Here is a 72,089-nt window from a genome sequence, read left to right on the forward strand (position 1 = left end):
GTCCACACAGTGCACATTTAAAGAGACACATGAGAGTCCACACAGGAGAGAAACCATTCAGCTGCTCAGTCTGTAAGAAAGCTTTTCCACAGAGTGGAGATTTACAAGCACACATGAGAGTCCACACAGGAGATAAACCATTCACCTGTACAGTCTGTAAGAAAGCTTTTTCACATAGTGGAAGTTTAAAGAGACACATGAGAGTCCACACAGGAGAGAAACCATTCAGCTGTACAGTCTGTAAGAAAGCTTTTTCACAGAGTGTACATTTAAAGATACACATGAGAATCCACACAGGAGAGAAACCACACAGCTGCTCAGTCTGTAAGAAAGCTTTTTCACAGAGTGGATATTTAAAGATACACATGAGAATCCACACAGGAGAGAAACCATTCACCTGTACAGTCTGTAAGAAAGCTTTTTCACAGAGTGGAAGTTTAAAGGACCACATGATAATCCACACAGGAGAGATACCACACAGCTGCTCAGTCTGTAAGAAAGCTTTTTCACATAGTGGAAGTTTAAAGAGACACATGAGAATCCACACAGGAGAAGAAAAATAGATCTGCAAAGTTTGTGACAAAATATTTAAATGGCGTAATCGTTTAAAAAGACCAAGTGTGTTGGTTTTTTTTTTTTTTTTTTTTTTGTTTGTTTATTTATTTAAAGGACAGTGCACATTAATTCACATTACTGTAAATGAGCCAGTATTAGCCAGCAGGCTAATTTTCAACTGTTGTCCTTGGCAAGATGTTAAATGACCACAAGACTAGAAAATAAAAACATAATTAAATAGAGTACAGCAGACACCATCAGTACAACAATAAATAAATAGCAGTACAACAATAAATAAGTTGGTAAGGGAATACATTTGTCTATTTTGTATCCTGATGACCTAATGCCGTTACATGTAATACGTTACTCCATAAGCTCCATAAGCTGCATTTCACCCACCTGCAACCGATTCGCTAATGATCACAAATGTTTATTTCTTCGACCCCTTGAGACTATTTCTTGTTTAATAATCGTTACATATCCTCAGGACCAAGTTCCCGTGTCCTGCCTTTCACCTGTGTGTTGTGTGTTGTGTTGGGACTACTGCGTTACAAAGTAATGCGTTACTGTAACGCAACTACTTTTTGCGGTAACTAATAGCGTTACTAGTTACCTATTCCTATTCAGTAACGCTGTTATAGTCACTGTGGTACACTGCGTTACATTATGTGATGGAACTGAACCGAATCTCCCTGTGGATGTAACTTACAGGCGAATACAGCGATGTCCTCTCACAGCACCATGGAAAAGTGAAAGTAACCAGAGAGGAGTGATGATTGGTTAACGCTGGGTAACATTTCAGGGTAAGCCAATCAGAGACAGAGTTGGGCGGGTCTTGCCTTATGGGGAAAATACACACACACGAACACTTGCTAATGTTAACACAAACACACGGCAACGCTCCAACCAGCACACACACACACACACAATGGCAGATGCAAGTATCAGCGAGAGCAGCATCGCATTTGCAACTTGGAAATATAACCACTATTTTCAATTTGTGGGGATAAAGGACGCAAAAAATCATACGGTAAAATGTAAATTGTGTGCAGGACAGAAAGCATTGTCCACATCGAAAAACAGCAATGCCAATCTCCTGAAGCACCTAACTAATGTACATGGGGCTATAAAACTAGTCGCCAAAGACCCCACCGTCTCAACCACCGGCAGTGACCCAGATGGAGCAACACCATCTAAACAGCCAACATTTTTTTTTAAATCGCCACATGTCACCCAGAGTCAACTAAACAGATTGATTGCCAGGTATGTTGTTGAGGACATGCTGCCCATCCCAACGGTCGAGTCTGTTGCCTTCTGAGAACTAGTCAGCAAAAGACAACACAAAAACTTGTATTTGTATTGTTATTATTTTTAAAGTAAAGTAACTTGTTACTAGTTACTTTTATAATGTAGTAACTAATAAAGTAATTAGTTACTTTTTTGAGAGCAGTAACTATAACTATTTCTAGTTACTTTTTTTAAGTAACTTGCCCAACACTGCTCAGGACCAAGTTCCCGTGTCCTGCCTTTCACCTGCTGACCACCCACTGCTCATTTAAGGTGGACTCACCTTTACAAGGGACCAGCTAGTCTTAGTGTCTTAATGCTAACGTTTTGTAAAGTGATGCTAGACCAACAACGTGCTGTTGGGTTGTGTGCTCTCTGCAGGACGGTGTCTGTACTCAAAGATTGTTGATGAAATGAGAGCTTCACTCTGTTTTTGTTGTCTAAACAACGCCAACAGAGCGATACGTCTTCTTTCCAGCAGATGGCATAAATGTTACATCATGCAGTTCAACTGTCATCCACATATTAGAGATTCAAAACAGCAATGTGTGAGATAAGGCTAGTAATTGACTATTTCAACAGAATGTGAAGAGGTTACAGTCTTGAGGCCATGTCCAATATGTTTATGTTTGTTTGATTAAATCGACTGAAATGAGCATTCAATGACTCAATTATTCTGAATTACTGTCATTACATCATGGGTTTGCATTGCAATATTAGAACGCATAAAACCCAACTTTATTTCTTCCAAGTTGTGGGTGTTCATTGTTTAGAAGTCCGCTGTGTTTCATCCAAGCTTCCACTGCGTGCTCCGATAATGCTGAAAGTATCTGTTGTATGCTTTACCTGCTCCAGTAACACAAGTGTATTTGACTGGACAGAGACAAGAGATAGTGGATGGATCCAGAGGAGAACCAGAAGATAGTCCGCATAGAGCCTTCAGGCTCTGAAAATGATCAGGGATAGAGCTAGAAAAACACTCCGAAAACCTGAATAGAGTGAGAAGATTTGTTTTTGTCTTTCGGCTAATTAGCTGTAAACTTGAGGCGCTGGCAGCTTAGTCATTTGTTCATCACCACTCTGCTTCAAACAAGCCAAGAAAAGCCGGCATAACATTAGACAGTAAATTGGGAGGTGCTGCTACCTGTCTGTCTGAAGGGACTGTAAAGTGGGAGGTGCTGCTACCTGTCTGTCTGAAGGGATAGTAAGGTGGGAGGTGCTGCTACCTGTCTGTCTGAAGGGACAGTAAAGTGGGAGGTGCTGCTACCTGTCTGTCTGAAGGGACTCTAAGGTTGGACCTACTGCTACCTGTCTGTCTGAAGGGACAGTAAGGTGGGAGGTGCTGCTACCTGTCTGTCTGAAGAGACTGTAAAGTGGGAGGTGCTGCTACCTGTCTGTCTGAAGGGACAGTAAGGTGGGAGGTGCTGCTACCTGTCTGTCTGAAGGGACAGTAAGGTGGGAGGTGCTGCTACCTGTCTGTCTGAAGAGACTGTAAAGTGGGAGGTGCTGCTACCTGTCTGTCTGAAGGGACAGTAAAGTGGGAGGTGCTGCTACCTGTCTGTCTGAAGAGACTGTAAAGTGGGAGGTGCTGCTACATGTCTGTCTGAAGGGACAGTAAGGTGCGGGAGGTGCTGCTACCTGTCTGTCTGAAGGAACAGTAAAGTGGGAGGTGCTGCTACCTGTCTGTCTGAAGAGACTGTAAAGTGGGAGGTGCTGCTACCTGTCTGTCTGAAGTGACTGTAAAGTGGGAGGTGCTGCTACCTGTCTGTCTGAAGGGACAGTAAGGTGGGAGGTGCTGCTACCTGTCTGTCTGAAGTGACAGTAAGGTGGGAGGTGCTGCTACCTGTCTGTCTGAAGGGACAGTAAAGTGGGAGGTGCTGCTACCTGTCTGTCTGAAGGGACAGTAAGGTGGGAGGTGCTGCTACCTGTCTGTCTGAAGTGACAGTAAGGTGGGAGGTGCTGCTACCTGTCTGTCTGAAGTGACTGTAAGGTGGGAGGTGCTGCTACCTGTCTGTCTGAAGTGACAGTAAGGTGGGAGGTGCTGCTACCTGTCTGTCTGAAGGGACAGTAAGGTGGGAGGTGCTGCTACCTGTCTGTCTGAAGTGACAGTAAGGTGGGAGGTGCTGCTACCTGTCTGTCTGAAGGGACAGTAAGGTGGGAGGTGCTGCTACCTGTCTGTCTGAAGGGACTGTAAGGTGGGAGGTGCTGCTACCTGTCTGTCTGAAGGGACAGTAAGGTGGGAGGTGCTGCTACCTGTCTGTCTGAAGTGACAGTAAGGTGGGAGGTGCTGCTACCTGTCTGTCTGAAGTGACTTTAAAGTGGGAGGTGCTGCTACCTGTCTGTCTGAAGGGACAGTAAGGTGGGAGGTGCTGCTACCTGTCTGTCTGAAGTGACTTTAAAGTGGGAGGTGCTGCTGCCGGTCTGTCTGAAGGGACTGTAAGGTGGGAGGTGCTGCTGCCTGTCTGTCTGAAGGGACAGTAAAGTGGGAGGTGCTGCTGCCTGTCTGTCTGAAGGGACTGTAAAGTGGGAGGTGCTGCTGCCTGTCTGTCTGAAGGGATTGTAAAGTGGGAGGTGCTGCTACCTGTCTGTCTGAAGGGACTGTAAGGTGGGAGGTGCTGCTACCTGTCTGTCTGAAGGGACTGTAAAGTGGGAGGTGCTGCTACCTGTCTGTCTGAAGGGACAGTAAAGTGGGAGGTGCTGCTACCTGTCTGTCTGAAGGGACTGTAAAGTGGGAGGTGCTGCTACCTGTCTGTCTGAAGGGACTGTAAGGTGGGAGGTGCTGCTACCTGTCTGTCTGAAGGGACTGTAAGGTGGGAGGTGCTGCTACCTGTCTGTCTGAAGGGACTGTAAGGTGGGAGGTGCTGCTACCTGTCTGTCTGAAGGGACTGTAAAGTGGGAGGTGCTGCTACCTGTCTGTCTGAAGGGACTGTAAAGTGGGAGGTGCTGCTACCTGTCTGTCTGAAGGGACTGTAAGGTGGGAGGTGCTGCTACCTGTCTGTCTGAAGGGACTGTAAGGTGGGAGGTGCTGCTACCTGTCTGTCTGAAGGGACTGTAAGGTGGGAGGTGCTGCTGCACGTGCCTGGTGGGGACAGTTGTCTTTGTTATCATGTTTCATTTCCAGTTTGTTTTTCAGCTGTTATTAAAAGATCTTTGTGCTCATTATTGTCTCTGTGTGTTTGTGTCCCCGGCTTTCTCTCGTTTTAATCTGCACAAACTGAAACTGGTTCATGTCACAGTCTGATCCACGCGGCAGCTTCAGGCAACATGTTTGTCTGCAATAACTGGATTTATTTTAAATTAAACCTCACTGAGACGAGTCCTCAAACCAGAGAAGAAACTGCAGAGGAAAAATCTAAGTGAGGGTCGGATGTCGAGCAGAAGGGTGGACAAATAGATACACAGATGTTCTAACTATGTTAAACATGTTATTCCTTCCATACCATATATACTGTACTGCTTACTAACCTGGTTCATCCAACCCGGTATCACGCCAAGACGTGAACATGTGACGATTTACCATGTTGGGAGACGTGAAGATGTCACGATTTCGTCCCTTCAAATGTAACAGCTACACGGTATTGTTAACCCATGTTAACCAGTGGAGAAATAACCGGAAATGCCAAGCAAATGCTACCCCGACGTAATGATTTATTTTGTAATAGTCACACTCCATTACACATATTTTCTTGTTGCCCCAGCTGGTCGACACCTCTTTGAGCAGAAACAAAGGCTACATTAATGTATTAAATCGATGTTAATCCGTGCGATTGAGTTGCCAGGCAACAGCTTCGGTTCATGTTCATTTACAAACTCTTCTACTACAACCGTAGTTATATTTAAAAACATGTTAAAAGGCCTCACGAAATACTTCAATGCAAATTAAAATGTAAATATGAAGGAACAAAATACATATACAGTGTGGCAAAAAAGTATTTAGTCAGCCACCAATTGTGCAAGTTCTCCCACTTAAAAAGATGAGAGAGGCCTGTAATTTTCATCCTAGGTACACTTCAACTATGAGAGACAAAATGGGGGGAAAGAATTCAGGAAAACACATTGTAGGATTGGTAATGAATTAATTGGTAAAATAAGTATTTGGTCACCTACAAACAAACAAGATCTCTGGCTCTCACAGACCTGTAACTTCTTCTCTAAGAGCCTCCTCTGTCCTCCACTCGTTAACTGTATTAATGGCACCTGTTTGAACTCGTTATCAGTATAAAAGACACCAGTCCACAACCTCAAACAGTCACACTCCAAACTCCACTATGGCCAAGACCAAAGAGCTGTCAAAGGACACCAGAAACAAAATCGTAGACCTGCACCAGGCTGGGAAGACTGAATCTGCAATAGGTAAGCAGCTTGGTGTGAAGAAATCAACTGTGGGAGCAATTATTAGAAAATGGAAGACATACAAGACCACTGATAATCTCCCTCGATCTGGGGCTCCACGCAAGATCTCACCCCGTGGGGTCAAAATGATCACAAGAACGGTGAGCAAAAATCCCAGAACCACACGGGGGGACCGAGTCAATGACCTGCAGAGAGCTGGGACCAAAGTAACAAAGGCTACCATCAGTAACACACTACGCCGCCAGGGACTCAAATCCTGCAGTGCCAGACGTGTCCCCCTGCTTAAGCCAGTACATGTCCAGGCCCGTCTGAAGTTTGCTAGAGAGCATTTAGATGATCCCGAAGAGGATAGGGAGAATGTCATATGGTCAGATGAAACCAAAATAGAAATTTGTGGTAAAAACTCAACTAGACGTGTTGGGAGGAGAAAGAATGCTGAGTTGCATCCAAAGAACACCTACTGTGAAACATGGGGGTGGAAACATCATGCTTTGGGGCTGTTTTTCTGCAAAGGGACCAGGACGACTGATCCGTGTAAAGGAAAGAATGAATGGGGCCATGTATCGTGAGATTTTGAGTGACAACCTCCTTCCATCAGCAAGGGCATTGAAGATGAAACGTGGCTGGGTCTTTCAGCATGACAATGATCCCAAACACACCGCCCGGGCAACGAAGGAGTGGCTTCGTAAAATAAGCATTTCATGGTCCTGGATTGGCCTAGCCAGTCTCCAGATCTCAACCCCATAGAAAATCTTTGGAGGGAGTTGAAAGTCCGTGTTGCCCAGCGACAGCCCCAAAACATCACTGCTCTAGAGGAGATCTGCATGGAGGAATGGGCCAAAATACCAGCAACACCTTGTGAAGACTTACAGAAAACGTTTGACCTCTGTCATTGCCAACAAAGGGTATATAACAAAGTATTGAGATGAACTTTTGTTATTGACCAAATACTTATTTTCCACCATAATTTGCAAATAAATTCTTTAAAAATCAGACAATGTGATTTTCTGGATTTCTTTTTCCCATTCTGTCTCATAGTTGAGGTGTAGCTAGGATGAAAATTACAGGCCTCTTATCTTTTTAAGTGGGAGAACTTGCACAATTGGTGGCTGACAAAATACTTTTTTTTCCCCACTGTACATCCATCATGGAAAATAGGCGTAGGCAAGATCCTCAGCTTGATGATTGGATGGTTTTGCCGCAATGCATGCTGGGATTTGGTGTTTATGTGATATGAAATCTGAAAACGTTTTTTTTTTTTAAATAATACTTTATTCCGAGTGTGCTTGCCTTTCTTTTTGGAGGTCATCACATAACGGCATTGTAATACGCGGTTCGGCTGCATTAAATATTACATATCTGCCGTAGTTCTCTATTTATAGAGCCCTGCTGAGAAGACTTCTGGACAAACAGGAGAACTGCCGCCAAAACTGAAAACGTGACGTGGATAATAAATATATCAGCAATTAAACAACATCTTACATTTATTTTCACACAATACGTCTCCTTGCAGTATCAACACTAATTCGGCTGACTTTTATATTTGATCCAATAGGTAGATAGTCTTCATTCGCCTATACTGCCTATGCCAGTGGTTCTCAACTGGGGTCTGGGACCAGTTTAGAGTGGGTGATACAGTTCAGCTTTGGTTCCTTCATCTCATTAAACCTTTTTTAAATCATTCTTTAGTTATGGGACGGGTGGCACAGTGGTCTGTGCATCAGATCAAGGGGGGTGCTGGGGAACTCCAGTTCGAAACCCGCTCCTGCTGCCACTGCGTCAGGCCGTTGTGTCCTTGGGCAAGACACTTCACCCAGATTTGTTACTGTGGGTATTGTCCACAGTACATGTATGATATCAATGTGTACTTGTAAAAGCGCCTCGATGACTTTGAGGCGTGAAGATGGACGGTGTGGCGCAGTGCGCTGTGCAATGGTCATCAGATCAAGGGGTGAAACCCGCCGCTGCTGCGTCTGTAAAGCCGTTGTTTCCTTGGGCAAGACACTTCACCTGAACTTGCTCCTGTGGGTATTGTCCACAGTGGTGACCATTGCATGTATGATATGTGTAATTTGTATTTTATAAAGCGCTTTGAGCATCTGGAAAACCGCTATAATAAATGTAAGGAATTATTATTATTATTAGTTCTGTGAAGGGATATGAGGGACATATGCACTGTACTTCACTTTAATTAATAATATATGCTGAAAAGTGTATATATTACAACACGACTTTTTGTTGAATAGATTTGAGTGGTTCAAAACTTCGGGTCGCGATTTGTTGACAAAGGAAAAAAGTGGGTCCCGAGGTCTGACACGTTGAGAACCACTGGCCTGTGCCAAGGTCCGGCCCTGTTTGACACAGAGATTATTTTAATACTAACCTGTTATAACTAAAGCCTCGAGGTTTAGTTCTAAAACAGAAACAAAGCAAACAGCATTTTCCAACCAGGAGAAACACTTTTAAAATCAGCTCACTCTCAGAGTTTCATGGATTATTAAAGGTCCCATGTCATGGCCATTTCTACTTGTTAGCAGAGTAAGCATAACTTCATTGCTGTTTAGCATCCAAATAAGCGGAGGAATAACGAAACATCAGAGACAGTGGCATTTCATTCAACGGACTCTCCCATTGGAGGCGTGGCTTTATTTATACCCATCATGACCTTTAACCTGTTACGCTATTGGCTTCCGGTCATGCACAACAAATAACACAAATTGGTAACACCTTTACCTCAATGTTAACACCCCCACTTGATATCACATTTGTGGTTTTTTAACAAATAAAAACATTAGAAGGTTCTCTACCTTACAGAAATTGTTACTCTCCAAACAGAACATTTGCAAACTTAATCAACTTAAACTTTGGTGCAGGTTTAGTCATAACAACTGCCACCATCTGGTCTGTTGGACAGTACATCAGATTTGTTTTTCCCCCTTCCACAGTTGACCTCAGAAAATGATACTTGATGTCAATATGCTTGCATCTCTGTCTGCTAACAGGATTAGTTGCCAACGCTATTGTGCCCTGGTTGTCTTCGTAAATCGTAGGTAGTGTTTATTCCCATTTGTCAATGCCCTCTAGTAGTTGTATTAAGTACATACACTCCTGCATAGTAGCTGCTAAAGTCATATACTCAGCTTCACAAGTTGATAAAGCGACAGATGACTGCTTTTTGGTTTTCCAGGAAACCAGTGGCCCGCTCTCATTAAGGCTAACACAATAACCTGACACACTCCGTCTGTCGGTTAGGTCAGCAGCCCAATCTGCATCGCTGATATAATATAATATACAACTTCCCCAGATAGTTACTTACGTCAAGTCAGTATTTTCCCCTGAAATGTTATGTTTAAATGCAGATTATCTTTAAATCTATAGATACATTCAGATATGGTAATAAAACGAACACCATTTATATGTATTTTTTGGAAGTTTTCTTTCCATTAGATCAGGGGTGGGGAACCTTTTAATTCTCGAGGGCCATTTCAATTTTTTCAACATCATCCGAGGGCCGTACAAATGATTGACCTCTGCTTAAAAAAACTAAAATCACAGCCCATTCATTTGGCCTTTCTTTCATGCTATGCAAAGAAAAAGCAACCTCTAAATCCAGATATCTTACCATGACTCGCGCATGCATGCCCGTGCACGGTGTGGCATGACCACCAACACAGAAAGATATGGACACAAGATGTGTGCAAATGTATTTCGTTTCCTATCCATGTGGACATGATTTAAGTGTGGGGGGGGGGGGGGGAACCTAACCTCCTCTAGGGGGGGGAGATTTTTTTTTTTAAGTGACTCTTTTCTTTTCTGACTTTATGGGTATTTGACTTTATATTAAATACATAACAATAAGAGTGCAGACCATCTAATACACTTCACTATGAATCCAGAACAATACAACTGCAGGAGTTTGGATACAGCGAGATGTGTGCATGCATTTGGAGCCGATTTGGGCAGAATCCAGCAGAGTGGATCGTGCTGTTCATCCTATGTGATCTATATGTAAAGAAAACAGTCTAAATATTTAAGATAAAGCTGTGAAACAATCTCAATAATTGGCAGCAAACATTTAAGGTTTTTTTAATGCATAAAAGGATACATGTTGAGATAGGAAGATCTAATATCTTAAGAGAAGAGCTTGAATATTAAAACAATTAAAAATACAAACTATTTTGGCTCCTTCCTGTCTGGGTCTTTCTTGGCTTTGCTATCTTCTAGCTCTATTCAGGTTTTTGGAGTTTTTTTCTAGCTCTATCCCTGATCATTTTCAGAGCCTGAAGGCTCTATGCGGACTATCTTCTGGTTCTCCTCTGGATCCATCCACTATCTCTTGTCTCTGTCCAGTCAATTACACTTGTGTTACTGGAGCAGGTAAAGCATACAACAGATACTTTCAGCATTATCGGAGCACGCAGTGGAAGCTTGGATGAAACACAGCAGACTTCTAAACAATGAACACCCGCAACTTGGAAGAAATAAAGTTGGGTTTTATGCGTTCTAACATTGCAATGCAAACCCATGATGTAATGACAGTAATTCAGAATAATTGAGTCATTGAATGCTCATTTCAGTCGATTTAATCAAACAAAACACAAACATATTGGACATGGTCTCAAGACTGTAACCTCTTCACATTCTGTTGAAATAGTCAATTACTAGCCTTATCTCACACATTGCTGTTTTGAATCTCTAATATGTGGATGACAGTTGAACTGCATGATGTAACATGTATGCCATCTGCTGGAAAGAAGACGTATCGCTCTGTTGGCGTTGTTTAGACAACAAAAACAGAGTGAAGCTCTCATTTCATCAACAATCTTTGAGTATAGACACCGTCCTGCAGAGAGCACACAGCCCAACAGCACGTTGTTGGTCTAGCATCACTTTACAAAACGTTTGCATTAAGACACTAAGACTAGCTGGTGCCTTGTAAAGCTGAGTCCACCTTAAATGAGCAGTGGGTGATCAGCAGGTGAAAGGCAGGACACGGGAACTTGGTCCTGAGGAGATGTAACGATTATTAAACAAGAAATAGTCTCAAGGGGTCGAAGAAATGAACATTTGTGATTATTAGAGAATCGGTTGCAGGTGGGTGAAAACAGGCTTAGGGAGTAACGTATGACATGTAACGGCATTAGGATACAAAATAGACAAATGTATTCCCTTACCAACACACTTGGTCTTTTTAAACGATTACGCCATTTAAATCTTTTGTCACAAACTTTGCAGATCTATTTTTCCTCTCCTGTGTGGACTCTCATGTGTCTCTTTAAATGTCCACTCTGTGGAAAAGATTTCTTACAGACTGAGCAGCTGAATGGTTTCTCTCCTGTGTGGATTCTCATGTGTGCCTTTAAATCTCCACTCTGTGAAAAAGATTTGTTACAGACTGAGCAGGTGCATTTTTTCTCTCCTGTGTGGATTAGCATGTGTCTCTTTAAATGTCCACTCCGTGAAAAATATTTCTTACAGACTGAGCAGGTGAATGGTTTCTCTCCTGTGTGGATTCTCATGTGTGCCTTTAAATTTCCACTCCGTGAAAAAGCTTTCTTACAGACTGAGCAGGTGCATTTTTTCTCTCCTGTGTGGATTAGCATGTGTCTCTTTAAATGTCCACTCCGTGAAAAAGCTTTCTTACAGACTGAGCAGGTGAATGGTTTCTCTCCTGTGTGGACTGTCATGTGTTTCTTTAAATGTCCACTCCGTGAAAAAGATTTCTTACAGACCGAGCAGGTGAATGGTTTCTCTCCTGTGTGGACTCTCATGTGTATCTTTAAATCTCCACTCAATGAAAAAGCTTTCTTACAGACTGAGCAGGTGAATGGTTTCTCTCCTGTGTGGACTCTCATGTGTCTCTTTAAATGTCCACTCAGTGAAAAAGCTTTCTTACAGACTGAGCAGCTGAATGGTTTCTTTTCAGCACTACGTTGTGGATCACTGACAGATTCATGTCTATTTTTCAGTGAGTTTGAGCCTGAGGCAGGTTCTCTGGTCTCTTTCCAATCAGCACTGTCTTCAGTGTCAGGTTCAGAAGAGTCTTCAATGTCAGGTTCAGAAGGGTCTTCAGTGTCAGGTTCAGAAGAGTCTTCAGAGTCAGGTTCAGAAGAGTCTCTAGTGTCAGGTACAGAAGAGTCTCGAGTGTCAGGTTCAGAAGAGTCTCGAGTGTCAGGTTCAGAAGAGTCTTCAGAGTCAGGTTCAGAAGAGTCTCCATTTTCAGGTTCAGAAGAGTCTCCAGTGTGGTCCTCAGTCTTTGGTTGCAAACTGCTCTCTGGATCGGAGTTCCTAGCTGGTTCTGGTCCTCGACAGTCATCTCCATCAGCTTCTGTTTCCATGTGTTCAGTTTGTCTTTGATGAGGCTGAGAGGACTGAGGTTTCTCTTCATCATCTTCACTCTTCACAGGGTCAGGAGTGAAAGTGGACTTGGTGATATCAGCCTCCTCCAGCTCCTGAAGCTGCTCTCCCTCCTGTTCCTGCTTAATGTGTGGGGGGGGGGGCTCTGGGTCCTCCTGGTCCAGACTGGTGCTCCACTCCTGCTGGTCAGGGGGAAGCTCTTCTTTAACCACCACCAGCTGCTGGACGTCTGCAGGAAACAGGACACACAGTCAGAACAAACTGTTAACTGTTAGCATTTAAACACCTCATCACCATTACAATGGGAGACATTTTGCAGCCCTAATGAATGCCTTAGTTTTTATATGTTCACATTATCTTTCTTAGTCCCACCTATTGTGTATTTCTGTTGGCTCAAGTCACCTCATGTAGCCCAGCCCCTTTCCACTTCCAGTTCAAAATGTAAAAGGGTTTTTTCTTCTGGCGTAGCACTAGCCGCAATATAAACAAGGAATTATATTTGGGATCTTTCACAGATACACTACGCCTACAGTATATAATGAAAATACTGTTACAAATTAAAATCCTGCATTCAAACCTTATTTAAGTAAAAGTATGCAAGTATTAACAGAACATTTGACGGCACCTTCTTATGTAACGGTAATGATGGTGCAGTAAAATGTTCCCTGTCAGTGTTTAATTTATGTTGTTTCTTGATTATTTTGTATGTTGCATTTTACTGCTGGACATGTTCAAAGTTGCTCTTGTATAAATGATTATAGATGAGGGAACCTGCTAAATGTTCAAATATGTGTGTTTTTTATATACAGTACCAGTCAAAAGTTTGGACACCTTCTCATTCAATGTTTTTTGTTTATTTTAATTTGTTTCTACTTTGCAGATTAACACTGAAGACATCAAAACTATGAAAGAACACATATAGGCCGCAAGGTGAACCTCGAAAAGTCCTTTAGAAAAGAAATCCCGCTCCACAGAAGTGAAACTACACAATCTTTAGTTCATAAAAAAGAACGATTCATGCTTATCCACCAAAAAAAATGTCGTCGCTAAAATTCCTGCCAATTCTTCTAGGCACGTAATTATTGGCTGAACTATTCCCTTCGAAGCGTAATAATATCTTGGTCCAAAGTCGTGCCACGGTTCATCACGTGATCGTGCTACACCAATTGGGTAGCTGCATATTGTCAACAGAAGTGAAAGATGGCGGCCGCCATGGTTTCATCGAGTAGCGGAGACGAGGAAAACGCACCAGAAAGTCTCAAAAAGTCAAAATTGTCAACACACAAACATTGTTACATGCATATTACGTCTGTGAAGCACGAAAAGGTTGATTGTTTTACCAATACAAGATGGAATACGTACAGGACAAGCTTACAACGGTCGCTCGGCTTGAAGGGAGACTCTCGGAACGTGGTGGCTGAAAACCACAAGCACTGTCTTGATTTCGAGTTCGAAGATATTCCTGAGGACGCTGGCTTCCACCACACATGCTACATAAGGTTTACCGACACAAAGGCCATGACGAAGGTGGAAAGACGGCTCGCACGTGAGGGAGATCAAGACGTTAGGGAGGACCTTGAGGTCGAGCCCATCCCATCGACGTCTCGCAGCACGTACCGAAGCCAAACAGAGAAGCTACGATCAAGGTCAGGCCTGCCAATCGCAGGCTCTGGCCCCGTCCTTCCTGCCCTGTGCATTATATGCAAGATGAAGGAGAAAAATGATCATCAAAGCAGGCAAGCGACAAAGGGATCAACTGTGTAAGGCTGAAACATTAAAAGCAGGTAAGCAAACCCCCTCCCCCACCCACACACCACACACACACACACACACACACACACACACATTCTCTGTGGTTGAATAACTGAAAGGTACAATTATGTGTGAGAGATACGTCAACAAACTCATTGAGTTGTCCTTTTTTTCCGTTTAGGCAAATTGCAGAAAGCTGCTGAGAAGAAAGATGACCAAAGTGTTCTTTTACATATAAAAGACAAAGACTGTGTGGCTCTGGAGGTGCGGGTACCACAAAAGCTGTTACAGTCAGTACACCATGTTTTTGCTGAGACCTGACAAACCAGAGACAGAACAGTAAGTTATTTCTCCTTGGATTGCTTTACCTATTTGCACTACCACCAGACTGAAGTCCAGGTGTGTGTCGGCGATGGCTATATATATATATACACATACACATACTTAACATTATAAGTAAACATCCAATTTCCTTCTGTTATATGTGCACACAATCACAACACTTATTCATTTATCCATTTATTTACTTCTCATTCATGTGTTGTAGGGATGAGGCAATGTTTGATGCCAGTTACAAGCTGTTCTGTGAGAGGATCATCCGCCAGAGGCTGCTTGTCAACAATGAGGTGCTTAGAATGGGCCAGCTGAGGCAGGCCTTCATTGACATGGTGAAAGCAAACGAAGGTGTTGATGCTTCAAACTACAGGTAACTGCAATGTAATACAAGTCTTATTATTTATCATGTGCAAGGCCAGCTTTAAACAAAAATGTGTATGACAGGCCTGTTTGGAGAAACCCCCATGATGTGTAGTGTGTAGTGTTGTTTGTGATGATGTGGGCCTTTATTTGGCTTCTTTGGTGTTAAATGTGCTGTATGGCAGATAGGTTCTAGTCTGTAATGTCTTGTATCACCTCCACCACTCTGCTTTTGATGGTACTCCTGTGACTCGTAATTGTCACTGTTTTGTTGTGTTACAGACAGGATCTGTTGAAGAAGAGGCTGGCTCAAGATTTCCCTCAGCTAGCGTTTCACATGCCCACCAAGCGCAACGTCTGCGAACTGGTTTTTGCTGAGACTCTGTCAAAGGATGCACTCGTGGACATGCTACCAGATCCATCCGGTACGGAAACAACACAGTCCAGTGAATTGAGCCAGACAGACAGCGACAATGAAACAGGGAGAACAAAGTGCCAAACAACACATGAGGACACAAGGACACTGTATACAGCAGCGTGTTTTTGAAAAAGACTGCTTAGTGACACTCCTGGCATGTCATGCCCATGGCCTCCCACTTCTGAAAATGTAAATGTCACTGAATCTCAAACTGTTGTCCCCATTGGACTATACAATCTGCTCAGCTGGATTATAGGTTCCACTGAGGAGCCAACACTGGATCATTATGTCAACATTGATGATGACGTACATTTGAAAGTGTTGTCTGTTTGTCAAGACATTGTGTACCTTGCTTCCAAGGGCCGCAAGCAGACACCCAAGTCCTTGGCTTTAGGTTTAACTGTTCGACATTTAACTGGATCATCACGCATTGTATCACTGCTTAACAGACTGGGACATTGTGCATCATGGGACACAGTTTTGAGTCTAGACACTAGCCTTGCCCAACTGACACTAGTAGAAGTGTCACATCACTCATAGATACGTTTGTTTTTGGTACTAGAACAGAGTATAATCAGCAGGACTCTTTTAACCAGCTGAGGCAATCACAGCACCAATCAGCCGCTCCGCCCAGCCTGACACCAATCAATTATACTACATTACATGTCCTTCTACTGTTTTCTATGTCATACCTTTTATATTTGTAATAAATCTCGTTTTTATGGTTCATCAGTGTTGTTTTCATTTGTGGAGGGATGAATGAGTAAATAAATGAATCAATGGACATTGGTATAAGTAAGGCAAGGCAAGTTTATTTATATAGCACTTTTCAACACAAGGCAATTCAAAGTGTTTTACAAAAAATTAAAGACATTAAGAAAATGGCATTTAAAATCAGTCATTCAAAAGAAAAGCTAATAAAGAAACATTAAAAGAAAAAATACATGGATAAAAGTTACAGTGCAGTCTAAGATATGAATAGTTCAATTAAAAGCAGCAACAAAAGAAAAGTCTTCAGCCTGGAAGTACTGCATTTATTGATCTAAATTACTTAACGTAACAAGTTAACCTTATTCTTGGACGCAGAAAATCAAGTCATGTTTATTTTAAGAGTGCATTTAACGTGTACAGGGTAACAACAGACAGACAAAAAGTCCTCAGTCTAATGGAATAATCCCAATGAACCTAGCGATGTGAACATGGCAGTCCAGGAATGATAGTTTGATAAATATGAGTTTGATATACTTTATTAATCCCCGTGGGGAAATTGTTTGTAGCTGGAGTTGGCTGATAAACGCTGCTAGTCAATGTTGATTCGATGGTCAACTCTGTTCCCAGATAGTAAAACCTCTCACAAATACCGCGTATATAACGCAAATACCTCGGACTTAGTGATGTATTAAGACATATGACAAAACATGACATAAAACAAGCATACAGCACTGTTTAGAATCCATTTGGTCTGGTTTAGCGTAACCATGGCGGCCGCCATCTTTCACTTCTGTTGACAATATGCAGCTACCCAATTGGTGTAGCACGATCACGTGACGAACCGTGGCACGACTTTGGACCAAGATATTATTACGCTTCGAAGGGACTAGTTCAGCCAATAATTACGTGCCTAGAAGAATTGGCAGGAATTTTAGCGACGATATTTTTTTTGGTGGATAAGCATGACTCGTTCTTTTTTATGAACTAAAGATTGTGTAGTTTCACTTCTGTGGAGCGGGTTGAAACGATAACAGGGTTCACCTTATGGCCTAATATGGAATTATCTAGTTAACAAAAAAAGTGTTAAAAAAAAAAGAATTATTTTTATTTTAGATTCTTCAAAGTAGCCCCTTTTGCCTTGATGACAGCTTTGCTCACTCTTGGCTTCTCTCAGTCAGCTTCATGAGGTCGTCACCTGGAATGGTTTTCTATTAACACGTGTGCCTTGTCAAGAGTCAATGTGTGGAATGACTTGCCTTCTGAATGTGTTTGAGACCATCAGTTGTGTTGTGCAGAGGTAGAGATAGCGCACAGTGGAAAGCCCTATTTGACTGCTGTTGTAATCCATATTATAGCAAGAACGACTCAACTCAGTAAAGAGAAGCGACCGTCCATCATCACTTTAAGAAATGAAGGCCAGGCGATCCGGAAAATGTCAAGAACTTTGAATGTATCCTCAAGTGCAGTGGCAAAAACCATGGAACGCTATGATGAGACTGGCTCTCATGAGGACCCCCCGGGAAAGGAAGAGCAAGAGTTACCTCTGCTCAGAGGATAAACACATCAGAGTTACCAGGCTCAGAAACCACAAATTAAAGCTCCTCAGATTAGAGCCCACATAAATGATCACAGAGCTCATGTAGCAGACAATCTCAACATCCACTGTTCAGAGGAGACTGCGTGAATCAGGCCTTCAAGGTCCAATTGCTGCAAAGATCCACTACTGAGGATGAACAACAAGAAGAAAATTGTTTGGGCCAAGAAACACAAGGATTGGACATTAGAAAGTGGAAATCTGTACTTTGGTCTGATGGGTCCAAATGAGAGATTTTTGGTTTTGGTTCCAACCTCCGTGTCTGTGACGCAGAGAAGGTGAGCGGATGGTTTCTGCATGAGTGGTTCCCACCGTGAAGCATGGAGGAGGGGGTGAGATGGCCGGAATCAGCATCGGCCGATACCGATCAGATCGAGTGGGCGGGGCCTATGGGGATCTTCCATTTAAAGGTCTGTCTGTCTGTCTGTCTGTCTGTCTGTCTCTCATTATTATTTGGAGTCTCAATTTCTACATCTCAATTTATTCGTGTTCCACTCTCAATTTGACGGTCTCCACCTCCACACGAACGATTTCTTTCTCTGTCAGTTCCCGCTGTAGCTCTGACAAATCCCTCTTTCTCTTTTGGGGTGTGGCCATTTGGGATTCCCCTTGAGTCATCGCTGACGCTGTGGGTGTGGGACTTTCCTCTTCTCTGCGGTCCTCTGAGTCTGTAAAATGGCAAGTTACTGTCAGTTATTGTCAGTTTCTATCAACTGCCGCGATTGTTAATTGTTATCTTGCTAGCCGTGATGTCTCACGTGGGGGTAATATGCATATAGATAATGTAGGGTGATGTTACTCTATTAATGACTTACCACTAGTGACAGCTGACACGTCTGCCGTCAACCTCTTCAAATGTTGAGGTTGACGGCTCTGAGCTGTCGATCCCATTCGACCCGGTGAAAGTGGGGGAATCCTCTCCAAAAATAGCAATAATGATTTTGCTGTATGGAGAGGTTTTTGGAGCAGGGCCTCCGCCGGTCGGAGGGTTTTTGAGAACCGATGCATCCTTTTTGGCTCTGGATAGTAGGTCCTTCCACTTTTTCCTACACTCTTCCACCGTCCGTATCCCTCCATCACCCAAGTCATTTATCGCACCAGTGATTGACTTCCAGGCTGCGAGTTTGTGTTTGTCTGTCATGGTATTATTACATTTGGCAGTTAGCGAGTTGTTATGCTCTGCATATATTTCCATTAATGTTCTAATCTCTCTATCAGTAAAATATTTTTTTCTCTTCTTTCCGTTATCCATATTCGTTATTCAATTCCTAGCTTGCTCTGAATGGAGGAGTTCAAGTATTAAATTATATAGACGTGTGTTGCTTGGCAACAATTACTGTTTCACGTGTATTCACGTGGACGCGCATCTTAAGACCAGGCGCAGCTACGCCCGAGACTAGTCAGGCTTGGTGCACTCGGTGTAAATTTGAATCACTAAGTCGGACGTAGCTAAGCCCGACGTTAGAGTTAGGCCCTACTTTTTTACGCCCAGTTGGTGCACTCCTATGGAGGACGGAACATGACTTAAGTATAAATAAATAAATGTATGAAGAAATACAGGAATAAATAAATAAATACGTAAATAAATAAATAAATACAGGAATAAATAAATACAGGAATAAATAAATGACGAAATAAATACAGAAATAAATAAATGTTGAAATTAATACACAAATAAATAAATAAAAGAATAAATGCATAAATAAATATGGAAATAATACATCAATGTATAAATAAATAAATAAAAGTCGAAAATAAAACAGAACACACGTTATTATATATCTTTCATTTATTTCTACATTTACGCGACATACATTTATTTATTTATGTATTTATGTGTCCGTATGCTAATGAGGTGGGCGGTCCTAACCTCAGTCTGAAGCAGGATTCGCCAATTGTTGGAGCCAGGCAGAAGCAATAGATTCGTGGCAAGTCACATCTGTACATTCTGTGTACATTGTCGGCAACTCGCTAATAATGGCTTCGGCTGGAAGGGCGCTGGCAGACCTTCTGCGGGATGCGGCTAACCAGCTTGAAAACTGTAAGTGACTCATGTTTTGGTCTAGTGTAAGACTGATATGACAATGTAAAAAAACTGATCTGTGTGTTAAAATGCCAATGTACAGTTTTGTACCCAATGTGGCGCTATGTTATGTTTTGTGCAGCACCAAGGACCGCTAACGCGCCAGTTTCGTCTCCTCCTCCTCATCCGTTACATAACGGGACTCCCAGACACCCAGTGGACGGTAGGTCTTTGCATCAAATTATTTGTAATGCAAATCCGATCAGTTTACTAAGTTTATATCGCCAATGACAAGTTATTTGATTCAGTTTCTGTCCACCAGCTTGAAGGGATCATTATATTTATAGTGTGTGATGCTAACGCTAACCAACATTTCCCCCCTGGATTCTCGTTGAATCATTATTTCCTTGCACTCAATATTGCTTATCTTCTTAACTTGATCCTAGCCGAAGTTTCAAGACTGTTTGGCCCCTACATGGGAGGGAGGAGGACGGCAGGGCGGCAAACCCTTTCTGGTCCTGCACACCTGCATCCTTATACCCATTTATTCTGTTGCCTTGAGGACAAGAATGCAGCCTTAGTCCCCAACCGATACGCCAAAGAAAGACTCGCTGCTGCTGGCTTTGGTGAAAAACGGCTCACATTTAAAGGTCTGTCAGTCATTAGAATGACGATTATCAATCGCTCTTTCCTTTTCTGTCTATTTTTTATGGTAAATGTACATTTGTGATATATAAATATATTGAGTTACCCTTACAATCATAACATTATCTTTATGTTAGATCTCTTATGTGTATCATCTATTTCTAGGCAGCCATACAGATTCAAATGAATTCCTCGAATTCTTGATGGATGCCTATCCAAAACTGCGGAACGGTGGCGGTTTCGAGTTGCTAAAAATATCTGGCACTACGAGAAGTCGCCACTTGATTGTGATCCCCTGTCCCAATGAGGGTTACTATGTCAGATATTTGAAGGACCCTCAGACCCAGATTGGCCATTCTACGGTTTTCATTAGACCAATGCAAAGAACCCTGAATTTGGACCCTGTAAGTTCCTCACTTCTATAGTGGTGTCACAATATTAAAGTGGAATCTGTGACTTACAGTAACATAATTGTTCGCTTGTGATGTAGTTTAAAACTATTTTGTTTACAGGCATGTCGATCAGAAGGCGACAACGTGTTAATTGGACCAAATCAGAAATGTGTCATCTGTGGAGAGGAGTTCCCCTTTTCCAGAATCAAGGATCACAGCAATAACTGCACGAGGTATTACTCTCTACAGAACTAAACATCACATTCGCCAGGCACACTGCAACTGCATATGTAGACACACAATAACCAATAAGCATAAGGCTGTGGGATGCTGCAAATGGATGTAAAATATTTTGACATATCAGCACATCTGAGGTTTTATAATTATGGGGCCAGATATTAGTACTTTTTGTTCCAACAATCCCTCTGTAACACCATATTCTGCTGTCCTCTATAATACATTTAAATATGAAAGATATACATTCTGGATGTTGGTTTTGAGGAAAAGTAACATTTGGTTTACTTTTCATTCTATGTATATGCCCATCTTTTTCTAGAGTGTGATATGTAATGTAAAGTATACTAGACCAAATAACAGAAATAACCTCTTTTTACACTAGACCATCACAGAGCAGCGGTGAGGTACAGATTGAGTTGACAACTGAAAGGGCCTCCGGAAGTCAAGTTAGATTTGAAAGCACGTTCACAGGAGCACAGGGAAATGAGACAACAAGGGCCAGGAACACAAGACACTCGGTGCCACCTCAGGAAATGTTGCCTTCTCCTGAGGTAGTTGACATCGATCCCACTGAGGAAAGTGGCTTCTCTGGTGTGTAACATCCTTTATTAAGTACATCATGTATTGCAATAAGTTGTTGCTCTCTACATTTCACTTGATCCAATATTAATTTGGAAACCTTTTAAACTATTTTTAGATTGGAGAATAGCGCCAGATCCCACAGAGGCAGCAAAGATGTTTAAAGAAGACATTTTAAGCCAGCATGCAACTGGAAAATCCTTGTGTCTTACTATGGATCTTGGAGACAGTGCAGCGGAAAGGGAAAGAGCAGTCCTTACTTTTTATAAGAAGGCAAATGTTGAGTGGGCTTGCCCCTTGACATGCACACTTAAGGGTAATTCGGTTACAAACAAAATCCAAGATAAAAAAATGAACAAACCATATTTTCGTTAAACTGATGTCTGTAGTGTGTGTTTACATTTTTAAGGAGATCCAGCCATTGGTGATGGTGTGACTCGGCATTTCTTTGCAACCATCATGTCAAAACTTCAGGCTGGTTTTGAGATGAAGTTTGGTAAGTAAATATTTACTATGGCTGATCGCTGGGTCTCAGCCACTAAGTTATGTGTGTTTTTGTACCAGTTCCAGGCTGAACACAGATCTGTCCCTTAACCCCAGAAAACAAAACGTATTCCTAAAACCTGATGTGATTGTAGCTGCTGTGAACATGTAGGTTTCTACAGGATCAACCAGTATCCAGTGGCGGTTTGATCATTCCTTTACTAATGCTTTGTGATAGTTGAATATCTATGTCCTTTACTTTACTATCAATTTACTTTGACTGTTTTCCTATATTTGCAGTGCCTGGAGGAACTCTTCTTTTTGAAGGAGAACAAGATCATCTGATTCCATCCACTTCTCATCTCCTTTTGGAGAGTGACTTCTTTGTTGTTGCTGACCGAATGATTGGACATTCATTCCTCCATGATGGGCCATGCCTAGGTGGACTGAGCCCAGCTGTCCTGCATGTGCTCTTTGGTGGATCCCCAGAAGAAGCCACAATAGATATTAAGGACTGTGTTGACCTTGATATCCGTGAGACAATCAAGTTGGTATGTTCAATGTTTTTCTAACCTATTTTATTATTCAACCTTTGGATATTATTTATTTAGCTGATCTACTTTCAGATACTGTTAACATCAAGTGGCTACACTTTGCACCAGCAGGAGTTACTGAAGCATTATAAAACACCATGCACTGATATATTAAATATCATTAGAACACTTACAGATGTCCTCCTATAAGATGTTTTTTGACAAAACATAGCTTTTACAGGTTACCAACTAACATGCTGATTATAAGTTAAACTTCTTATGTTGTATCAAAGTTGAATGTTTATACAAGTATTGAGAAATTAACGATTCTTATCAAATTCATTCTACTTGCCATTATTAGCTGGAGGGAACAGCAGAGTTATCATCAGAAGAAAAAAAGCTCATCAATGAGTTGGCACTGTCCTGGGATTTGCCTCTAGTCACATGTGACAACAGGAGATGGCTATTTGATAAACTGATCCTCCATGCTGTGAGTATTCTTAACAGGTCATATGAATCAGACTGACTAATCAGAGTTGAAGTTTTGAAGTAGGACCTCATTTTGGCATATCACATTTGAGCTTTTTTGTTAAATACATATTTGGATGTTAATAGTGTATTAAAACATGCTTATTGGGCTATTAGATCAATCAGGCTGCTTTGCTTTTCTACTGTGATGCAAATATTGTGCAGGTCCTTGGAAGAACCTCCAGACAAGTCAAGCAGTTACGAAGGGGTTTAAAAGAGACACTGATCTGGCCTCTGCTGACGGAGAGGAAAGACACGATTCCCCTTCTCTTTCCAAGAGCATCTGATTTGCAGTGCACACCACGGGTAAGTGATCTCATGCTGCTCAGTCAAATCCTTCCTCCTAACTCACAGGAGTTAGAAATTGGGTTTATTTACTACTCTCAGACCTACATTGCTTTAAGTTTATTAAAACAAACATTCACCTACGCAAACATATTTTGAAATGAAATGATGCTACTTGCTGCTTAAAAGGAGCTAAACCAATAGAACAACTGTATCTTTAGACTACTCTGCTGCTACACAGCAAAACCTGCAGTTTCTTGTATGTTCTGTTTATTATTGTGCTTTCACTGGGCTCCTTTCAAAACGAAATCTGTCAGATGGTGTTGGAGAAGATAAACTGGCCCACACAGGATGAGGATGAAGACAGTGAAGTCTCTTTGGAGGATTCCTGTAGGCTCACAGGATTCCTGCGCACATTTATTGAGATGGGTAAAACAACGTCTTCAAGCTTTGTTTACTGAAAGTTTGTAATTATTATAACGAAAGCTGCGCTTCCTCTGTTTTTATCTTTAAAGCTACAGTAACAATCCAAGGCGTAATTTAAGTAACATTATTGTTATTTAACTATTAACTGAAAGCAATTATAATAAAATGAATTTATTCTCTGTTTTATAAAGCATCTCCCGTTATCCTTGGGAAACTTGTGCAGTTCTGGATAGGATGGAATGTGCTTCCTAGACATGGCCTGGATGTGACCGTGGTGGAGAGCAACTTCCCCAGCTCTTCCACATGCTTTCACCAGCTGAAACTTCCAGGACATTACAAAGAGTACTGTATGTTTGAAAGGGACATTCTTGCTGCTATTTGGAGCACTGAAACTGGGTTCGGGATGGTCTGAAGAGACGGACACACCTTAGTACTAGATTTGTTGTCTTTTGTTTGGCCGGCCAAAAATGTATGTTTTCAGAGAGGAAAAAAAACTCAGTTAATGCCTATACTCCGGCCAGTTTGTGTAACACTGAAAATATATAAAGATAAACATGCTTTCCTTGTTATTGCACATAACAAAGAAAGCATGTTTATCTTTATATATTTTCAAAGTTTTAAATTGATATTCGTTACAAAATGTTCATTAACTGTAACAAATGTATATTTCTTGATGCATTACAGTAAGTGTTGATTCACAACAAGCATATGTTCAGTGCAACACATGTTTCAAATGACTACTGAACGTAACTTCATTACCATCTAATTTTTATTGTATTAAAATCGAAATATACTGAATCTTGGTACCAGCGTCTTCATGTAACTCAGTCAAATATTGTCACCTAATCGTCCTAGTCGAAACTTTAAAAGACTACATTTCCCACAGCAACAGACTTTTGATACACACACACATTTACTGTAGCATTTCAGTCAATAAGCCCACAGTTTGTACATAGACATTCCACACATTGGACAGAGGGCCATCAGGGTCTGGAAGTCTTTCCACTTCCTGGTCAGTCAGTGAACGTTGCAGCTGAACTTCAGGAACCATAACATGAGGCAGGCGATGAGCACATGGTCCAGTCCAGTCAACTCCAAACTCAATGTCAACCTGCAATTGCAAGAGCTAAAGTTAGAGTCAACCAAAATCAAAGTTTTAATATATTTGTCAGTTAATTCATTTTATATAACCGTTTTGTATCATCTCCTGGAATTCCTGATTAATGTCTCATGAACAGCTGACATCAATCAAATCATTAGAGAGCAGAAAGCCCTGATGTATCATTATCTTCCTTAACCGCTTGTTCTGGTTGATCACAGCATTTTAGGAATACCTCATAGAAGTGTTTAAAGTGCCGATGATATGCAGAATAAAATAATTCCATCACATTCAGTTTCCTCGACAACAGGCCACTATTTGTTACATTGTGAAACTATACTCACTTGTATTATTTGTTTTAAACAGTTTGTGTAATGACAGAAAAAGTGGGTATTAGTGTTAACATGGTCCCATGTAGGAAAGTAAAGTCAAAGTCAAAATAAAACTATTGAATACAATCAAACCTGTATATGTTCCTGCTGGGCCTCACGCTCATGGCGAGTCCACAGTTGCAGTGGGGACCGGTTTCCCTCAGTGCTTAGTCGGTGGCAGTTCCAGCCTTGCTGGAAAAACTGCAGGTGCTTCTGTATGTGGGGCACAAAGCACCAGTGCAGAGCATAGAGATGCACTTCACAGTCAGGATTGAGAAGGCCTTCTCTCTCTAGGTTGAAAAACATTGTGTAGAAGAGATCCAGCACTCCTACATAAACGTCTCTCCAGAGCCTTTCTATCCTTTTGAGGAAAAAGGAAGGAAAATATTTAGTCTGCTCAGTGAACAAAAAAAAAAAACTTACAAATATCACCTTTCACCTACCATAAATGGTAAGTAAATTTAGAATTGAATTACATTAATTAGAAGCTAAGTATTAACATTTTTGCCGATTTCAATAGGAAAATGTTCCTGATTAAGTGGCAAGTGCACAATAATGCCTCTGGAAAAAAGCTGGAAATTGGATTTAGCAAAAATCATTTTGCTTGAGCAAAGTTCATCAAACTTGGGTGAGGTTTTTATACTGTAAGCTTTGTTGAAACTGGATCAGGAAATATATCAGCTGAACATACTATGGATGTATAAAAAAAGACGGACTAATGCCATATTTATGCCACATTAACTGTTGTTGTTCAATATTAATGTAAGGTTCTCTTGACTGGAAAATACATTCAAAATCCAAGTTCCAACAGTAATTTGCCCGGTCATGCAACGTGCTGGGACTTCCACTAAATAGATGTTTGAAAAATATTGTTATCCTTCTTGTCAAATTATACAGTTGGTGTCATAATTATAGTGTTTGTATTATAGAAATATAACTTTTTTAGTTCTATGGTTTTATCTCACAGAGGAAGACGAACAAAAATACAATTAATAATAGCTAAAGACATATAGTTGACATTGCAATCTTTACCAAGGACTTAATTTGATAAAAGTTTGACTTGAAGTTTAAGGTACCTTTGATTATGGACACTCCTGCCAGCAATGTGTGAATTCCTGTTCTCTCCTCGGTTTGCCACCATGTAGCGTGCAACGTCAACATTTTCTCCACCTTTATCTGACCTCACACGTGATGGCACACCGTAGACATTGGCGGCTTCCAAAAAGCTTCTTAAAACTGTTGCTGCCCGATTGTTGGTGGCAGCACTCAAGTACACGATGAGACGACTAAAGCCGTCAATACCACCATGCACAACAAAACGCCACCTAAAGGGATATGTATAGGCACACATTAAGGTCAATCCACTAATGTATGTACAGACATTTATACATTTTAAAAGGTGCCTTATCCTACTAAAAGTTATAATTACAAAACATAAATCATCTTAATTTTGATAGTAAAAGTAATTTGCATGCAGAGGAATTTGGTGCAATTAATCATTTGATACATTTCATTTATATTTCTTCTTGCAGTGTTTTAACTTGTTTTTATGTCTACAGAATATTGTATGTTGCATTGTTAGAGGAGACTGAGACTTCAGATTTTCATAACCAACCAATAAAAAAAGCTATCATGCATATGACAATATAGCCTTTGAATCTTGAAGTCTGGTTTGCATTGAAGCTGATTGATTATAAGAACACTTTAGATGGTCCCATCTTTTGTAACTGTAGTGAAGTGGATGTTTGAGCAATGCTTGAGTGTTAATGATTATACTATACCTAATCAGTTTGTGATTTCCGTCGATGTGCCATAAACTGTTCGGTGCTGGTACAAAGTACTTCCTACGCCTTCTTGGGTTCAGCTGCAGAGTGCGAATCAAGACTCCACCTGGATCAACACGCCGCATGGATTCCTGGACACGCTGTCCTGTTATATTCGGGGAAATGCAGAGATATGGTGTACTGCAAGTAACATAATGAAAAGTAAAGCATTCCTAAATATGCCAGAATAATGTGATTCATTATCAAGTAGTAAAAAAAAAACACTGCATGGAGGATTATTATAATAATAACAATCCCTTACTTTGTATGCGTATCCCTCGTGCATTCAGGTACCCCACCATCATTTTGTATCCAGAGTTGGGATGATGCTGTAGAATTTGGGTAACAGTTTCATCCAAACTGTTGTCATCTAACAGAGTTAATAGATCTTGGACCCTGATCATCAAAAATAACGAAACAATAGTAAGTCACAATAAACAATAGTCACCTTTTGCACTGTACAATCAAAACACATCAGAATGAGTGTGTTGCTCTGTACTAACCTGCATTGAAAGATGTAGGTGTCATCTGAAACAAATGAGCTGGTCTCTTAAACCTCATTACTATTATTAGGCCTACATCATGTCTGAGGTAATGGTACCTTTGCTTTGTGTACAAAGCATGTTTGTATCTTTGCCCCGACACATGTCTATCTGATGTATTGGTTTCAACATATAAATGGCCTATTACCATTTTAATAAATATGTAAACAAGTAGGCTAATTTGGATGGAGAAAATGTAGGCTAATGAAACGTTATCATTACTAAACACAAGTTAATGCGTCTAACAAATGTGTACACTGATATAGCCTACGCCAAAACAATAAAAGTAAGGAAATCCAGACAAAAAACGTGAAAGAATGCGGATTAAACCTACCGTATCCCGTTCTGTGTCATCCTCCGACGAATTGTTCTTTCGCACACCCCGAACACCTGCGCGATGTCCCCAGCGGTGTGGCCCCAACGAAGATGTGCTTCAATAACGTTTAGGGGCAACATGTAAGATGGACGCCCAAGGGTCGCCTCCTCTGTTTCCGAGAGGATTTCAAGTTGGCGGGCAACCTCTTGAAGACTCTCAAACACAGCTGGGTTAACATCCACATCCATGTCGAGCTGAGCCAAGTCCTCTATACATCGTTCCACACGAAACTGGACATAGTCTTTTGGTTCTCCATTCTCTAAATGGTCCGCTAATGATCGTAAATGATCTCCAATGGCTCTTAAATCAATATCCATAAATAAACCTTACAACTGTGGATAAACCATGGATGTATAAAGATAAGGGCTAAACAGTAAAGCTCCTGCATTCGAATCAGCGCGGTTATCCAGGCGTTAGTAGTAGAGCCCTCTGCCAGAAATGATCACACACTCCTGTAACCAATCCTGCTTCAGACTGAGGTTAGGACCGCCCACCTCATTAGCATACGGACACATAAATACATAAATAAATAAATGTATGTCGCGTAAATGTAGAAATAAATGAAAGATATATAATAACGTGTGTTCTGTTTTATTTTCGACTTTTATTTATTTATTTATACATTGATGTATTTATTTCCATATTTATTTATGCATTTATTTATGCATTTATTCTTTTATTTATTTATTTGTGTATTCATTTCAACATTTATTTATTTCTGTATTTATTTCGTCAATTATTTATTCCTGTATTTATTTATTCCTGTATTTATTTATTTATTTACGTATTTATTTATTTATTCCTGTATTTCTTCATACATTTATTTATTTATACTTAAGTCATGTTCCGTCCTCCATACACTCCACTCCTAGTGCCCACATGCATGGGTCATATTTAAATCAGTACATTAAATGGCATATTATTCAATGTATGTATTTTTATAAATATATTTATTTTGGTAGGTTTGCTCTTCCGAAATACATTTGAATTATTATAATAAAGTACATCTGTCTAATAATACTTACATACTTTTACTTAAATAAGATATGAATGCAGTACTTTAACTGGTAATGGAGTATTTTCACTGTGTGGTGTTTGTACTTTACTTCAGGATCTGCTACCTGCAGCAAGTGCTGATAAAGGGTCTAAAGTGTTATTAATGTGATAATAAAGTGCTACTGAAGAGTGTAAAGTGTTAATTAAGGGTAAAGGGAACAGACCTGCTCTGTGTATCCGAAGCTGAGGCTGTGAAACAGCGTCCAGTAGTTTCTGGAGTCTCTTCTTCTCCTCTTTGGAAAGAAACAGCTCCTCCTCGAGCTCTGCTATTGTTTGTTCAAACAGAGCAAATATCTCTTCATTAGCAGCAGTGAGTCGCTGCTTCTTCAACGACAGCAGCATTTGGACTTTACTCATGTTTCCTAGATCACCTTTCCCTGCAGACTCCGTTAAACACACCGTTTCTCTCTGCATCAAACTCTCAATCTGACTAGTGTTGCTAACGTGTTTCCAGCTAGCATGCTAAGCTAGCTCCTATAGTCCGAGGTAAACGCTCCAGAAAAAAGAGCACACAGTCCATTCAGAGGTTTATCCAGACACACAGATGATGGATCAGTAGAGCTGGAGCTCACACACACTTTCTCAGGAACACAGAGAGAGAGAACCGTAGCGACGAGACGCCACGAGGATCCAGGTTCTTCTTCTTCTTCTTCTCTCGGTTTTTGGCGGATTGCAAACAGCTTTAAGGTGCATACCGCCACCTACTGTACAAGAGAGTGTATCACCATATCATCCTATCACCACTTGTGGAATTATACCATTGTGTTGTTTACGTTGTTTTAAATTCTTCCAATCAATCCTGTTCCACTCAAATACTCAAGAATGGCATTCCTGCCTCTCTTACCCCCTCACCTTCTGTTCCCAGTGTCTCCATCAGGCTCCACTCCCTTCCTGGTAGCTCTTACCCCCTCACCTTCTGTTCCCAGTGTATCCATCAGGCTCCACTCCCTTCCTGGTAGCTCTGACCCCCTTTAAAATGTTACACATCTTTCTGACATTAATCGTGTATAACAACTTTTAAATCTGATACTTACTTTTAGAGATATTAAACATTGTTCAGACCTTGTTAAAGAAGCCTTCTTCAGATGTTAACATTAACTAGAGTGCGTGATGTCACAGCTAGAGGGTAAGAAATCTTGAAATTTGCCTTCATATTTTTTTTTAAACTGCCATAATTCCCAAACCCTACATTCCTGAGACATAACTTTTCATGACAAACGTAGGAAAACATCTCGTAGCTTGAAAAAAGACAAATAATTAAGCAATAATAATTAAACAAAATGCCTCTTGAGGGCATGAAGTGACAACAACTTTCAACATACCTCCATTAAAGCCCATTGTAATTTCAGGCTGATATTTCCTCACGGCAGCAGCCGCACACCTTTAGTTAAACTGTCAAAAAGGCCACATTATTAACCCCAAAGTCAGAGGCGTGGGAAGGTATTTTGTGTGGGGGTGCTGAGGTGCTGGACTCCAGTGAACACTATTACGGGCACTATAGAGCACGCACAAAAGCGCGAGCACCAGGGGCGCTACAGTGGAATGTTCTACTGCAGAGGTGCCCAACCAGTCGATCGCGATCGACCGGTCGATCGCGCTGGGGAGATTCCCAGTCGATCGCGAGATGTGTCTAAAAATAGAACAACAATATTCTGTTTTATCGTTAACGTCCTATAACATAATCTTCCTGTGCCAGAATAATGCATTTGAACGCATCAAAGCTTTGTGATTGGCCGGCGTGACCCCATGTGTCGGGGCGTGGTTGGTGGGCAGTGCACTATTTCGCTGACGTTGTCCGTGTCAACAAGAGTGACAGTCCGCACACACACAAGACCGCAATTATGGCAGAAGCATAAGAGCCCAAAATGTATCATTTTCACTCCGAGTGGGAGGATGATTATTTTTGTATCTATTCCAATTCAAAGTCCATCTGTCTCATCTGCAATGCGAGCGTGGCTTTATCGAAGAAGCGTAATTTAGGAGCGGCATTTCAAAACAGTGCACAAACGCTATGAGACGGAATTGCCTCCTAACTCTGCCCTACGCTCCCAAAAGGGGAGGGGCCTGAAAGGACAGCTAAATGCACAGCAGTCCATTTTCACCAGGCCCAACAACAAGAGCAAGGCTGCTACCAGAGCATCTTATCGTGTCAGTCACGTTCTTGCGAAACACATGAAGTCTTTCAAAGACGGCGAAGTTGTGAAAGATGCATTCCTGGAGGCTGCGACGCGCTTGTTGGGGACAGTAAAAATAACAGAAGCATTTCAACAGGTTTTTGATATAATAAAAACTCAAGTTAGATACCGTTATTAATCAGCTGTAAGCTGTTTGAACTTATTCATTATAATTATTGTACAAAATGGTATAAGAATTCAAACTTAAATTGATTATAGTCTATTATCAATTCAGGTTAAGAAACTAGTGTTTCTTGCATCCTATTTTAAAGGCATTTATTTTTATACTCTAATAAAATGCATCAAAAAAGGTTTGATTCTATTAATGTTGTTTTTTTTATTGCACGTTGGCAGCAGATTCCTGAGTAGCTTCAGATCTGAGTTGTCTTATTAGTAAGCCTAATTCATACTTTTGTAGCAACACTATTTTTATATAATGGCAAAGAAAGGGTTCAGAGTCTTTTCTTTGTTCCTGTGTCATATGTGGCAGCACTGTTCAATGTTTCTTGAAAACATAACCCACTGTAGTGACGTGTGCATAAACTCCAACTCCGTATCAACAACACTGTTGTGTAACTTCATTTAAATACTTGTATGTGTGTAGATTAGAAAGAGGTAAGATAAAGGATCTGCAGTATTTGATGAGGTATTAATCGTACAAAGGTCAGTTTTATACAAGTAGAAGTGTGTATTTACCTGGTAGTAGGCTGTCAGTAATGGCTACGCCTCTCTATTTGGACTGGTAGATCTCGGCAGACTGGCAACTTTAAAAGTAGCTCTCGGTTCAAAAAAGGTTGGGTACCCCTGCTCTAGACAAAGAAAAGGCTTTTGACCGAGTTGAACACCAGTACTTGTGGCAGACGCTGGAAGCTTTTGGGTTCAGCTCTGGTCTCATAGCCAAGATCCAGGTCTTGTACAGGGACATTGAGAGTGTACTGAAGATAAACGGTAGTTTGTGTGCTCCTTTTGAAGCACAGAGAGGAGTCCGACAGGGCTGCTCTTTGTCCGGGATGCTCTACTCCCTGGCCATAGAGCCCTTTTTACACCGGTTCAAAGTTACAGGGTTTCTCTTTTCCTGGCTGTAGGGATGTTTTTAAATTGTCTGCGTATGCGGATGACATAATGGTCTTTGTTAAAAAACAAGATGACATCAATGTTTTAACTGAAACTGTGAGCAATTTTTGCAAAATCTCATCTGCTCGAGTCAACTGGGGGAAAAGTGAGGCCTTAGCAGGAGGAATGGCGTCTTTGAGTCCTGGAGAGGAGGATATGGAAAGTGCATTTGAAGGAGAAGGAGGATGGAATGAAGTAAGGAAAAAGACTTCAAGAAAGAAGATAGACATGTCAAATGACAGTCTTAGTGAATCTGATTCACAGAATGAGTTGAAGAGAGTAAAGAAAAAGAATGAGAATGAAGATTGGAAAGTGATTGTGGAGTTTGGTGAGCAAGCCGCAGCTAAGCTACATCCAGTGGCCCTGACTAAAGCAATTCACAAAGAAATTGGATCGATAAAGCTAGCAAGATTCCTGAGCAAAGGACGGATGTTGATTGAATTGATGAATGCAAAACAACAGGAAAAGTTACTGAAAATGAAGACCCTGAATGAAGTTCGATTTAAATGCCATGTTCCTGGAGCAAATCGGAAAATACTTGGAGTTATCAGTGGAGTTCCCATAGAAATCGGCATGGAAGAGCTCAAGAAAGAAATTAAAGGGGGGAAAGTGTCTGTAGTTAAGCGTCTTCCTACTAGGTATCAGGGTAAGATAGTGGATAGTTTGTCTGTTCTTCTTCAGTTTGAAGAAACAATTCAACAGAAGATAATGATCGGTTGCATGAGCTTTCCAGTAAGAGAATTCATCCCTAAACCTCTGCGGTGCTTTAAATGCCAAAGGTTTGGGCATGTGGCAGACAAGTGCAAAGCAACTAAGCCCAGGTGTCCAACATGTGCGGGGGAACATGAATATGGTAGTTGTGCTGCAGGTGCTAAGGTGAAATGTTGTAACTGTGGTGGGGAACATAGTGCTGCGTATCAGGGCTGCGAAGTGCAGAAAAAGACCAAGGAGGTGCAGAGATTCAAAGTGCAAAATAAAGTCTCATATGCTGAAGCAACAGAAAAGGTTTCCCTAAACATAGCTAGGAAATCCCAAGTCGCAACAAATATATTCTCTTCAAAAGATTTTCCCAAACTCACACAGGCAAAGGAAAGCTTCACAAAGTGTTCACATAAATGTGTGATAGGAGAGGATGCATTGATTGTTAATAAGTACACATTTGTGGCCTTTATTGGGAAAGTGGTGAATGTTGCTTTGCAACAAACAAAAAAGAGGTCAAGAGTGAAAACAATAGTGGAAGCAGCAGGTGAATTTTGGGGGATAAAGGATATAACCGTTGAAATGATGCATGATATGCTAGCCCCCAATAATGATGATTCGAAGATTAGTGAATAGATTAATGGTTTTTCTCATTCTGCAGTGGAATGCTAGAAGCCTTATTGCAAATGGACAAGAATTCAAGACCTATATATCAGTTAAAAGAAAAACCAGATGTTATTTGTATTCAAGAAACATGGCTGAAGACTAATTTGGACTTCATAATTGGGGGATATACTGCTATAAGACAAGATAGAAATGATGGCCAGGGAGGGGGATGTGCAATCTTTATCAGAGAAGTAATGTCTTATAGTAGGCTAACATTTAAGAACAGTCATGATTTAGAAATAGTGGGTGTAGAAGTTTGGATTAATAAAAGGAAAATTAGTGTCCTGAATTTTTATAATCCATGTAATAAACTCAAAATAGAGGAATTAGACAGTCTTTGCCAAGGAAATGAAATAATATGGTGTGGTGATTTTAATGCACATAATACAATGTGGGGAGGGAGATCAACAGATTACAACGGACAGGTGGTGGAAGACTTAACCTGTTAAACCCGAGCCTGTTTTTCAGGTTTCAGGCTCGAAAATGACATTCCCAGAACAAATGACCATATCTTCCCTTCTAAAAGGGTTAAATTAATAATCTTTTTTCTCAAAGTAATGATAAACCTGTGAGTTGGATGTAGAAAAGTCAGATTCAATATAGATGTTTTTTATTTTAAAGAAAATTCAGATTGAACATGGTAAAAAACTGTAAATTATAGTGTCCGTCCAAAAAATATTTTGTACTTATAGTGAAAACCAGTGCTTGAATTGGAATGAAAAAGGTGCCAGTACTCTAAAATCAGCAACTTTTTCAAGTCAATTTTATATATACAGCCCACAAACAAGAATTTGGCTACTATAATGCTGGTGGGTTTGTCTCTTTACTACTGTATATTTTAGAAAGGTTCACTGTACTTACATTTTTTTATGATAGGCAGCGGATATGGCTAAAGCTCAGTAAGGTCAATATTAACTGAAAATATAGCAATCAAAGTCTAGATCTTCTGCTGAAGACACATGAAGCAGAGACCTTTCAGGTGAGAGCCCCTCTGGTGGTGTTCAACATTAATGACAAGGAAACAAAGCTCTGGTCAGAAGCATTTTTTATAAAAAGCTTTAACAAAATTAAGTATTTCTGTACATTTTGAATGCAATCTAACTTTCCAACTCAGAAAACGAAAAACGAAAAAGTGCCAAAAGTCTTCTCACATGGCTGAGCTGCTTTGCAATATACTTCACCACTGAAGAATACAAATATGTATAAAGTAAACTATGATGCAATCTAACTTTCCAACTCAGAAAAATGATAAAGAGCATGAACAAAGAACATGTAAAAACAAATGCAAAATTTGCACAATCTAAAATGAGAAACTGTAACTGCAAGTAACAAAGTCTGAGCCATGGTAAAGAGTTACATTGAACACCAAGCTGATCAGATAACTCCCTGGTTGGTCTGAAGTCCTTCTATCTCCAGGATCTGTACAAATCGGCACATTATGCCAAAAGTCTTCTCACTGGGTGAGCTGCTTTGCAATATACTTCACATTGTTAGAAAAGGCTCCAGAAGGCCTTGGGGACATCAGTATCAGGGGCTGGAGCTGGACAGGCTCTTTCATCAGCACTTCTCCTTCCCTTTGCCAGCCAGGACCTCACATACTGTTCCGGATTGAACTGTCCTAGTGATGGTCCATTACATTTAATGAAAACCAGGCTGGACAGTCGGCTGACAGAGAGAGCATTCCTTTTTGCAGTAAGGATATCGTTCATGCAGCTGAATGCCCGCTCACACTCACTAGTGGAGACCGCGATGGTTCGGACTGCTTTCAGTAGAGGCTCCATGGCAGCAGGTGTACGGGATGCCCTGGTTTCCTTGTATTCGCGAAAGCCCTGAACAGTCTCTCTTCTGTCCACTTTCAGCACTTCGCACAAACGTAGCACCTCTACGTCCCCATACTGTACGTCTAACTCCTCTTCAGGCCAACTTCCAGGATGGATAACTTTCATGTCCTGGATTAGCTGATTGTCCCGGGCCTCCCGGCCATGTAATGGGATTTCTCTTGTGCTGACATGAGAGGAGGTTGTGGAAGTCATTCTGTGTCTCAGATTCTCTACCATACTGCGGAAAAACTGACCTGCATGAATCTGTACAAGCCTGCCATTCTCACGCAGGGCAACACCCTTGAAGGACTTCTCAGCTAGAGCTGTATGAACTGTAGTCATGTGTGGGCCAGGCATGGTGACCATGGATTCAAAAACTCGTATTTCTCGAGTTAAGAGCCTATCTGCTGTAGGCAGTGTCATCTCTCTTTTTTGGAGTTGCCGAGAGAGGTCGCTGAGCTCTGTGAGCGCATCGTACATCAGTCCCAGATTGCTGACAAACGTTGCAGATGTGAGCACATCATCCAGGCCCTTGTACTTTGCTCTGTCTCTGGAATCCCTGCTCGTGTCGTTTGCAGCATTTGTGAAGTGATCATGAAGCACTCGGTAGTTTTCCCAGACTGCTCTGACGCTCCTTTCACTTGAAGCCACCCAGCGGATGGACAAAACACGCCCTATCACCAGGAGACGCTGTCCGACTGCTTGCGCACACTGCGCTAACTGCCTCTGATTTTTGGGGGAGGCATGGAACAAGGAATAGAGTTTTGTCAAAAAAGATCTGGAAATGATTGAGCCCTGAGACCTCCTTGACCACATCCCCAACTGCCAGCTCTAGACGATGATTGGAGCAGTGCCACACAAACAGGCTTGGGAATTTACTACACAACTGGGTAGCAACGCCTGTTCTCTTCCCTAGCATGACTGAAGCCCCATCACATGCAAAAGAAACGAAACACTGACCTAAAAAGTCCTCGTTAAAATCTCTTCCAAGACACTCCATTAACGCCTTTGTGATGTCATCAGCCGTTGTTCCATCCAACTCGATCAGCTCCCAAAAAAACGTTTCGGGCTCAGCATCAGCTAATGCTGAGCGTATACACAACAAGCACCGTTTTACCACTAATAGTGGTAGATTCATTGACCAAAACACAGAGTTTTCTTTGCTTTTCTGTAATGTCTTTTGCCATTTTTTTCTTTAGCTCATGAGCTATGTGGTCGATGATTTCGCCACAGGTTTTATTGGAGTGCAAAACCCTGCCCACGTTCAGCCCGTATCAGTTTCTGTACATTCAAATCAATTGGCATGTCTGTGAATGGCCGGCTATGTTTGCCAATTTTATATGCCGTTCGAAAAACTCTGATAGTGGTGTCTAATTCAGATTTATGCATAGACTGCACTTGATGTTGAATAGTTTCACGTGAAGCAGATGTAAGGATGTCAGCAGCTTTTACATGGGCTTGTGATTCTTTATGTTCTTTGATTTTTTTTTCTCAGGCTAGCTTGTTGTTTGCCCTTGTCAACACCGAAATGAGACACTGCACACTCACCCCATTCAGTTGACAGTTTCAGTCCTTGTCCAGTGTGTATTCCCAAAGATTTGACATCTCTGCATATCCGACATCCTAGCTTCTTATCTTTAAGAAGGAGCCATGCATTGGTCTTGCAAAAATATTGCACCTGGTCCGTTGTCCAGCAGTCAGGTGCATCGCTTTGCCCGGTGTTGGTAGTGGCAGTTGCGCCAGCAGCAGCTAACGTTAGAGGCTCTGGAGGAGGCGGCGGAGCTAGTGCTAATGCTAATGCACTAGAACTTGGAGCAGGAGGATCAACCAAAGAAAGCTCCCCATCAGACACAATTTCCAACACAGGCACAGCATTCTCTGTATTTGAAGTTTCTTCCGGCGACAACCGCTGTCTTTTTGCACTTTTATTAATCCACGCTAACATTTTAGAAATGCTAATTTGTGACGTGACTTGCTTTCCTTCTCTCGGGGGCGTGCCTGCTCTGTTCTATCACTCTACATAGCCACCCACTGGGTGGGAGTTGCACTGCATAAACACAACACACGTGCATCTAGGTATGTAAATTGTAAAGCATTAAAACATGGTTTTACTAACAGTTTTCAGTATGTTGTTACTTCGGCATTATTATTATTATTATTTTGAAACGTGTATTACTATTAAATTACGGTCAAATAGGTTAATTTTGACATAGTCGTTTCCACCACAGTACATGGAGAAGATAAGCCCCGCCCCCTCTCCAGCACGTTCTGTTTGAATGACAGGAGTAAACAGCTGACAGCCGCTGTGAAACTCCAGTGGTTAGAGCGATGAGAATGTCCGTTCGGCACCTCATGACGCATCTACTGAGTACCGGGCGGCTGTATATATATATATATGGATGTATAATAAGAACGGCGGGAGAGTGTTGAGTACTGGCACGGTGCATGAGTACCGGAGTACCGCCAGCATGCCGGTACTGAGCAAGAAGTGCCGGTACTCCATGGGTCAGAACCAGAAGTGCCGGTACTGCGTACCGGTGAGTACCGGCCCAATTCCAGCACTGGTGAAAACTAACCTTGGATGATGGGTTAGTAGACTAAAAGCTTTAGGAATCCAAAGTACAACATATAATAAGTACCCTGTATCAAGATTGATGCAAAACAAGTGATATTTGACCTTTTTAGACAGATTTAGCAAAAAAAAAACCTCTTCTGGGGCCATTTGGGTGGATTTTTCATATCTCTGGCCCCCCTTGCTCGATTTTGACATGTGACATCTCTTTCTGACCGTCAGAGCCAATGGAATCGAGGGGAACTCCCACATAGTCCTTATTTGGTCATGTGTATGTGTGAGACTGCTGCATCGCCGAGACCGGAAGCAGCAGCTAGCTGTGGTGGCTACCATTAGCAGCTAGCATTGACTCTCCGATGTTTACCTAAAAATGGAATTATGGATTATAAATTCAATCAGTTTTTTATACATGGACGTTAAGAACCTATGGATTAACAGATTCAGCCGCGTTTTTTTATCATTTTAATGCCATTGAACACGTACTTTGATCAGATTGACAGCTACTTGTGAGACGATCTCCCTAAAAGCTTCGTAAAGGTACGTGTTGTGATGACTGTATTTGCTTCCCCTGTCGCGAGTCCGGATCACTCAATGATGATACTATATACCTACATAATCTATGGAGTCTCATCTTTAATCGGATATATTGTATGTGCAGCTATGATAAGTAATAAGGGTACTTTTATCTTGAGTTCTGTGCCAATGTCCGTTAGCATTTTTCGCTCAGGGGTAATTTAGATGCTTCTTATGAGACTTGTGTTTTGTTTTGGTAAACATGGTTTGTATCGGCAGTTAGCTGAGATTATTTCCGTTAATCTGGTATAACACATTAATAGGTTCTTAAATATTAAGATCCCCTGAGACACAGTATCGTGAAAAAAAGACCCAGGGTCCCCGCCGGCGGGGACCTTCGGGCTAATGGAGGCAAAGGAATTTGTTTGTTTAAATAATGGACAAGGTACAAGACTCCATTTTAGAGATGGAACAGAGTCTGCGATCGACCTAACTCTTGTAACAAGTGAATTAGCTTCGGGTAGCAGTTGGGAAGTATTGGCAAATAACAGTATTGGGAGTGATCATCTTCCGATTATAATCAAGTTTGATATAAGTAATGTGGTTGAGCTAGATGGTATCATGAGATGGACCTTTTCTAAAGCAAATTGGGAGATGTTTGCTAAATTGTGTGATAAAGAATTTGATCAGATTGATATGGCAGGAAGTATTGATGAAATAAATGAACAATTTACTTCAAATATAATTAAAAGCACTAATCAAACTATTGGGAATAAAACTGGTAAACTTAGTAAATGTGTTAAGATGGTACCGTGGTGGAACAAAGAATGTAATGATGCAATTCGAAACAAAATCAGGCTGTTTGGAAAGCTAAGAAAGACACATTCATTACACAATTTATTAGAATATAAAAAGGCACAGGCTCAGGTAAGGAACATTGTTAAAAGAGCAAAAAGGGAGTGTTGGAGAGGATTCTGTTCAAGTATTGGGAGAACTACACCATTAGATAAAGTATGGGGAATGGTTAAGAAGATGAGGGGAATAAGACAGCAGAGTAACCTGCCAGTGTTAGAGAATGGAGGGGAAATTGCCACCGGTGCTATGGAGAAGGCAGAAATTCTAGCTAAGAATTTTGTCAAAGTTGATTCTTCGGAAAATTTGACAGAAGAAGGTAAGATCAGGAGGCAGGAAGTGTTAGATGAACATCCTAATGTATATGAAGATAGACATTCGTCGCAGAGTGTTGTAAATATACCTTTTTCTATTCAAGAGGTGAGAAGAGCATTAAGTAAGTGTAAAATGACTGCTCCTGGGAAAGATAATGTATGCTATATAATGTTGACCAAATTAAGTGATTTTGCATTAGGAAAGCTGCTGGAGATGTACAATAAGGTTTGGGAGAAAGGGAAGCTGCCAATAATATGGAAAGAGTCTGTCATTATTCCTATTAGAAAACCTGGGAAAGATCCAACCAGTCCAGGCAGTTATAGACCTATAGCTCTGACATCGCACTTGTGTAAAGTTATGGAAAGAATGATAACAGAAAGGCTGACATACTACATTGAGAAAAATGAACTAATGACTCCTTATCAGAGTGGGTTTAGAAGAGGGCGGAGTACTTTAGATCCATTGCTGTGCCTGGAGTCTGAAGTCAGGAAAGCACAAGCGAATAAGGAGTGTGTTGTAGCTGTATTCTTTGACGTGGAAAAAGCTTACGATATGATGTGGAAGGAAGGATTATTAATTAAAATGGACATTATGGGTCTGGGAGGTAATGTATATAATTGGATTATGGATTTTTTGTTTGGCCGTGCCATCAGAGTCCGAGTTGGCAATTCATATTCTCGAAGGCATGACGTTGAAAATGGAACCCCGCAGGGGAGTGTAATTAGTCCTCTTTTGTTTTCTATCATGATAAATGATATATACACACAAGTAGGATCTGATATTGGTAAGTCACTTTTTGCAGATGATGGATTTGGAAAAGGGGCAGAAATGTAAAATATATTGTAGCTAAGATTCAGGAAGCCAATACGGAAATTGAAAGCTGGTCTCTGACATGGGGGTTTAGATTGTCGGTGGAAAAAACTGAAACTTTATTTTTTACGAGGAAAAGGATAAGTGAGGAGGTTAGGTTAAAACTTTATGGACAAGATCTAAAGAAAGTGAAGACATTTAAATTTCTGGGAATATGGTTGGACGAGAGAATCACATGGAGTACGCACATTGATAAAGTAGTGGATAAATGTAAAAGGGTTTTAAATGTTATGAGGTGCTTGGCAGGCACTAAGTGGGGGGCTGATAAAGCTGCTTTGAGGAACGTATACACAGCCTTAACCTCTTAAACCCGGCCCCCCCGATACCGGGCGGAAAAACACGTCACTGCAGGAGACAGCATCTGGGGGCTTCTTAATATTTAAAAACCTATGAATGTCTTATACTCAAATAACGGGAAAAAACTCAGCTACCTGACTATATGAGCCATTTTTACCGAAACAAAACACAAGTCTCACAAGAAGCGTTAGCATTAGCCCTTAGTGAAAACAGGCTGATGCTACTTCCGATGCTAACAAGCAAAAACGATCTTTAAAACTTAATATGTTCTGCACAAACTACATATCAGCTGAAATATGATACTCCACAGATTATTTTTATATAAGTATCATCACTGTAGGACACAAACTCACTGAGATATAAGCCAAAACAGAGCAAGAAACAACAACAGTGTTCTAAAGCATAACAATAATTATGTCTTACCATTGCTGTTTTGTGATCAAAAGTCGTGTTCAAGGGAATAAAAACGCTGCTCAAGGTTAATCCAATGTCTCTTAGTCACTTTAGAGTTGTTCCTGATAATCCATCATTACATTCATGGCCGCAGAGTAGGTATAAAGTTTTGCAGTCCGGGGTTTAGGCTTTCTCACATGCTGTTTACGCAAGCCTCTCTCTCCTTGACGTAAGTGTAAAGCGGGATTTACTAACCCCCCCTCGATTCTATTGGCTCCAAAGTTTAAAAAAAGGTGTCAATCACCCAAATCGACCAATGGGTTCCAGAGATAGGATCCTGCGTAGTATGAATAATGCCAGCAGCAGCTGCTTTACGCACAGACGTAGCAGAAGCAGCCGCACAACCGCTCCAGCACAGCAGCAACGAACACAGCGAACAGAGAACACAGCGAACAGATAACACAGAGACAACAGCAGGCAACCCTGATTAGGAACTTCAGGAAAGGTATGTACTCTCTCTGTTTGTATCTCCTGGCTGGTCTACCTGCATGTGCCATCCGACCTCTGCAGCTCATCCAGAATGCAGCGGCTCGTCTGGTTTTCAACCTTCCTAAATTCTGCCACACCACTCCGCTCCTCCGCTCCCTTCACTGGCTTCCGGTAACTGCTAGAATCCACTTCAAGACACTGGTACTTGCTTACCGTGCTGCGAATGGATCTGGCCCTTCCTACATCCAGGACATGGTTAAACCGTACACCCCAGCGCGTGCACTACGCTCTGCATCAGCCAAACGACTCGTTGCGCCCTCGCTGCGAGGGGGACCCAAGTTCCCATCGGCGAAAACACGTGGGTTTGCTATCCTGGCTCCAAGATGGTGGAATGAGCTCCCCATTGACATCAGGACGGCAGATAGCTTGCACATCTTCCGGCGCAAACTGAAAACTCATCTCTTTCGACTCCACTTCGAGCGTTAGAACGATTAACGAAGCACTTTTATACTAATAAAGGACTGGATTACCTAAAGCCAGTTGAGTAGCACTTGAAATGTTTGGCTCTATGAAACCTGATGTACTTATATGATTCTGTTTTCTTCAAGGTTGTGTCTTCCTGGTCGAATGTACTTATTGTAAGTCGCTTTGGACAAAAGCGTCAGCTAAATGCAATGTAATGTAATGTAATGTAATGTATCTATTAGTTGTGTATTTGGTGTAATCTATAGTAATTCCACACTCGCAAAATACAAAATGGACGCCGCTTTGTTGTTGTAGCGTTATCGTTCCGTGAGAAACTAAAACAATGGCAACATCATGTTAATTGTATTTCGTGACTATAACACGGCAGTATATAAATAAAGCTGTATTGTATATCAACCCAGTACATATATATACTGTTATTCCACACACGCCAAATTGATGCTGTTTTGTAGTTCTACAGACATTGACTATTAGCAGTTTATAAATAAAGCTGTATTGTATATCAGTCTATATATATATATATATATATATATATATATATATATATATATATATATATATATATACTATAGCTTGTGTGAAATAACAGTATACATATATATATATATATATATATATATATATATACTATAGCATGTGTGAAATAACAGTATACACATGTATATATATATGTATACGGTTATTTCACACACGCTATAGTATATATGAAATAACAGTATATATATATATACACACATATATATATATGTATATATATATGTATACTGTTATTTCACACACCTATATATATATATATATATATGTATACTGTTATTTCACACGCGCTAAATGGATGAATTATTTCTGATTTGAGTTACATTTTTGAAAGAATAATCCAGTGAAGTAATCAAAGTAATTGTTTTTTCCACATTTGTTTTCACAGTGAGGAAGACGAGTATCAAATGGCTTCTGGATCACAGCCATCAACATCTGCCTCATCCGAGCTACGACGTGCATCAGATCAGCATACAGTTGCCCCAGAGCCATCAACATCCAAGCTACGCCGCCGGACGTCTGCACCAGTACTAACTCAGCCTCCCTCTGCATCTTCTGGTTCAGTGGACAGACTGTCAGGAGGAAAGTGAAACGGGCTGGTGTGTGGAAGACTAAGGTTGTTACCGTTCCTGACGCTGTGGTGGACTACAACAGAAGCATGGGCTGCGTGGATGTGTCCGATGCTTTGATTGGGTACTACAGTGTTCACCACAAAACCATGAAATGGTACAAGACCTTTTTTTACCATTTTCTGGACATTGCAGTGGTGAACAGCTTCCTTCTCCACAAGGAGCTGCACAAGATGAGGGGTGACCCGGCAGGACGAAGCCACACACCCAGAAGTCCTTCAGGAAGCAGCTTGCTGCAGACATGAGGGGTGAAGTCCCTGCAGCAGCACCACCACCACTCCCCCCCCCCCATCCCCCCCATCATCACTCGTATGCATTCCCAAGTATTATGGGGAAGATGCCACCGCGCTCAGGAGGTGCTCTGATGCTGGCAACACAACGGTGAAGACCTATCTACTGCACTAAGTGCCTGGTGCCTCAATTCAAAAACACTAAACACATTCAGGTTGTGTACATTTTTTCTTTTTTGCCAGTGTTTACAAAAAAAATGCTTGTGGTGTTATTTCGGTTTTAGTGTTATTTTTTAAATAAATCTGCTTAAGACAAGAGACAAGTGTATCCTATGTTTCCTAATTGTTATTGTGTAAGTAAACCTTCCTAGAAGTGTTAGTCGGGTGATAAACATGTAAGGGCTGTGGCAAAGTCCACACACACACACACACACCATTTACATACAAAACAAATGTAATTTAAAAATAAATTTTTTTTTTTAAAAAAACACTTGTATTTGGATGGAATGATTACCTGTAGTGATAATACAATTATTTTTACAGTATGGTACCTGAAAAAGGTCAAATGGCACTGATGGTATCCAAATGTGCCAAAATGTGCCCAAAGGTCAGTCCGCCTGGACTACTTTTAGCTAAACCTCTCTAAAAAGGTAAAATGTAACTTGTTTTGCCTCAATCTTGATAGAGGGTACTTATTATATGTTATACTTTGGATTCCTAAAGCTTTTAGTCTACTATCCCATCATTCAAGGGTAGTTTTCACTATAAGTAATGGGTTTTATTTAGGCGGGGGTAAGAATTTACCTTTTTTTTACTATGTTCCATCTGAATTTACTCTAACTGAGAAATATCTATATTGATTCTGACACTTCTAAATCCAACTCACAGATGTAACCTTGCTTTTATAAAATAAATTATTCATATAACCCTTTTAGAAGTTAAGTTATAGTCATTTGTTTTGGGCATAGCATTTTCGAGCCTGAAACCTTAAAAACAGGCTCAGGGCTTAAGAGGTTAATAAGATCAGCCATAGAATACGGACTAATAGTGTATGGTTCAGCTGCATATTCTTCTCTTCAAAAATTAGATAGAGTCCAGGCACAAGCACTAAGGATATGCTGTGGGGCAGTCAGATCTACACCAGTGTCTGCACTTCAGGTAGAGGTCGGAGAAATACCAATTTCTTTGAGGAGAAAACAGTTAATTGTTCATTACTGGGCAAATCTTCAGGGCCATAAAGATACTCACCCTACCAAACAAACTGTACAAACAAGTTGGGAAAGTAACAAAATAAAAAAAGAAAGTTTTTGTGTTTGTGTTTCGGAAATATGTAAGGAATTCAAAGTTAAAGAATGGAATATTAGTCCGACGGTGTTGTTATCAGCTGTTCCACCATGGTTGCTACCTCAACCTATAGTAGATTTATCACTATTGAAACGGTTACATTCAATGAAAAACAAAATCAATGTACAGGCTTATGTGAATACTGTTCTACATGAACAATATGGGCAGTTTATACAAATATTTACTGATGGATCCAAAGATCCAGAAAATGGTCTCACTAGTTGTGCATTTTATGTTCCTGAATTAAAAGTAAAAGTGGGAAAGCGTACGAGTGATCACATTGCAGTATATACAGTAGAGATGATGGCTATCTCACTAGCACTTCAGTGGGTAGAGGAAATACAGCCAATGCGAGTGGCCATTTGCTCTGACTCCAGTGCAGCTCTGGAGAGCATAAACAACTTCTCTTCAGAATGCCGTCAGGATATTTTACATGACATTTTACACATCATGTTTAGGTTAGTTCATCTGGGAATTGTTGTTCAATTTGTGTGGGTTCCAGCGCATGTGGGTATTAGAGGGAATGAAGTAGTGGATCAACTGGCAAAATGTGGTTTGAAAGCAACCCAGATTGATATTATGGTACCCATCAGTAGAGCAGAAGTCAAATCTGTTACAAAAGTGGTTATCAAGCAACAATGGCAAAAACTATGGGACAGTAACATCAAAGGAAGACATTTATACCAGATACAAAGGGAAGTAGGAACAGGAAGCACTTGGGGGAGAAGTAGAAGAGGACAGAGCATTAACAGCAGGATAAAATTGGGACACTCTGGATTAAACTCATCACTGCATCTGATTGGGAAACATCCAAATGGCAATTGTGATGGTTGCCAACAACCAGAGACAATACAGCATGTATTTTTTAGCTGCCCGGAATATACAAGGCAAAGACTCATTCTGAAAACTGCACTGGAACAACTCAACGTCAAGGACATGGATTTCAAGTCAATATATGAAAGTAAATCAAGAAATGAAGCAAACAAGCTGATCTTCAAATTCCTCAAAAGCACTGGTTTGAGGACAAGGATTTAATATGAACATTTAATAACTCAACAGTAGGTGGCGATATATGCTCCAAGTGGAAGCGATTCGCCATTAAAGAGAAGAAGAAGAAGAAGAAGAAGAAGAAGAAGAAGAAGAAGAAGATAACTAAAAAGCGTGCGTCCAGCGTGTCATTTGTTTGTTTGATGTCCTCAAGCTAAAGCAACATGATTGTTGATTTAAAAACGAATGTGATTTGTTTATTGAGATATGTAGATTGATAAAAACGGTTTGAATGCTGCTAAGAATTCAGTCTATTATATTTGCATATAAATACATATATATAAAAATACACTAAGAAAGTTAAAACAATATTCACAAGTGTTAAAAAGTATGATGTAAAGGTAAAGGTATTTTTGCATTTATTATTTCATGTGCATTTATTTACAGTAATTATTTTTTATTTTTCATTTAAGGTTTTTTACCTTACAACCTTACTACATAAGCTGTACTGCAACAACAAAAACGAAAGTAAAGAAGAACTCAAAAGGAACAAAGTTGTGGTCACGAGTGAAACCCAGTTCAAACCTCCTATGGACTGTATCATCCCTTTCAAGCGGGGAAACTGCAAATGTACCCAAGGGCTTGACAAACATTAAATGCAAAGCTATTTGCAGGATCCGCTGGCCGCCGTCAAACACACAAATCTAATATTTCCTACATAATCTATTGAAGAATTCGATATAACAGGCTTCTCCTCACCCCTTGTTTTCAAGCTCGTCTGTGTGTTTGAACGGATGCCCGCCACCCCGGCTGTTAGTCTCTCCCTATGAAGATAGATACAGTATGGTGCAAAATGCAAGAGCATGTAAAACCTGATGTGAGCACTTGCAGAAATGAAATCTGAGCTTGTGTGCATACATTTACACTTGTATAAAATATCCACGTAACTGTGAACCAAATTTGAAGTCACAGAAGAAGAACAAAAAGTGTTGTAGCTTGAAGGAAAAAAATTAACTTAGTGATGAAATGTTCACTTGCAGAAAAATACATATTTTTAAAATATATTTTCCATTACAACTGCAACTTGGTTATAACAACCACTCAAATCAGTCATTAAAACGTGACTAATCTGCTCTGTGGCAGTATAAATCGACGAATCTGCGGCCTTGACTTTTGCTACACTTCTTGCGATAAATGTGTCGCAACAGTAATTTTCACCTGTAGATGTGGGTGGAGGGAGGGGGGTTGGTGCGAAAGGGCGGAGCTATCGGAACAACGAGGCTCGGGTCAGTCACACAGTCACAGCCATAGTCACGTCAAACCGGCAAAATAACGTCAGTTAGCCAGCTAACGCTAGCTTTGTTGAGTTTATGCTAGCTAAACAAGTAGTGGTTGTAGTCTATAGCAGTAATGAATATATTATAGCCTACTGCTTTGGCACTAACGGTTGATAACCGTTTATGAAAATAAAACCAATTGAACTGTACTGAAATAATGACAAGTTTTATAATTGTCTTGGGCTCCTGCTGTGTTTTTAAAGCCTTTGTAAATTATCCATGCTATTTTCTATTTAGCTAACGTCGAAGTAGTGTATGTGAAATCAACCTCACAATAAGACGTGTGTATATTACAATTATTAATGTCATATTTCAAGATGATTACTTAGATATTATAATATGGTTGGTTGAGCTGGAGTTCATTATTGAGCTTACACGTCAGTCATCTGAAGAACGAACCCAAACCTTGTTGTTTTTATTAATTGCATTACCAAATTGATATCAAATAAACAGTAAGCATTGGTAACACAACTTCCAAAGTTACAGTAAAATAAAAAGGACCTTGACTCGGACAGAAGAGAATAAGTTATATTGTTTGTACACATGGTACTTTACATATATATCTGTTTGTTTAAGGTGTCCAGGTGATGCAGACAGGCTTGACCAGAGAGTGAGAGACAGAACTGGACTCCTCACAGCAGTGAACTTCAGCACAGGTACAAAGACTCTATTTTTCATATTGTACAAAGAATCAAGAAAGATATTGGTTTAAATAAATGAAGTATTGACTTTAATACACTGATATACATTCCATTAAGTAAGGAACATTTCTGCCTTATGGACAGAGTTAACATGGGACTACAGTCCTTCATATGTACTTTGCATTGGAAGTTGACATCACATTTCCATTGTGCGGACCACAATGGAAATGTGATGTCAACTTCCAATGCAAAGTCCCTGCCACCGGCAGGACACATTTTACCAACTGTGCCTACACACATTCAACACTTGGGGGTGTTCTATGCATGTGTCTGAGGGTAAAATATTCATCATTCTGTATATAAATATGTTTGTCAATATCATGGACATTTCCTTTTAAATTGGGGTCCACGAAGCTGACACAAGATACCCGCAGATAAGCACTCATCTCGGACTAAAATCCTCAATGTATAGCAGTTTTAATGGCATGCCCCCATTATTATTTTGTATTCAGTGTACCAGGGGCACGCACTTCTCACCGGTGTTCCCTCTTGGTTTAGTCCGTGGGGGAGTGCTTAAGTGTGGGTACACAGGTTCGCCTGGTGCACAAGGTTATGGAGGCGGGGGTCTTGCTGGTGCTCAAGTGTCCATATACGTCACCCCATACTCTACCCGCCTTAAGAGACACTATTTTGGGATACAATTTCTCCATTTTCACCCCTTGTCTCTGGTTCTTCCAAAAGTTAACTTAGACTTTTTCTGACTCTGGAGGAATGTAAGGAGAGTTGTCAGGGGACTCTACCCGCCTTAAGAGACACTATTTTGGGATACAATTTCTCCATTTTCACCCCTTTTCTCTGGTTCTTCCAAAAGTTAACTTACACTTTTTCTGACCCATGTGCATGACCCTGGATCTCTGCCTGTGTGCCTGTGGGACCCTGCTTACAACATTGACTCTGCTGTACATTTCACGAGTCAAATGTGGATGAAATGGACAGATTCCTGTACATTTCTTGAGTCAAATGTGGATGAAATGGACAGGTTTCAAGCTTCTTTCCCGGGATACATAGTGCTGTGATGCAGCCACTCCTCTGGGTGGGAGAGCGAGGTGCTGGAAGGAGCTCTCTGGGTCACATCCTGCTGCTGCTGCTGCTGCTGCTGCTACTCCTCCTCTCTCCCTGTATTCACAGCACTTTTACCCAGCTTTTACACACTCATTCCTGGGTAAGAAATCCATGTGCATCACCCTGGATCTCTGCCTTGGATCTCTGCCTGTGTGCCTTTGGGACCCTGCTTACAGCAGTGACTCTGCTGTACATTTCATGCGTCAAATGTGGATGAAATGGACAGGTTTCAAGCTTCTTTCCCGGGTTACATAGTGCTGTGAAGCAGCCTGTCCTCTGGGTGGGAGAGCGAGGTGCTGGAAGGAGTGCTCTGGGTCACATCCTGCTGCTGCTGCGGCTGCTGCTACTCGTCCTCTCTCCCTGTATTCACAGCACTTTTACCCAGCTTTTACACACTCATTCCTGGGTAAGAAATCCATGTGCATCACCATGGATCTCTGCCTTGGATCTCTGCCTGTGTGCCTGTGGGTCGTGCCTGTGGGACCATGCTTACAGCAGTGACTCTGCTCTGAAGCAGCCTGTCCTCTGGGTGGTGGTAGAGCGAGGTGCTGGAAGGAGCTCTCTGGGTCACATCCTGCTGCCGCTGCGGCTGCTGCTGCTCCTCCTCTCTCCCTGTATTCACAGCACTTTTACCCAGCTTTTACACACTCATTCCTGGGTAAGAAATCCATATGCATCACCATGGATCTCTGCCTTGGATCTCTGCCTGTGTGCCTGTGGGACCCTGCTTGTAGTGATCACTTATTAATACACTGCACTGAAAAAAAAGATCGTAATTTTACAGTAAATAACTGTAAATCTTTATAGTAATTATCATGTTTTTTTAAATAACTTGCAAAATCCTGTAAAATGACAGATATTAACTATAAATTAACAACCCAACACATTATTTTAAGTATTTTGACAATAACAAGAAATAACGTTTATTTCCTTTTTTTTACAGTAAATTTAATATATAATATTTACAGTATTTTTGCACTTTCAGAAAATACTTGCAGATGTACGTAAAATAAAAAGTATTATCTGTAAATAAATATGTAACTCGTAATATAAAAGTCTATTACTATTATAAGACTATAAGATATTTCTTTGTAATTGTAAGGTAAACATAAAACTGTAAAAAAAAGCGTCAAATAAAAAAACGGAAAATGTAAGTAAAACATTTTTTACATAAATAATTTTCTCAATATTTGATTGAATCCACCACAAACACAAAATATCCAATGTTGAAACAAAAGTAAATAAATATCTTTTCATTAAATTCCTAATTTACTATATTGTAAACATCTACAGTTGACAATATCATTAAAAAAAATAAAAATCATAGAAAGTGGAGAAATCTCTGCAGGGAGGACCAAGGTTTAAAGAGCAGCTTCCAGGTTAAAGACACCTGTGAATAAATGTGTAGGAAAATGATAAATACACTAGATTTTTTTTTAAATATACAGAAATGTACAATACAGTGACATCTGGCGTCGTTTTTGTAAGAAATGTTCACTTCCGCATAAAAAAGCCTTGGCACGTGACCTCCCGTAACAAAGGGTAAACAAGGGGGAGAGCGGCCGGTGTAACGTATTAATAAACATGGATCCCAATGTTATTTTCGACACAGAAGACACAGAAGAAGTTGAACATGAATATTCAAATGCATATGACGGACCACAACCATATAATTATGAGCCTGCTAGGCGTCCAAGAGACCAGGCTTAGAAGAAATAACGGCCATCGGAGAGAAATAGAGCTGTGAGGAGAACCAGTGGATAACTGGGCAGTTATCTTGGTGAGTGACCGGCGTTAGCTACAGAATGTTAGCTAACGTCACATCACAACATTGTGAAGTTAGCTATCATATATTAGGCTATAACTAAAGTAGCATTGGTAATATAGTAACGTTACTGGCAGGACTGTTGATACTGATCCATAACAGAAACTAATGCGCAAGTATCAGCCGTATCTCGCGTCACCTAATGCAAATCCACAGTACGTTACGGTGCTGTACCGGAGGGGAGAGAGAGAGCAGGGAAGGAGGGGGGGGGAGAGCAGCGAAGGGGGGGAGAGAGATGTAATACGGTTTCCTGATAAACTACAATACAATAAATACAAATACAATGTAAAACTACCGAAAAATACCAGCTTACTAAAACACTACCGCTCAACTCAACGCAACTACTAACTATACCCGCGGTCAGAGAGCGGAGATGTTTACCCTTTGTGATGTAATATGACGCGTTTGACGTATGACCTTAAAAAAAAGCCGTTTTTAAGAGCAGAGCTCAAAGTTGCTCCTTTCCCTCTGAATTCCTGCCCTTATGTCTCGTAAAACATATCAAATCCTACATTCACTTTTTTAATTGTAAATTTCAAGCAAGTTTAAGCATAAATGTAGAAAAAAAAAAACCCTGCAAGACGCTCTTTAAAACACACACTGTTATTTACTCAACAATAAGTCACAGTTATCCTTGTTTTTTTGTTGTTTTTTTCCATTGGTCAGTATACAGTAATAAACCTTAGTTTTACAGTATAATGTATGGTTTTCAGATTCTGGCCGACAGCCAGAGCTACGGCACTTGAAATATAATTCAGCCATAATACGGCAGACAAGTCGGGCATGTTTGGAATGAGTCCGCAACACTCCTGATTGGTTAATATAAACGTAATCGAAAAAACCTGCCAATGAGAACAGTCCGCGCCTGTCGTTCACATTTGAAACTTCAACGTCAGTTTGAGCGGGTCTCCTCCTGCTGGAGCTACAGCTGTCTGTAAATCTACTGCAGGAGTTTATGGATTCATATTGGGATCGTTTTTCATCTACACGTTGAAATATGATATTTATGTAAGTTGTATGCATTAATGTGAGGAGGAGAGTAATATCTGTTTAGTTTTCTTTTCTATCGTCACACTTTTTACACTTTTCAATTTGTCTCAAAAAATATACAAATCTCGCCTCGGGCAGCAAATTGGCTAGAACCGGGTCCTAGGCCTCAAGAGCCTTTCTTGTGCTGGCAGACACATAGAAACAAACTGTCTGGGGGCACTTTGCACGCGCGTGTAACCCCGGTGTAGTGTCCCCTCGGCAACAGACCACTCAGAGCTGGTGATTACTTCAGTTTATTTCCATACCTGCATTTCAATGGACACATACCATGGACACGTGAGCTGCGTTTCTCAACAGATCCTCACGCGGTGTCAACATCTCAAAAGAAGTGTCCAATAATCAACAACACAACAATGATCGTATAGTGGTAGTATACACAATGTGAAACATTAAACATAAACAAACTGGTGTACAAAACTCACATACCTGCATTTCAATGGACACGTGAGCTGCGTTCTGTTGGAGAGATAGCACCACGCTCACGTTAGCCTATTAGCTCAAATTAGCTATTGATGATCACATTAATAAATCATATAACACAAATAGCCAATCACACAAACATGTTGCTGTGAGCATTAAAGGGGGGGTAGGTAAGTTTCAGAAACCGGCTCGAGATACACTTTTTGTTATATTCCATGGAATGCTCTTAACATCCCAATGAATATCTTAAGTGCTTTGACAAAAAATCCATAAAAAAAATGCATCTGTGGAAGCCGTAATACTTTAAAAAGTACGGCTAAACGGATTGGATTGCCTTCCATCTCGTGCACGCACAAATCTATCTCGTGCCCTCAACAGGCGGCCACTTTCACCAGTCTGCTGACATCATGTGCACGTTCATGTGTGTTGGAGGAGGTGAAGGAAGGGGCGGATTATTTTCGGTGCACGGTTTTTAGTGCACTCGAGCCGGTTTCTGAAACTTACCTACCCCACCTTTAAACGACTAACATTAAACTAAACAAACACAACAGAACGTTATTGTCCTAATAAAATAATAACATACATTTTGTCCACCGACATATTACAATAGCACCTTGCTCTCAAAAGATCCTCACGCGGTATGAGAATCTCCCACAATCCATTGCGGTAACAAAGCTACAGCAATGCAGGCACACGTTTGTAACACCAGATGGCGTAATTCTCTAATTTAACCAGGATGTTACACCACCCGTTATAACTCGGTTACACGCGCACACTAACAGATTCCACAATCTTAACGCTCTAGCTGTGCGAGATGGTTCAATCTTCTTAAGAGCAGTTCTGAGTAGATTATATAATAGGAAAAACAGGTTTATAAATGTTAGGAGAGCTGCCGAAGTAAGAGTATGGAAGAAAAATATCTAAACGATGATTAGATTAAAAGCATTAGAAATATATTAGTCAGTTAATATTCATGCAAACTCATGCCTCTGTGCCTCCAGGGAAGAAAGGAAAAGTCCTTTAGGCGAAGACAGAATACTTTCTATGTTTAATTCTCTGAGCTGTCAGCACTGCCTTAAAAACAAGATTGGTTCTTATCTCCCGAAGTAAAAGGGTATAGTGTAGTGCCGAGAGATAGGGAGTCAGAGGCGGTGCAAGATGGTACTTTATTAGAGAGTAATTAAGGTAATGTTAATGTGGTAGCACACAACATATATAGTAAACACATAACATGTCCGTGTGGGAACAATACCCCCAATTGATGTTCCATGTATGAATTATGTCCCAGTGTATTAATAGGTGGTCACCACACAAGCCCCCCCAGAATTCAAACATGGCAAAAAAAAATCCCGCGTCCGGGAGGAAGCACCAAAGGGGCCGAGGAGGGTGGGGTCGCAGGTGAGGGCCGGGCCATGGAACGGGCCGACGAAAGGGGGCCGCAGGAGAGGGCAGGGGCCCTAACGAGGGCGAGGGCACCCACACTGGGGGCCGGCCGGAACGGGCCATCGTAAGGGGGCAGCAGTAGGTGTCGTGGCAAATGAAGTCCCCGGGAGGACGGAGCGGTATCCCAAGGAGGCAGGAATAGTCACCCTGGGAGGAAGGAGCGCAACCCGGCCGCAGGCAGACGCGCAGCGGCGGTGGGCACGAAGTCCTCAGCAGGCGTTGAGGTATCCCCGGGAGGAAGGAGAGCAACCCGGCCGCAGGCAGACACGCAGCGGAGGCTGGCACGAAGCGTTGAGGTATCCCCGGGAAGCAGGAGAGCATCCCGGCCGCAGGCAAACGCACAGCGGCAGTGGGCACACAATCCTTGGCAAGCCTTGAGGTAGCCCCGGGAGGCAGGAGCAGTCTCCCCGGGAGGAAGGAGCTGTGGACAGATGAGAGGCCAGACAGGGTCACGGAACGCGCATCACATGTGTCGATGGAGCATGGGCGACGTCCAAAACCGTCGAGGCGAGACGGGGTCCAGGAGTGCGCCACCCAGGCGCCGATGAAAACGTGAGTGGCGCCGTCGAGGTGGTGAAAAAAACGAGTGTCCACATGAGGTCATCCGGCTGGTCGAACCTCCTCTCCGGCACCGGAAAAAATTGTTAACAATCAGATGTTAACCAACTAATTGTCAACAGCCGTTAGCAGCTAGCCGTTAGCCGTTAGCTGGCAGCCATGGGTAGCTGCTAGCCGTCGTTAGCTCACGTGGTTAGCTGCTAGTCGTCGTTAGCTAGCGCAGCCGGGACGTGCAGCCGCACGCCCCGAAGAAACAACCCCACGAGGTAGCAATCGGGTCCATCCCGGGTCCATCCCGGGTCCATCCCCTGTTGGTTGGAATGCCGATGCGGGAATGGCGAGCAACGTCCCCAGCTCTTCTGCGGGGCATGCACCGAGCCTCAGTCCGCGTGCCGGTGGCAGCCACGGACGATTAAACAAATCCCCGGCATTTCGAGAAAAAAACTTTCGTTTCTTTTGCCGTGTTCGGGTCCGTCCCGGAAACTTCTCGAGACGTTGTCAGGGTCACCAGTGTAGTGCCGAGAGATAGGGAGTCAGAGGCGGTGCAAGGAAGGTGCAAAAGGGTACTTTATTAGAGAGTAATTAAGGTAATGTTATCCGGTTGCAGTCCGGGAAGAAGAGAGAGAAGTCAGGAGGGCACACAAAATATATAAACACATAACATGTCCGTGTGGGAACAATACCCCCAACTGTAGTTCCATGTATGAATTATGTCCCAGTGTATTAATAGGTGGTCACCACAATAGGATGTTTGACGTTTTCATATATTGTACATACTGTTTAGTACGTAGAGAAGCCAAACAAACAAAGTCCAGGGTTGCAGTCGGATAATCCAAAAATCAGCTCCTAAATTCTAACCCTATCGTCTATTCCTTGATCTCTGAGTGAAAGGTCACGGGGTTAAGGGATAGTGGATAGGAGAATTCAAAAGGACTTAGGAGAAGAGACTGCGGTACTTTAGAGAATCGACTGCACTTTCACTATCCCACGTGTTTATGATGCGCCAGCGGACGTCCTGAATGTGCGTCTGCTGCTGTGGGGAAACTATGGAAACTACAGTTCTCTATACAGCGGACTACAACATGGATGTTCAATAAGAACGAGGGACTCCTGTGAACTCATCTAGAGACTCTGTGCTCTGATGCTGTTGCTTTGCTTTATCTTAAAATCAATACAGATGTATTTATTATAAACGTTAGTCCTTAACATCTATCACTGTGTATATCAACATCTTTTAAAAGTTGAACAAACCCCACACAGCTCAGTGAAATGTTGACTTTATTTGATCATTTCAGTAAAAACTAACGTTCATATTTCTCTCTTTGATTATAATACTGATGAACGTTCAGAACAAAGCACTTTGGCAACTTACCACATACGTTTTAAAAAGCTTAATAAGCACCGTAACTTTCATGATATCATTTCTCGGTCATAATCGTTTGTTTCCGTGAACGGCCGACTGTTGTGTGACGGCACATGCCGCGGCTGCAATGCATTGTGGGGCAGCATTTTCTCCTCTCCTCTCGGTGAGGGAGGTCCAGTGGTTCCTAAGCTAAAGGAGGTTATAAAGGAAGTTTGAAACCTCCTTTCCTATCATCTCGAGAATCAGCTCTTATCATGGCTGCCACTGAGGGACTTCCGGGTCATTTCACTCCGTTAGGAAGGTAAGCTAAATGGACTATTCGACTTCAGCCCAGATTTGGATAGAGGGTGACGACTCAAAAGAGAGTTTTGGTTAAAAAACGGCAGATGTTGTCCTCCTTTTCCTGCCTATTCTTATACAAATTCTTTGGAGTGGATTGAATGATATGAAAGCAATTGAAAAGACACAAGATTTTCCGATAGAAACAGCAGGATTTTCATAAAAATATAAATAGGAAATGCAAAAAACACTCAAATCCCATAAAAGGAGGGGGGTGTTACTAGAGCTGCTAAAAATAGACCTTTCAATAAAAAAACTGGTGCATTTTCAACAATAAGAAATAGACCAAAATACTATTAAAAAAGATTTGCCCTACTTGTCGCGTTTACAATGCTGTATTGATTTTGGGTCATTAGTTATTCCAACGTTGTGTCTAAAGTTTTAGCTGCCGATGCAGGACAGTCTAATCATCAGTTCAAACATCGAGAACTTTCCCCCAAAACTCAGAGACACATGAAGTAAGGGTCTCTGGAGAAACTTCAAAACAGAATATTCTGGAAAGTTGGTAGAGACGATATTACCAATTACTCACAGGCTCCTCCCTCGATTAAACATTTTTGTTTATAGCATTTCAGAAAATAGTTTGAAACGCCTTTTGCAATTTCCCTGAGCTTCAAATGTGAAATACTATACAGCTTGTTTTACCAACAGTCCAAATACCCTAGTTCAAAACCAACCAAGGGAAGACTGCAAATCCTCTTTGTCAGGCATTTCTGCTGGTAGAAAATATTTGTTTCTCCGAATCGAAGGGGAAAAATACAAAAGCATTGCACACAATTTAAATCAATCAATGTTGTGTAATTAACAAGGATAATCTAGTGTTTTTTGGTTGATGAGTAGTGCAGATATCACTGTAAAATCAATCGACAGTAAGGGGAATACTTACTTCCGGGTGTACAATTGTCCGTTATCCAATGAAAATGGATGCTCACATTGCCTTTAAGGGCAGCCGACACAAACGAATGCCGTGCTTCCATGAGCGTCAAATACCGCCGCAGATGGGAATACATTGCAATCAGTTGAAAGCTATTTGCGTCCCTTTATGAAGCTGAAGGAGCCTAGGAGCGTTACAACTGCACGCCACGGACACTGACCAAACGTCGCTCCTGGACGATTATGGAGTGAGAGTGTGTTGTCAGAAAAGCCCCCGGGGGAATTATCTCTGAATTGTTTCTGATGTGAACTGCTGACAAAAACCCTACTGAGTAAACACGTAACGTCAGCATTCAGTCAGACAAACGGCCACAACATTTTCTAGTGCCAAAAGAAAATCATCACAGGTCTTTTGGTTTCTCAGAGGCTTTGGAAAAGTCCACCAACACTGACTGGACTTCTAGGAGTAATGATTTATTACCAATTACTCACAGGCTTCTCCCTCGATTAAACATTTTTGTTTATAGCATTTCAGAAAATAGTTTAAAACGCCTTTTGCAATTTCCCTGAGCTTCAAATGTGAAATACTATACAGCTTGTTTTACCAACAGTCCAAATACCCTAGTTCAAAACCAACCAAGGGAAGACTGCAAATCCTCTTTGTCAGGCATTTCTGCTGGTAGAAAATAGTTGATAATGAAAAGTTGATCAACAACAAATATTCCTACAGGAATAAGATAAAAGGTTGTGTTGAATAAAATGTTGTACACTATGTTTTTCTCACGCTGAATACCGACATTATGATGTTTAATGTGTTTCCAGTTCTGGATTTGGCAGGTAAACAAATGAGAGGGAAATAAAAGGAAATGCATTCTGCACTTCCTCTGTCAGCCACAAGAGGGCAGCGGGACTCCATGCTACAGAGACAACAGAGGACACTTCAGTGATTGTAGATCTAAATCTGATTTATTGTACAGAAACAAGTTCCTGCCTGCAGTAATATCCTGGCTTCTTCATCTGTATTCATCTGTCAGCTGTCAGGAGATCTGCTCTTCCAACTACAGCTCTACGAGACCTTTATTAACCAATGAAAAGCTGTTTAAGCTCCACGAACACATCAACATACCTGTGGGAATGTAGATGTTAGGGTTCCTGGTAGCTCTTACTCCCTCACCTTCTGTTCCCAGTGTCCCCATCAGGCTCCACTCCCTTCCTGGTAGCTCTTACCCCCTCACCTTCTGTTCCCAGTGTCCCCATCAGGCTCCACTCCCTTCCTGCCTCTCTGACCCTGTCTCTTAGTTGTTCCCTCTCTGTTTTGTACATGTTACAGTGTACTATGATGTGTTCCACATTTTCTTTCACTCCACACCCCCTGCATTCTTCAACTTTGCATTTTCCCATTAAAAACATTAAGCCGTTTAATCCTGTATGATCCAGTTTGAGTCTAGTGATGGTGATCTCCTCCTTTATTATGACTGATTTTTGTAACTTGTGGTATCTCCTCCCTTTCTGGTCTTCCTCCCACCTTGTCTGCCATATTTCCATACCCTTGTAGTGATCACTTATTAATACACTGGGTTACATAATTAAATCATGGAACTACAGACATACCTGTGGGAATGTAGCAACCCAGATAGCAAAAGATATTAATTCAACATTGGATTTTGGTTAGATTGGTTATTTTTGGTTGAGGTTGAAAAATCAATGTTGATTCGATGTGTTTTTACAAATACCATTTCAACGTTTGAAAAAATGTTGTTGAATCAATGTAATATAGATGCCGGTTTTTCAACGTTGAAATTCCCTACATTGAATTGACATTGTTTCAACGTGTGGCGCTATCCCCTCTCGGGCGAGATCATGATCCAGCGTCGGAGGCGGGGTCTGGTTCTTTCCTATGAGAGCTGCTGTGCATGAAGACAAAATGGCCCAAGTTTTGAGAGAGCGAAACGTCACAGATTACCCGTCATGCCTGTTGCACGTTGCACGTTGCACTTAATCTTGAAAGCACGTTGGTCACGTGAAAGAGCGTACACCTCAGGGTGTGGAGGAAGGCAGGCAGTTCAGTTGCCGCCAAGCCGCCTGAAGAGAAGAGACAGATATCACAAATCGGTAAGAAATGTAACGTGACCGTTGTGCATGCCTACTCTATATGTTCACCTCAGTTACACCCTGTTATGTTTTTTTAGGCTATTCAGAGCGCAAAAGTGGGAACTAATTACTTATAATAATATATATCATCAACGAATTTAACGTCGTTCATCCCATGACGCAGTTGATATTTTATTGCCCTGACTAGCACCTAGCTAACGCAGCGCTAGCTAACATAATCTGACATTAAACTCTACCATCCTTCAGAAATTACATAAAGTGTCCACTGATGCAGTCAAGCTAAAGCATTATTTAGGATATTTGGGTGAAATTGTGCATATTTTTTGTTATAATATAGCCTATATCATAAATTAATTAAACAGTTCATCGCATGACGCAGTTGATATTTTCTTGCCCTGGCTAGCACCTAGCTAACGCAGCAGATACACTAGCTAACACAATCTGACATTAAACTACCATCCTACTAGGGATGCCAACGATTCATCTATTATTCGTTACAGTCTCCATAATCGAAGATTATTTTTAAAATTCGATTTTATTTATATATTTTTTTATTATTTATGTTTTTTTGTTTTTTTTCTGGCTTAGTTTCAACCAAAATATAGACTAATAATAGTAATAGTATTAATAATTGTAAATGGCCATTGGTCACAACACCAGTTTTGACTGTAAAACTTGGAGGAAGCCAGCAGCGCAGGCTGCCCTGCGCAGACTGCTGCTGCAGCTTGCTACACACCGACCCCGCCGATTTTGATCATGGTCAGTTTCTGGCATCCCTACATCCTACAGAAATTACATCAAAGTTGGTCTGATACAGTCAAGCTAAAGCATCATATAGGATATTTGGGTAAAATGTATGTCCTAGGGGTCCTGGACTCCTGGTTGAAGACCCATGGAATAAAACGTGTAATTCTAGGGAATTTCGTCAGTACAGTTATATTTGCATTGCACTGATATATATTTGTACTGTTAGTTTATGCATACTGTTTTTTAATCTGCTTTGTTTTCCTCCATTTTCAGGATTATACTACAAGACGAGTCAAGGGGATCACTGCAATACACAAGGCCAAGTAAAGTAATTATAGCAGTGCCACCTCTCTTTACCTAAGATGGCTTCTTATTGGTCTAAAAGACGTAGAGTCATCAGAACTGTAAGGGACATGGAGAAAGATATCCTTAAGGAATACGAGGAAACTCTTTATAATAACAAGTCACATTTAGACCCCTGTGTGAATAGGGAACCACCCTTCAGAATCTCACACGTTTCCCAACTAGATACACCACTAGCTTCCCATGTACACATGGAAAATGATCATACTGATGGTAGTTTAGCTGGAGATGATGACGTTGAATCAGATCATGTACAAATGGGAAATGATCATACTGATGGTAGTGTGGCTGGGAATGTTGAATCAGATTCTGACTCCGACAGCCATGACGAGCATCAGCCTAGTCAGGATCTGCTTATGAGGAGCCTAAGATATTGGGCAACATCCTACTCAATCAATCTGGTTGCTTTGTCTGCTCTGCTGTCCATCTTAAAGCTTTTTCACCCTATGCTCCCTAAGGATGGAAGAACTCTGCTTAGAACACAACATGATGTTGCAACCACTCAAATGCAAGGTGGCGAGTACTACCATTTTGGATTGGTGCAAGGGATACTTTCACGATTGAAATGTTTGAGTTTACCAGTGAGCCTCAGAACTCTTACTTTACAGTTCAACATAGATGGTCTCCCTCTCTTTAAGAGTTCAAGACTTCAATTCTGGCCTATACTTGCAATTCTGAAATGTGATTATACTAAGTCCCCATTTATTGTCGGTATCTTTTGTGCTTTAAACAAGCCCAAGTGTGTTGTTGAGTATCTGCAGCAATTTATTAGCGACCTTAAAAATGTACTGGCTAATGGCGTTGTTCATAATGGTAACCGATTGAAAGTACTGGTTTCCTCATTTGTGTGTGATGCTCCAGCCAGAGCCTACGTTAAGAATATCAAGTCACATAATGGCTATTCAGGGTGTGACAAGTGTGATCAACATGGTGTGTGGAGGAAGAAAATGACTTATCCTGAAACAAATGTCAGGCTCAGGACAGACTCAAGTTATTGTGATATGATTGATGAAGAACATCACTTGAAACAGACACTCAGTCCTTTAACAGGGACAGTAAAGATGGTTTCTTCATTCCCAATAGATTATATGCACCTCTGTTGTCTTGGTGTGATGAGAAAACTGTTGAATATGTGGTTAAAGGGCAATCTAGCCACTAGGCTTCCTTCACAAACTGTTAACAGTATATCAAGCAAACTGCTGGGGTTACATTCCCACACCCCTTGTGAATTCAATCGCAAGCCAAGGGGTTTGAATGAGCTGGATCGTTGGAAAGCTACAGAGCTCCGATCCTTCATACTGTACTGGGGCCCTGTAGTTCTGAAGGATTGCCTTCCCAGTGAGATTTATGACAACTTTATGTTGTTTTCAGTGGCCATGTATTTGTTTTTGTCTCCTGGAATTTCTGGCCAAAAGGTTGAATTAGCGCATAGATTGATGATTTCCTTTGTGGAACACTTTGGACAGTTGTATGGCAGGGATCAGATTGTGTTCAGTGTACACCAGCTTATACATTTAGCCGATGAATACAAACAATTTGGACCTTTAGATAATGTTTCAGGATTCCCTTTTGAGAATTATCTTGGCCAAATAAAGCATCTTTTACGCAAGCCACACCAACCTCTACAACAGGTGGTCAAAAGGTTGTCAGAACAGCCACGTTGTGAGGTTCCATTACCAACAGATGAACCAGTCTTACAGAAAATCCACACTGATGGTCCACTCCCTCAACATTTCGGTGTTGCTGTACAGTACACAAAGGTCTCCAGTAGTCGTTTTACCTTGTCTACAAAGCAGGGGGATAATTGTATTGAGGTGGGACATAGTATTGCAGTAGTGCAGAATATAGTCCAGGAAGAAGATGAGGTATATGTGATCTACAAAAGGTTCAGACACCAAGAATCATATTACACTTATCCCTGCGAGTCCTCATGCATAGGTACATACAAGGTTAGAGAGTTGTGTGACAATATCGGGGTTGGTAAACTTGGATGTATCAAACGTAAATGTGTTCTGTATCCAGAGTCAGAAGGAAATGGCCTCATAGCTATTCCAATAGCTCATATGCAGTAGCATACCGCTCATACTGCTGGGCGAGTAAATGACATCTTATGATTTATGAGCAGGTTTTTTTTTTAATCATTTACATTATTTCCTTTATTGTATACAGAATGGAAAGGGAGGTGGTGCTTTGGGCCGTTGTACTTTTTCCAAATGGCGGAGCTGCAACAGTTCTTGCCAGCTGGTTCAGTCTAAAGGAAGGTAAATTGTTATGGCCCCCAAAAAACATGTATTTGAAGGCCCTTAAAGAACACATGACGGCCCATAAAGGATGGACCACATATGCGAATGTCCGGCTCTTGATTACTTGTGGTAAGTAGTCACTGCATTACTATTGTCTATTTTCAAGTATATAGGTATCCACACGTTTTATGGATGGCAGTTTGAATGTGTGTGGTGCCATACCACATATGACATATGTGTCACAAGTGAGACTAGTCAGTAAAATGTCATCCTATTATTTTATGCTTTTTCTTTTACAGACTCATTGGAAAAGGCCAAACGATACGAAGAAAAGTATGTGAATACTGGATGTCCAACCACTGATCTGAGCTCTGAGGACGAAGCAGGTGCACGTGGGAAAAGAAGAGTAAGGTACAGTTGAATTCCTGTAGGAGGTCAGGTTCCATGTCTGGCCTGACTTTAACCCTTATCAAACAACGTCGCATTGATAAGAACCAGTATGCGTGCATAGGCAGGAACCAAAAGAACCCAACCGCTCATAAGATGCAATGGAAAAGTGGTCACAGCACTCCCAGTGTGGAGGAAGCAGGCTTAGGATGTTTACTTTGATCGCTCCCTCTTGAAATATATAATCCTTGGTTTCTGTGTAAACAATAAGTAAAAACCCCACCTCCAGTCCTGTGATAGACTAGTGTCATCTCTGTGTACCTGTACGTCAAGCGGCCTCATTCTACAGAAATGGGCCATGGGGCAAATTAGTTCAATTAATGGGAATGTTGAATGTTTCATTTTTATTTTCCAGACCAAATCCTGTGTACATGGAGTCAGATGGGGAGTCAGAAACCAGCTGTGTGAAGAGAAGATTTGCCAAGCCACCTGATGTTCATTGTCCTACAGTGCTCCCAGAATCCAGCCAGTACCCCTCAGGACCAACCCCAAATGCAAGCAGTGGTATGTCATTACTTATTAAAATGGCAGGAACAATATGTAATTGCATGTGAGCTTTAATTTACAAGCATTTAGTTCCTCCAACAATACATTCAAACATCAGTCATGTGATATGTGTTCAAAAGTTACAGCATCCATTATTCCTGTCTTTTGTTCCCTTTTAGCCTCTGGAGGAAGCCACTCGGAGGATGTTCTGTCAATTCACCAGGCTGACAATGGTAAGTGAACCACTTCACACTAGGGATCGACCGATATGGCTTTTTCAAGGCCGATACCGATTATTAGTAATCAACGAGACCGATAACCGATATTTGGAACCGATATACATTTGCAGTAAAATCAGAAAATCTTGGTCTCAAAATGTAGAATAACACAAACTCCAACACAACTTCTTTGAAATGCCTTTTTATGTTTGCTGAACTTTTCAACATCTTAAAACTGGTTTCCTCTGTGACCCTGAGTAAAGTCAATGAAATAGAAATAAAATGAAAACTACTAAAACTTGTTCTGAACTTCTGATATTTGAGTCTCACTCATTTAGTAGTCCCAATTCAGCAGCACCAGATTGTGGTGCAGAAAGCAGAGTTGCTGCGAGGCTCCACTAGCAATCCCCCCCCTCACAGTTTATCCGCTGCGAGACGCTACCCTGTGTAACTGGGAAACTGATAGAATTGGATCGGGACATTGCTTGTGTACAGAGTGGTGACTGCAACCAGAGAAACGGCCGCATCAGATCCAAAGTTTTATCGGCAATTTGATTTTTAAAAAAAAAAGGCCGATAGCGATAATCTGTAAAATGCGGAATATCGGTCTGGATGATCGGTCGACCCCTACTTCACACTACTACCTCCGGGCGGACAGTATGTACATGTGCTTTGTCCGAGTTACAGCATTCATAGTTCATGTTGTGTGTTCTCTCATTGTAGGCTTTTGTGGAAGCTATTTGGCGGAGTTGGACCAGTCAATGGACCACTGTAATGATGGTAAGAAAACTAATGGTGTAAAAGTCAGGCACATTCATGTGGCTGCCGATGACAATTTATTCAGGACACCGGAAATATGACCCAATGTTTCAGTCTCTCCGAAACGTTGGTCATATTTTCTGTATCCTGAATAAATTGTCATCGGCAGCCACTTGAGTGCACCCCTCGTTATTAAGTAGACTAATAGGCTATTATGTCTTTTATCTTTGGATCACAGGAATTATCAGCACCTTAGGTGGGAAACTATTCTTTAATTACTCACTCTGTAGCCAAGTGTGTTCATCCCTCAGGTCTCCTTTATCTAAAGTTGGAAAGTAACTATATGGGGCTAGCTAGGTGCAATTGCTATATGGTGCTCATGGATAACAACTTTAATAGTGCTCATTTGCCTTATTTAGTTATTTCTCTCTTTTTCTAGGATTGCCAACATATAACTCCAGCCCCTACCACGCTATGCCATTAGAGAAAGCAAGGAATGGTATGTATTTCTCATCTTAAATGTTGTTTTTTTTTGGAAAATTCCCAAATTCATGTTCAATATAAAGAATGAATAGCAGCTCAGTGGCCTCGTGGTTAGTGTCCGCCCTGAGATTGGGAGGTTGTGAGTTTGATCGCCGACCGAGTCATACCAATGACTGTTAAAAATGGTACCCGATATCTCCCTGCTTGGCACTCAGTATCAAGGGTTGGATTGGGTTAAGTCCCTGCGACATACTAGCATCATGTCCAGGGGGTGTACTTGTACATCATGTCCAGGGGGTGTACTTCTACATCATGCTGCGGAAACAGGATATCGGCTCCTATGGGCCAATGGTTCTCATGGCTTACTTATAAACAATTAATAATGGTGTCTTGTCTTTTAGACGGCGGTGCCAGCTATGCACATGGCTCAAGATTAGCTGACTTCAGCGCACTGGGCTTGGCTCACCTGACCCCGCAGCACCCATCCCACCCCCCTTCAGCTCCAGAAACACCACGGGGGAGATTATATGGAGAGGAATCAAGCAGAGTGTTGAAAGGCAAGTATCATTTTCTGAGCAGGTTCTTAACCGTACTGATGCCTTCTGAATTGAGAAACCTATCCCTTGTGACTTTCCCATCTTTTCATGTTTTTTGTCATGGTGTTAAGGCTTAAAATGTAAGCACTTAAACCTGCACTATGTAACCTTTTTGTGATTACAATGTTATTTTGTCCAATCTGTATGGTAGTGTTAATACAATATAACTTAAAATTGGGGTGGTTGATTTTGGTCTCCCTGCTCTTCTATTGAGACATTTAGATCCTTTATCTAGGTGAGACATGACCTTGGTTTGACAAAAATTATGACTTTATGGTAAATTTCTCCCCCGAGCAAGCAGGCAGGCTCTATAAACTCAGTGGTAAATATTTCAGCAGTTGTGCTGGAGACCTGTGTTCAAATCCAGGGTAAATAGGAAAGTTACATAGTGCAGCTTTAATGGTTACTGTTGGCAAACACTTATCAGTGAGTTACTTAGTGTCATTCTAAATTATTGGAAATTAAAAATCTATCCTTGAAATGTAAATTAAAACCTTTATTTTTTTAATTTTCAAGACATTGCTGCCATGAGAACCACGAAGATGCTTACCGAGCTATGTATGGAGGTGAAGCAGATCTCACGTGACATTAACTTTATAAAGACGGAACTTGCTAAACTAAACATTCATGGAGCTGGACCAAAGTCACAAGAAGACAACTTCCCCATAATGCTTCCACTCACCAACGAGGAGAAGTTTGATGAGACTGAAGCTGCTTTGAGGGAGGAAGCAGTCCGTCGAAAGATGGTGAACAATTTTTACACAAAGCATTTTCTCTATAATCTGTCGAGGCTTCTAATATTTTCTGTATGCATTTGCAGGTATCCTGTGGATCCTTATAAGTTTTAAAAGTCTTACATTTCTTGTTTGAAATCTTAAGGGCTTATGTCTGGAATTGTAGGAGTGGATGCATTACATTTCTTTTTCACTTGGATGTGTGTTTGACAGAAATATTGTAAAAATACGCCTCGCGAATCACGATAATATTTTTCTTAATCAATATTTGACAATTTCTTAGGATTGCCAATTTGGTTGTTGGCATTGTTTGTCGATTAGTTTGGACACAGTAGTGGTCTTATTTCTTCCTTAGAGGTAATACAAATGTGTTCAAATTCATTACATTTGTATTTATTTATAAATGAGAAGATGTCTATTTACATAGTACACTGTAGCACACTAATCATTTTCTCTCGTCTGTTAAGATTACCCGCCTGGCATTAGTCGGAGGGACCAACTCGGAAAATATGATCCGGCGAATGCTATCCGCTGCCATGACAAACAGTCTAGCCTGCATCTTCAACTGGGTGGGAAAGGGAGAGAAGAGGGCCTTCAAGGACACGCTGATAAAGGACTGCATGTTTGGTGAGCCTGCACCTCAAAATACTAGGTTTACTACTTTACAACAGATTTGGCAAATATTGAATTTAATTCATAAGTCTTTTACATTTCTTTCTCAAGTTGATAAGAATGGATGCAAAATGCATCCATTCTTATCCTTATCTTCATATAAGTGGTCCTCATTAATGCTCATAATAGGATGGCAGCATTTCTGTCTACTCGCTCTGCATCTCAAAGGTGGGCTGTGGACATTTCAGAAACCTGCCTACCAGTGACATTATTCCTAGCTAATTGGAAATGACCATTGATGATGTCACTGATGGGCACGTTTCTGAACTGTCCACTACCGTCCTCTGAGACACAGAGCGAGTAGACAGAAATGAGTAATAGTGTGAATCAATTATATGAAGATGTGGTTGATGGGTGAATTGCTCAATTAAGGCCGCCTGAAAACCTAGTACACTAAACAGTACACACTGGAACGCATCCATTGCAGCTTTCTTCTTCTTATTATTTCAATAAACAAAAAATGTAACTTCTTTTTTTTCAGCTGCTGCTCGTCAATTTGACCGCAGGCTGACGGAATTGACATTCAGGGTTGGAGTGCAGAAGTGGCTACGTTACGCACCGGAGAGGAATGGCGGTGTACCAAGGAAAAAATAGTTAAACAGACATTGTTTAAAGTTGGGGTGTTTTCGTTCATGTTGAACTGGGGTCTTATAGATCTGAGTTTATAGTTAAGACTGCCTTTCCACCGAGTATGACAACCCTGTTTGCAGTTGCCAGGTTTTTATGTCATCTGGAGTTTCAGAGCAAATATAATTTGAACTACAGTTGATGGCCAGATCATTGTCTCTAAGGAGCTTCCTCCACTTAAAGGTCCCATGTCATGCTTTCCCGGTTATTACCCGTCCCCTTGTTGTTATGTAGCTTTTTCTGCATTTAACGGTCTGCAGAGTCAGAAACCCTCAAAGTACACCCTGTAGCGAGTAAAACTCTAACACAGAGAAGACCTGTCTATGCTGCCCCAGAACTTCTTCCTGAGTAAAGTGACGTAACGGGCATAGTGGCGTAACACACACACTCTCACTCAGCCTTATCTTTTCTCAGCTGCGGTTCCGTGGATTTACACACACAGCCTGGCTGTGAGTGTGTGTCTGTGTGCTCAGGCTGAGTTCCTGTGTCTCGCTGATGTACAGCTGTAACGGTGGTGAACCTCAGTGATTATGTGTTACAATGGTGTTAGCAACCAGAAAATGACACCAGTAATGACAAACTGATGAGAATGCTGCGTGGGGTCTGGGTACCGTGTTGGCGGGATGTTGCGGGGCTCGCTGCTCGGCTCGAGGAGCAGACAGTGTGAGCTGGATTACTGGTGTTGTTTCCTGGTTGCTGCGTGGGGTCTGTGAGACAGCGAGACACAGAGGAACTCAGCCTGAGCACACAGACACACACTCACAGCCACGGATGAGAAAAGATAAGGCTGAGTGAGAGTGTGTGTGTCACACCACTATGCCCGTTACGTCACTTTACTGAGGAAGAAGTTCTGGGGCAGCATAGACAGGTCTTCTCTGTTAGTTTTACTCGCTACAGGGTGTACTTTGAGGGTTTGTGACTCTGCAGACCGTTTACATGCAGAAAAAGCTACATAACACAAGGGGACGGGTGATAACCAGGAAAGCATGACATGGGACCTTAAGAGACAATGTTTTTCGTGCTTGTGGACAAAAGATGTTAAAGATGTTCATATCATTGAATCTGAATAAATAACTGAATAAGTAATGGGCTCTTTTTTTGTTTGTTCATTTTAGTTTATTTTCAATGTCCGACATCAATTGCAATCTTCAGCATGACAATATCTCAATGTTGATTCAATGACTTTTTGCAATCTGATAATAACATTGTTTCAATGTATAATGCAATGCATAATATAGTTGAATCAATGTTGATCCAATTCTACATTCTTTCAATGTTGATCATATCGTAATTGAATCAAGGTTGATTCAATGTTGGGATTGGTTGAAAATTCAATGTTGTTTCAATGCTGATCATAACGAGCACATTCACTATTGTTTCAATGTCTGACTTCAATGTTGAACACAATCTTCAGCGTGACCATATCTCAATGTTGATTCAATGACTTTTTGCTATCTGGGAACATAATGAAAGTGCAAGTGATTATTTTTGGACCCACACTACGTCATTACTTACTCGTATGAATACACAATGTGATTCACTGTTGGTACTATACTATTGGTTAAAGGGACCCAACACTGATTGCTTTGCTTACGAGACACATTTCCCTTTTAGATATTTCCAGATCATAGTCATCACATGTTATAGAGAAACTTAGTTCAGAACTTATTTACTTAAGTTAAAGGATAACCTCCACTTAATCAAACTCAGTCCAGCTTTAAGATTCTGTTGAGGAAATATTTGATCAAAGAACCAAACGTGTTTTTTTGTCGTTTTTGTTTTTACATATTTTCAACATATTTCTTGGACATATATGTTGTTTTTCATATTTCTGACAGACTAAAGTAATTTTTTTGCATATTCCAAATACTATACTATGTTGTTTTTTGCATATTTGCGAGATTCTACATTATTTGGGAAGCAAAGGTAAAAAATGCCAGCCTTTCATCAATACATCAGTATCACTTTTGAAGGCCTTCTTAATATCCATATCTTATTAAGGTTCATTTGGTTTTATGTTGAATAAAGTAAAGTGTTATCAATCATTGCTTTTATTGTTTTACTATTAAAATATTAATGTTGAAAGTTGTTGTCACTTCATGCCCTCAAGAGGCATTTTGTTTAATTATTATTGCTACGTTTGTCATGAAAAGTTATGTCTCAGGAATGTAGGGTTTGGGAATTATGGCAGTTTAAAAAAAAATATGAAGGCAAAGTTCAAGATTTTGTACCCTCTAGCTGTGACATCACGCACTAGTTAATGTTAACATCTGAAGAAGGCCTCTTTAACAAGGTCTGAACAATGTTTAATATCTCTAAATGTAAGAATCAGATTTAAAAGTTGTTTTACACAAATAATGTCAGAAAGATGTGTAACATTTTAAAGGGGGTCAGAGCTACCAGGAAGGGAGTGGAGCCTGATGGAGACACTGGGAACAGAAGGTGAGGGGGTAAGAGCTACCAGGAAGGGAGTGGAGCCTGATGGAGACACTGGGAACAGAAGGTGAGGGGGGTAAGAGCTACCAGGAAGGGAGTGGAGCCTGATGGAGACACTGGGAACAGAAGGTGAGGGGGTAAGAGCTACCAGGAAGGGAGTGGAGCCTGATGGAGACACTGGGAACAGAAGGTGAGGGCGTGAGAGAGGCAGGAAGGCCATTCTTAAGTATTTGAGTGGAACAGGATTGATTGGAAGAATTTAAAACAACGTAAACAACACAATGGTATAATTCCACAAGTGGTGATAGGATGATATGGTGATACACTCTCTTGTACAGTAGGTGGCGGTATGCACCTTAAAGCTGTTTGCAATCCGCGAAAAACCGAGAGAAGAAGAAGAAGACGACGACGAAGACGACGAAGAAGAAGAAGAAGAAGAAGAAGAAGAAGAAGAAGAAGAAGAAGAAGAACCTGGATCCACGTGGCATCTCGTCTCTACGGTTTTCTCTCTGTGTTCCTGAGAAAGTGTGTGTGAGCTCCAGCTCTACTGATCCATCATCTGTGTGTCTGGATAAACCTCCGAATGGACTGTGTGCTCTTTTTTCTGGAGCGTTTACCTCGGACTAAAGGAGATAGCTAGCAGGAAAAGGTGATCTAGGAAACATGAGTAAAGACCAAATGCTGCTGTCGTTGAAGAAGCAGCGACTCACTGCTGCTAATGAAGAGATATTTGCTCTGTTTGAACAAACAATAGCAGAGCTCGAGGAGGAGCTGTTTCTTTCCAAAGAGGAGAACAAGAGACTCCAGAAACTACTGGACGCTGTTTTACAGCCTAAGCTTCGGATACACAGAGCAGGTCTGCTCCCTTTACCCTTAATTAACACTTTACACTCTTCAGTAGCACTTTATTATCACATTAATAACACTTTAGACACTTTATCAGCACTTGCTGCAGGTAGCAGATCCTGAAGTAAAAGTACAAACACCACACTCTGAAATTACTCCATTACAAGTTAAAGTACTGCATTCATATCTTATTTAAGTAAAAGTATGTAAGTATTATTAGACACATGTACTTTATTATAATAATTCAAATGTATTTCGGAAGAGCAAACCTACCAAAATAAATATATTTATAAAAATACATACATTGAATAATATGCCATTTAATGTACTGATTTAAATATGACCCATGCATGTGGGCACTAGGAGTGGAGTGCACCAGCTGGGCGTAAAAAAGTAGGGCTTAACTCTAACGTCGGGCTTAGCTACGTCCGACTTAGTGATTCTAATTTACACCGAGTGCACCAAGCCTGACTAGTCTCGGGCGTAGCTGCGCCTGGTCTTAAGATGCTCGTCCACGTGAATACACACGAAACAGTAATTGTTGCCAAGCAACACACGTCTATATAATTTAACACTCGAACTCCTCCATTCAGAGCAAGCTAAGAATTGAATAACGAATATGGATAACGGAAAGAAGAGAAAAAACTATTTTACTGATAGAGAGATTAGAACATTAATGGAAATATATGCAGAGCATAAAAACTCGCTAACTGCCAAATGTAATAATACCATGACAAACCAACACAAACTCGCAGCCTGGAAGTCAATCACTGGTGCGATAAATGACTTGGGTGATGGAGGGATACGGACGGTGGAAGAGTGTAGGAAAAAGTGGAAGGACCTACTATCCAGAGCCAAAAAGGATGCATCGGTTCTCAAAAACCCTCCGACCGGCGGAGGCCCTGCTCCAAAAACCTCTCCATACAGCGAAATCATTATTGCTATTTTTGGAGAGGATTCCCCCACTTTCACCGGGTTGAATGGGATCGACAGCTCAGAGCACTCAACATTTGAAGAGGTTGACGCAGACGTGTCAGCTGTCACTAGTGGTAAGTCATTAATAGAGTAACATCACCCTACATTATCTATATACATATTACCCCCGTGAGACATCACGGCTAGCAAGATAACAATTAACAATCGCGGCAGTTGATAGCAACTGACAATAACTGACAGTAACTTGCCATTTTACAGATTCAGAGGACCGCAGAGAAGAGGAAAGTCCCACACCCACAGCGTCAGCGA

General features: G+C 41.2%; 3 protein-coding genes and 1 long non-coding RNA gene across 7 annotated transcripts in view; 3 read left to right on the plus strand and 1 right to left on the minus strand.

Annotated features, from left to right (window-relative positions):
- The first annotated feature begins 19,486 nt into the window (after positions 1-19,486).
- Positions 19,487-20,278, plus strand: LOC117560344. Its single transcript, XR_004571150.1, has 3 exons — positions 19,487-19,764; positions 19,889-19,969; positions 20,193-20,278. It is a non-coding gene; the product is annotated as an uncharacterized LOC117560344 (long non-coding RNA).
- A 12-nt stretch (positions 20,279-20,290) lies between these two features.
- On the plus strand, positions 20,291-24,657 carry LOC117560339. The gene is made up of 11 exons (XM_034237199.1): positions 20,291-20,396; positions 20,557-20,795; positions 20,904-21,016; positions 21,403-21,611; positions 21,718-21,915; positions 22,009-22,095; positions 22,383-22,633; positions 22,977-23,105; positions 23,309-23,449; positions 23,746-23,857; positions 24,046-24,657. Exons 2-11 carry the CDS (start codon positions 20,595-20,597, stop codon positions 24,264-24,266), a joined length of 1,662 nt encoding a protein of 553 aa, XP_034093090.1. The 5' UTR covers positions 20,291-20,396; positions 20,557-20,594; the 3' UTR covers positions 24,267-24,657.
- LOC117560340 lies at positions 24,602-28,497 on the minus strand. Of its 2 annotated transcripts, none has more exons than XM_034237200.1 (6): positions 28,024-28,497; positions 27,410-27,543; positions 27,106-27,253; positions 26,401-26,649; positions 25,418-25,685; positions 24,602-24,965 (listed from the first exon to the last, which is right to left on the minus strand). In XM_034237200.1, exons 1-6 carry the CDS (start codon positions 28,380-28,382, stop codon positions 24,768-24,770), a joined length of 1,356 nt encoding a protein of 451 aa, XP_034093091.1. In that variant the 5' UTR covers positions 28,383-28,497; the 3' UTR covers positions 24,602-24,767. The 2 variants fall into 2 exon arrangements, with proteins under 2 accessions (XP_034093091.1, XP_034093092.1); XM_034237201.1 differs by having other exon boundaries at positions 24,746-24,965; positions 25,444-25,685.
- Positions 28,498-70,796: 42,299 nt separating this feature from the next.
- LOC117560342 overlaps positions 70,797-72,089 on the plus strand; it is a 2,063-nt gene continuing 770 nt past the window's right edge. For 2 of the 3 annotated variants that reach the window (XM_034237203.1, XM_034237202.1), the window contains exons 1-2: positions 71,026-71,893; positions 72,039-72,089. The exon at positions 72,039-72,089 is cut by the window's right edge. In XM_034237203.1, coding sequence (XP_034093094.1) covers positions 71,464-71,893; positions 72,039-72,089 — 481 coding nt within the window. In that variant the 5' untranslated portion in view covers positions 71,026-71,463. Of the gene's footprint in view, positions 70,855-71,025; positions 71,894-72,038 lie in introns of those variants that run through there. The other variant, XR_004571146.1, reaches the window with a different exon arrangement.

This window comes from Gymnodraco acuticeps, unplaced genomic scaffold (genome assembly GCF_902827175.1).
Source record: "Gymnodraco acuticeps unplaced genomic scaffold, fGymAcu1.1, whole genome shotgun sequence".
Taxonomy (NCBI): domain Eukaryota; kingdom Metazoa; phylum Chordata; class Actinopteri; order Perciformes; family Bathydraconidae; genus Gymnodraco; species Gymnodraco acuticeps.

Excerpts from the sequence above, each read along its gene's own strand:
- LOC117560339 (XM_034237199.1), top strand. The coding sequence starts at position 20,595 with ATGGATGCCTATCCAAAACTGCGGAACGGTGGCGGTTTCGAGTTGCTA. Across the intron at positions 21,916-22,008 it reads CTTGACATGCACACTTAAGG|GAGATCCAGCCATTGGTGAT; the intron begins GTAATTCGGTTA and ends TACATTTTTAAG. Across the intron at positions 23,450-23,745 it reads ATTTGCAGTGCACACCACGG|ATGGTGTTGGAGAAGATAAA; the intron begins GTAAGTGATCTC and ends GAAATCTGTCAG.
- LOC117560340 (XM_034237200.1), bottom strand. The coding sequence starts at position 28,382 with ATGGATATTGATTTAAGAGCCATTGGAGATCATTTACGATCATTAGCG. Across the intron at positions 27,544-28,023 it reads ATGACACAGAACGGGATACG|GGTCCAAGATCTATTAACTC; the intron begins GTAGGTTTAATC and ends TTTGATGATCAG. Across the intron at positions 26,650-27,105 it reads GGAAATCACAAACTGATTAG|GTGGCGTTTTGTTGTGCATG; the intron begins GTATAGTATAAT and ends ATATCCCTTTAG.